Source organism: Emydura macquarii, unplaced genomic scaffold, assembly GCF_026122565.2.
Source record: "Emydura macquarii macquarii isolate MOO-44397 ecotype Brisbane River unplaced genomic scaffold, CSIRO-AGI_Emac_v2 contig_676, whole genome shotgun sequence".
Lineage (NCBI taxonomy): Eukaryota > Metazoa > Chordata > Testudines > Chelidae > Emydura > Emydura macquarii.
The window spans coordinates 85,545-154,054 of record NW_027130813.1 but is presented as its reverse complement, the minus strand read 5'-3'; the positions used below and the strand labels follow the sequence as shown (position 1 = coordinate 154,054).

The window sequence follows — 68,510 nt, the reverse complement described above, 5'->3', positions numbered from 1 at the left end:
TGTTATTCCATGGGCTGGCTGGGCAGGGGAAACAAAAATTCTTTCCATAATACTTGTTCCATCTGCCCACCAAGAGGCCTGCGGGGGGTCAGGAGGAGGAGGAGGGACTTGAGGAAGAGCTGGGGAGACAGAGCTACAAACCAGTAATGGAGGCTGTTTGGCAGCTCCTTCCCACGCAGCAGGCGACGTTTGTTCTCACAGATATCCCGTTCCCAAAGGTCATGAACACAGGACCGAGGTTGCAAATGCTGGAGGACAAGCAGGCCTTGATAAAGGAAGGACTCTTCAGCTCCCCTGGGTGGCAGGAAGAGGAGATGAGGTTTCATTTGCCCATGTCACTGTCTCCCCCTCTGCATCACAACTCTTCCATGGTCAAGATGGGCAAACTGAGGCATGTCCTATAGGGGCGGGGGAAATGACTCACCCCAGGTCAGCATAGAGCCAGGAACGCTGGTACCCATGACTGCTGCCACCACCCCCTCGACCTAGCCCTCTAGATCGCTGTCCATCCCAGAGCTGGGAATAGAACCCAGGAGTCTTGGCTCCCAGCCCCCCTGCTCCAGCCCACTGGACCCCACCCACCGCCTGACCCTGGGAAGAGAATGAAGGCGCTCTGACTCCTAATCAGACTGTCTTCTGTTCAATGGCCCATGCTGGTTCAAGGAAACCGGCACCTACCTACTACAGTTTCTGTTTTAATGATCCCACAGGAATTCTCTCCACTACTGCAGACACGTACACTTCCTGTACAGCTGTCATGTACGCCGACACAAACCTCACACGAAACACAGGTTCCTAGGGAAGGAAAGGCAACATGATTCGTCTGCATTCATCCCTCCCTCCAAGCTCACCCTTCACACAGGCGCCAGTCGAGCGACGGCCCATTGGCCCTGTGCCGCTGGCTGGAGTAGGGGGACCATTTGTGAGATTATTTAACATCAGTATTTCAAAATCACAAGGATTCCTATGAGATCGGGCACGGCAGGACCGTTGGGATGTTATAGTTTGCTAAGGATGATGATATTGTGTATGTGCACGTGTCATATGGTGCATTGGAAGTTATGGAGCTGTTTGATGTGTCTGTATTTCAGCTTGTGCTGTGTTTCAGGGCGACACCCCAGACAGGAGGGCGGCAGCACTAACCCTGCTGAATGGCTGTTAGGGTGCGCAAGACTTTCTGACGCGAGCTCAGTGCAGCTTGAGAAGAGCAAGGCCCTGAAAGCATTGCTACGCTTTTGCAGCAAGTCTAGCGAGAGTTAGGCCTCTCAGGAGCAGAACCCAGATGCTGCCCTCTGCCCGACCTCGGGCCGAAGGAGGAAGTGCCATGGGGTCTGGAAAATCCCGAGACGACAACATACATCTGTTGATGCTTGATAAGCTGAATGATTCCTGTTTTGGCAATAATAAAGTAGAAGTAATGCCATAATTAAGTTCTTTTTGAAGTAAACAACTAACGTCACTTTATCCCAAAAAGTCCCTAGCTAACTACTAATAGACTAATAGCAACTAAGTGTTGAGGCCCAATCCCTACTGGGGTTGAAATATACGTCATGTATTACTGGGTAAGGCTTACTGCAAGGTGAGGAGGAAAAAAGAGTATATCAGACCCCCGGGAGCCTCCCCTAACTGAGACTCTCCGTGAATCCGTGGAAGCGCTAGTGGATGCCTCGGTCAGGATGGTTCCCTGGACATCACCCGCTTATCAGAACAAAGTATGGGTCTCCTCGTTCTTGTATTGGTAAGCGCCCCTCCACCCGCTTAGATAAATCTCTCTCTACTAGATCGATGGGCCCCCAGGAGTATATTGCTGAAGGTATCCTCTTGGCGGGTCTCTTCCTTGCTGTAGGGTTCACTTCACTGTTTACGAATTGCTGCTGCTGCTGCCATTGCTCAGCCAATGATAACAATAACAATAACAATGAGCGTGGGCACTTCCCCTTAGTGTAATATGTCCATGCATACCTGCAAGTTGTTACTCTATATCCTTGTGATTGATTGTATCTTCATTATACTCTTTGCCTTAAGACTTGTGCTGGACCTTCTGTTCCATTACGGCAGAGGGCTCCCGCTCCTGTTTTTCTTACGTTATCTCATTTAATAAATAAGCACTTTCTGAAATCATTTTGTCCGTTCGCTCCATTCCCGCCACCGAGATAAAATACCGAGCATTACAATGGCCCATCAAGGGAACTCACAGGTACACTGAGCACAGAGCGAGAACCCAGAGGCTACATCTTACGAGTCACCAAGACTTACTCATGTGACCCTGGACTCCATCTTATGTCTGTAAATGTCCACAAGCAGCCTGGCAAAAGGACATAAAAGGCAGCTGCACCACAGCCATATTGTTTCTAGCCTTCACCCTTCACCTACCTCTGGATCAACTCACCAACAATTGAAGCTGTGAAACAAAGGACTGAGACCCATCCAGCTAGTGGGTGTACACCAGAGGGACTGTACCAGCCTGCAAATTCCACTGTTCTACTGGAAACCTGATATATATGGACTCTCAAATCATTTGTATGTATCTGATTGATCCTTTAACATTTCTCTTATAGTTTGTTTCTTTCTTTTTATAATAAACCTTTAGGTTTAGTTACTAAAGGACTGGCTGGCAGCGTGGGATTTTGGGTAAGATTCAAACTTATATTGCTCTGGTGCTATGGCTGACCCTTTGGGGTCAGGAGAACATTTTTGGTAGAGAGCAGAGAGTTTTAAATAACTTCTGTCTGTACTGGACCTAGTGGCTGATCGGGAGCCAGAGACTGAAATGCAGTAAAGGAGGCTGTGTAGATTTTGTTTTAGCTTCTTGATAACCAGGGTGGGGAATCAGAAGCTCTGTTTGGGGCTGATTGGGAAGCCTGACTTCAGTATCACCCACCAGTTTGGGAGAATCTGCTCTCCTTTTGCAGCCTGCCCTGACCTTGGCATATTCAAGTGCTTACCCTAGGCACGGACTGGTCACAGACCCCAGCTGGGATCTGACCCCGTTGACTCCAGTGGAGCTACGGCCCATGGACCCAGCAGGGATCTGCCTCTGAATTTCTTGTTTTTGTGCCAGTGTCATCCCTCCCTCTATTGCAAAACCGAGCGAGGCAGCTGGGAAAGGGGAGAATGTTTCCCTCTCCTCCCAGACCTCGGTGGGAGCTGTGGGGCCCCATCTCCCCAGAAAACATCCATGGGGAGGATGCTTCCCAAATGGCAGCAATGCCCCCGCCCAGGAGTGAGATCTCAGCACGGGGGCATATTTCACCCCGGGAGGGAGAGCTCGTCCCCTCCAGAGCAACTCTTCCAGAGTGGGTATTTTTCTGACAGCACCCCACCACTGGGCAGGGGTTCAAAGACCCCGAGTCCCCTGTTCTCACCTGTCTCTAGCAGGGCCGAGAGGACGCAGAGGAGGAGAGGTGTCTTCATGGTGCCAGGGACAGAGCGGGACTGGAGTGAGCCAAGGGCTCTGACGCAGCAAATGTTCTGGCCAGAGGCTGATAATTTTTGGGAGGGGCTGGGGCGATGTTGCAATGAAGTTCAGTCCGTCCAGAATTAGGAAGTTTTCAGCGAAAAGCCCTGGAACATCAGCGCAGCCAGAAGTGCCAGGGCCGGATGTTGTGTTCAGCTGCTCTGCGCACACGCACCTGCTCCCTGACCGCAGGGTTTGACTCGAACCTTGGGCGCCTTCGGGGTGGCACCGGCTCTGTGGGCCGGCGCTTGTCGCGGGCGGGGGGACGGGTGCTGGGTTGGCTTCCGTTGCTTTCTCGCCGGATCGGCTGGGCGAAGGACGGCCCTCCGCTGGGGGCAGCGATGGCGGAGCGGGACAACGGGGGACCCTGGCATCGGGGGGAGGTTGGGGGAACGCCGAGCCTAGGGGTGCCAGCTGGCCAGGTTTTCCCAGGCTGGCCCCTTCTCTGTAGGAGCGGTCCCGGAAATCTGCAAGGGTGCTCAGTGCGTGCGGCCAGCCAGTTTCACAGACTCGGGTCATTCCAGATGTCCTGGGTTTTTATACCTCAGAGGTGGCAACCCTAGGCCCCTGGCACGGCGGAGGAGGGAACAGGGGGGCACAGAGCCCCTGGCAAGGTGGGGGAGAGAACGGGGGGAGGTCATGGAGCCTGGCATGGGGAGGAGGGGAGTGAGGACCGCATAGCATCCGGCACAGGAGGAATGGGGGAACCTGTTGCAGTAATTTAGACAGACGAAATGCTCCTGTCACTGTCTGACATTAATGGGTGTTAACCAAGGTGAGGGTTTGGCGCACGGGACCTCAGCCCCCCAAGAAACCCTAAAAAAAACCTTTAATTATTGAGGGTGCAGACACAGGGCTTCCAGTCTGACAACCTCCCTTGCTCCCTATAGCGGGGGAGAGTTTTGAAAGGAAAAGCCCCCGCGTCCGCAGCCTCTGAGCTGGCATCACGGCAGAACCATGCCTGTGGGACCAGCGGAGACGTGAGAAGAGCTGGGCCGGCGCCAGTGTCATGGTTGCCGTTGTTAAAGCCCCATCCCATCTCCTGGGAGGCGAAGCGAGGCAAACGCGTGCCAGAGGGAAGAGGAAAAACCCAGCAAAGGCCAGCGTGACTTTCATTGTCGACCTCGCTGGTGGCACGACCCTGGGAGAAATAATGTGGGGAAGGAAAGACCGGGTTTGCAGAGGCAGAGGGTCCCAGTCCTGGGCAGGGGGTGGGATTCAGCCAGGGGTGGGGTTGCCAGTTTTGGTTGGACATATTCCAGGAGGTTTCATCACGGGAGGTGATCTTTAAAGATGAATCGGCAATTCCTGGAGACACCAGGATGATGCTGGGGGGTTGGCAGCCATAGCGGTAGAGGGGGCAATGCCATCCGGGCCCCACGGCTCCAGCCAGCTCTCAGGATTGGCAGGACGACGCTCCCAGCAGACGGGGGTGGGAAGTGAAGCTGGGTCCGGTGGCCAGTTTGTCTCCCCAAGGTCCCTTCGGTTCGGGACCCCCACGAGGCAGCAGTGGGCAGAACAACCCGGCCCCTCTCTGCGTCGCCCGCCAATTCACACTGGTTCCTGACACGCCGGTTGCGGGATGTGGCTGCGTGGGCAGGCGCCAGGCCTGGGCCCCAGCGCCATCGTCACGCTGCCCTAGCGGCTGTTTCCTTTGGGCTGACCCGCCTCCATTGGGCCCTTGGCCCTGCCACGTTGGCCACTCCAGAGGATCGGGACAGGCGCGAACCCGCGCTCGGTCTTTACGGCTCAGCTCATGCCGAGGGGCAGCGTGTAGGCCTGGTTATCAGCGCCACACACAGAGCCCTGGCATGGGGGGGGGTCCTGGGCATGGGGGCGGGGTAAATGGGGGTGCACAGACCCTGGCATGGGGGGCAGGGGCAGGTAACAGGGCATGAGGAGATGGGGGCACAGGATGGAGTTCCTGGGCACAGGGGGAGGATGGGGGAACCACAGGTATGGGGAACGGGAGTGGGGGTCACAGAGCCCCTGTCATGGGGGGAGGGGAATGGGGTTCCCTGGCGTGGGGGAGGTGCCAGGGAGTCGTTAAGGGAGGTGGCTGTTCTGTCACCTCTGTAAAGGGGCGGTTTGGATTTAAAGGGGCAGCTCCGGAGGTGGGGTTAAGGGGTCATCTCTGCTGGCCCCCCAGGGGCCGCTTGCTCTGCCCCCACCTCCCGTTGGCTGGTTTGCATGGCGCCCATGTACCCAGATGGATGCCAGTGGGGGGCGCTGGCCCAACTGAGGGGCTGGCTCCTGCAAAGAGGTTGGGAGGGGCATTCTCCACCGCTGTTCCCCCCCCATACCGCTGGGCCCTGCCTCTTCGGCTCCAGCCCTAGGCTCTCTGCCGCAGTCTCTGGAGAGTCCAGGGTTCAGTCCCAGCCTGGTGGGGTCATGCCCAGGGCTGCCCTCAGTCATCGACCTGCCGGGCAAACAGCCCACGGGGGAGCAGAGGCTGCATTAACCCTTCCGGGGCTCTCGCCGGGCTAGCTGCTGCACCGCACGAGACGATGGTGAGTCTGCCCCTGTCCGACAGCTGCAGCATCTGTCCCGTTGGCTTCACGGCAGGCCAGCTCCAACACCCACAGAAACCAAGGCCCACTTGCAACGGGCCTTGGAGCAGGCCCATAGGTCCAGTGGCTGCAGGTTCGCATCCCCAGGCGGAGCACGCAGCAGGAGTTATGACAGAGGCCTGGCAGAGTTGGAGTTTATTTTTTTTTATTGTTTAGACTGGTAATATCAATGTTTATTTCTGAACATTCCCTCCCCTCGCTCCCGCTTATAGAGATTTGAATTTCCGCAGCTGTGCCAAGTTATGAGTTTTAACGTTCCCCCTCCCCCAGTTTTTAGCCGTTTACATTTTCACACTTGTGCAAACATATTGGAGTTTTTAGGTATTTTTCTTCAATTTTTAATCCATTTAAATTTCCACAGTTGTGAAAATGTATGGGTTTTAAGCATATTTTTTCATTTAAATGTTCGCAGTTGTGTAAAAGTTGTGTGCTTTAAGCAATTCCTCCTCCCCCAATTTTTATCCGTTTAAATTTCCACAGTTGTGCAAATTGATGGGGCTGTTTTAGGCATTTTTTCCCATTTAAATTTTCACAGCTGTGTACAGTTATGGGTTTTAAGTATTTTTAAATGTTTTTTGTTTACTTAAATGTTCATGCGTGTGAGAAATGATAGGTTTTAAGCATTTTTCTTTTCAATTTTTAATCCATTGAAATTTCCACAGTTGTGGGAAAACCCTGGTGGGACGGGGGGGTGCCATACATTAATTATTTAATGACGGCAGATGTTTAGATTAAAAAAGTTAAAGCTTTATAATCTTTACTTGTCAACATCACATGTCAAAACGTACAAAGTAAATAGCCTTAATTCAAACTCTGACACCATCGCATGCAGCATTTTTCTGACTTTGGCCGATCTGCACATTTCGATTATTATTGATGGAAATATGTTTCCGTTGGGGTGGGTATGTGCCTGTGTGGTGAAGTCGACATTTACTGACATTTACCAATACGAATCGAATCCTTCAATCCCACACATATATGGAATGGGGGTGGTCTTTAGCCCTGTCCAGTGGCTGTATCGTATAAGAGTTCTACAAGTCTGGCGCTGAAGCATAGCTCTCAAAGCTGACATTTTAGCGTAATAGTTGCTGGCGTGTGATTATACACCCCGAAACCATAGGTTCAAGTGCCCCATACCGATGCACCAACTGCAGGAGGTCGTGCTATAGAAAAGATGCTGCAGTATTTTGATAAAACACCTACCACTCAATCTCTGCCCAAGGGAGCGTTAAAATTAAAGTGATAGCGAAATAATAAATAGCTGTAGTGTATTGTTTGAGCTAGTGAACTGAGCAACAGACTGCACTTCAGCACACCTCAGGTCTAGTCCTGCCTATGGCCTGGCAGCCAGCAGACCTTGTATGAGTCACATCACTGTTCTGTGCCTCAGTTTCCCCATCTATAAAACAGTGATAATGATACTTCTTCCCTTTCTCAAGTGCTTTGGGATCTACTGATGATCAGTGTGACATAAGAGCTTGGTATTATCACCATTTAGACCAGCAGACAAGGTTAAACGTTTGTAAATGTTTCTCATGAAATAGTTGTGCAAGTCTCGAGAAGGGACAACTTTTTTTTTTTTTTTTTAAATTTTTCATGAGCATTTTAATTGAAAATGTAGGGTTACAAAGGTGAACACAGGGACCCTTCCTTTGTTCTTATTTCCTGCTTTTTGTGGCTGAAAAGGATGTGTGTATATGAAAAAGGACAAGCGGGAGGTCATTTTTTCCTAAACAATTTTTATTACAAATACATTCCATTTAAAAAAATGTACTAAACCAGTTTTTTTCTTGCTACCCACAATTTTCAATGGACAATTTGTGGTGGGGAAGGTAAATATATAAGTTAAGTGTTTGGAAGCATGGTCTCTCAAACTGGCTGAAAATGAGTAAATATATTTTTGGTGAAAATTTTCAAAAGAATTTCATAAAGGGAGGGGTTTTGTTTTTTCTGTTTCTTCAGTTTTTTCGCCACAAGTTGGAAGCGAAGGTTTTCCCACTTTCGAAAATGCTGAAAACTGTCATTTTTCTGTGTCTCCCCTCGACCTCCACATTCTTCTTCTAAGATGAAGGGAGGGAAAAACAGAAGAGAAAAAGAAACATCCCTCCAAGAACTGAGATTTCATGTAAAAAAAAAAAAAGTTTACGGGGAAAAAAAGCACAATTTTTTTTCATGCAATTTTCAACTTCAAAAGTTTTTGATGGAAAAAATCCCAGCTAGTTCTAACTGTGGCTTCATTTCAACAACACCTGGTTACAGATGGCCTGAGATATTTCCAAGGGCAGGAATTCCCATGTGGACCCTTCCAGATTCACATACTTTATTTGCCTCCCTGCTTCTCTCCCTCTGGCTATGGGTACTTCCCTCCCCTCACATCTGTTCCAGTTGCTTAGAGGGACCGTGTGGGGATGAACAAGCCCTTCTCCTTATCCCTGAGAAATGCCCCAAGTTTGCAGTGAGGTGTGTGTTCACAGCTAACATGAGGGTCCTGCTGCCATAGGCCCCAGTTCTGCCAGGCACTTACGCATGATGCTTAACTTTAAGCACATAGCTTAGCCTGAAAGGGAAAGCTCGAATGCTTAAAAGTTAAGCATGTGCTGAAGTGCTGGGTCAGGCACTGGGATTGTCTTGAACCCTTTCCCTGTTTCCTTAATGGCGTAGGTCAATAAACCTAACCACCATTGGTTATTATATTTCCTAATGAACCAAAGTGTGGTCAAGCAGTTGACTACAGAATGTACCAGCATTGCTATTTATTTGGGTATAGGAAGCTTGCTGGTGATGTCACAACTCCAGTTTTCTCTTTCATTCCTCGTGTGTAACGTTGTGGGTCAAACGACACTAATGCCTCTTCCAGTTTAAGGAGTAATAGTTTTAACTGTATTAATTATGTATTGCCACTTACGTAGTTTGCTACCAGTATCCATTTCAATAAATGCTCTGCTCTGTGCGTCATAGATCCATTTGGCAAAATAATATTAAATTGAATATTTAATAATAATCAGCACCAAGCAGGGTATTGTTAGCTGATACATATATATTAGAGGTACGGCATGCCATATTATTACTGTATTATACCTCGCACGAGGGCAGTTATGTTAACTGACTTATATTATGTCTTTCCACAGTGCTGTTCAGACTTGTTCACTGGTATATCCCACAATATCTTGTAACAGGACAACTCATCAGTGGATGGGCAAAGTGTCACAGTCAGATACATTTGTTTTATGTCCTAGTGCAGGAACCTTTATGAGCAACTGGTTTAAAATGTAGTGTCCAAAACAGAGATAAGGAAAGGGTGTTAGGAGGCATACAAGTGCCTTCTTCCTTGTAAAGCGACCAGAGTACAAATAGAAGTGGTTTGAGGAGTGTATTTTTGAAGCATGCCTTCTGTGTATGGTGAATGGAAAACTCTGCGAGACACAAGCTACCCAGAAAGATTAATACGGGATAAACTCTTTCCTCTCTGTATTGTCCTATTTTGTCTTTGACAATAAAAGTGTCTGAGTTGGGTTATTTGGTCTCTCGAACACATTTCATAACAAACCAGACCTAGTCACCCAATTGAATTTTTCCTTTCAAAGGGGAGTTTCTTCGTCTCCAACCCTATCAAAGAAAAGAGGGTTGGAAAGTACATTTGGAGATGAACGTTGTCAGCATCTCGCCATGTTAGAGGAAGGGACCAAATTAGCTTCTCTTCATCATCTAGAGGGAGAGGTAAAGGATGTCTTCTTTCTGTACTCTTTGTAGTGCTGCAGTCATTTGATCGATAACCTTTGCTTTAAAAATTGCACTGAAGCCTGTTATGTGACTATCTCGAATCGTTATGAAATTCAAACATGCAACAAACTGAAGACCCCGACGTGGTTGTCAATAACAGGATCATTTGGGTCTGGATTACCTGGGCTAATGACGTGAGTTTTCCAATAGAGCCGAGGGACAGTACAAAATTGTTTTATTCTGCTGTTATAAAGCCTGAGTGAATAACTCACTGCAATATTTGGTGCATTGGGGCGGGGTGGGGAAGAATACATAAAACAATAAGCCTTGAAACAGTTTAAATAACATAAGAAAAAAAGGTTGGCTGGCAACAGGAAAACACCAAAGAATATAAACATTTTATTGAAGATAATGTTTAAAAAATGGTCAGGTACAGAGTTGAAATGGAAGAGTTTCTGGACATCCAGGCATAATGTACAGATCATCAGCGGGTACCGAGTTTGGATGGGAGTCAGGGAGTACAATGAAAGGATAATCTGTGGTATGCTGAATGGGGGGGTAATAGGTTTGACAGTTAACAGTACAAGCGATTGGTAATTTGAACATCACTTATTGCAGGGGTTACACAGGATGTGTTAATGGAGGTAGGCATGTCCATAATAGTGGATTGTCCCTCACTGAGTCAGTTCTGTGGTGTAGATAGTCCTTTAGTCAATAAGTTCCTCACGGTGAAGCTCCGGCTCACTCATCCCGGTACTGTCTGTGCCCGGGGATGTGCTCGATGTAAATGTCTCTCAACCGCCAGATGGCGTCAGAGACCACGAGGTGCCACATCAGCCGGGCGTAGCGCTGACCGACACCACAGGCCTGCAGCACACGCTCGTTGCGGGGATCCCAAGCGCCCAGGGCTCTGAAGATCAGGGAGTGGGTCTGAACCTCGTAGCCCTTTGGTCTCAGGATGTTGGCCAGGGGGGCGTACTTCTCCTCCTTACGGGCTCGGGCTGCGTGAAAGACCAGAGTCTTGTTTTTGAATGGGACTCTGACGTCCACCATAACAATCTTTGTTATTAAACTTTTGTTATTAAACTTTGTTATTAAAGAAGGATCTGCTCTGTCTGTATAGAAAGCGGTGAGTAAAAAGCAATCCTTGCAAATACGTTTGTAAATGGGTTAAAAAGGATACAGAAGAGAAAAGATGAAACGTACGGAATGAATCATGAGTCTATTTCATTTGCACAGGTGGCGAAGTGTAAAAGTAATTTTGTGCTTGCTCTCCATATTCGCCAGGGTGGGAGAACAAAGATTAAAAAGGCAAACTGCCAAACCCAGGCTATAGCTAGCAGGCAGGAAATCACAATAAATCATGCAAAAGACAGAGAGGGATTAAAAGAGCAAAATAAAGAATTAAAGCAACAAAGAGAGGGGGTGAGTAAATTAAATACCGCTGTGTCTTGTAATTTGCAGGCGTGGAAGAATTTCAGGCACAGAGCTGTTGGAAAGATAAAGAGAAGCAGGGATGGAGAAACAAGGGTAGGCATCAGGTACCTGTGGGTATGGGGAGGAAGAAGCCCAGGGACAGCCCTAAACGGAGGCTGAGTACGGGGCAACCCGGTTGGCGTGTTGTGTCCGGAGCCCCGCCAACGCAGTGACAGGTACCCCTGCCACAGCTAGGGCCCTGGGCTGGGACGCAGTGGAGACGGGTGGGCCTGCGTCCCCCTCCCCCGTTCCTGAGCCACCCTGGGAGAACCTTACCCTCCTGACCAGCCCTGCCTATGGGCCGGGCGCTAGACTGATTGGCTCGCCCGCCCTGCCTAGGGCTGGGGCAAAAGACCGTTGGCTCGCCCGCCCTGCCTAGGGCCGGGGCGAAGGACTGGGCAACCTCCCGGCAGGGGAGAGCCAGGAAGACCGGTCCCCCTCTAGGGAGGACTCAGAGGGGAACCCCCGACGCTGCCCCCAGAAGGGCATGTTTACAGTGCTACTGTAATACAGCTAATAAATAGCAATCATGATGTACAGCACCTAGAACTGGGGGTCCTAGGCCCAACAATAACAATAAGATATTTGCACTCTCGTCCCACTGGCAGAAGTTGAGTGGCAGGCACTTCCTGAGCGCATCGTTTCTGGGGGAAATTGAACCTGCAACCACTGGGTAAATGAGCCTGGACCTGAGCTAGAGGATCCAGTTCAAGACCAATAATGCAGAACCAGACTCATAAACCTCTGCCACGAGGTGACCACTAGAGGGGGCTGAAGACGCCCGCTGGCTCACACACATAAAAGGGTCTGTGCTAGGAGAATGCCCAGCAAACTGAAAGTAAAAACCAACAAGCCAGTAACAAGGCCTGCCTTTTTGTCTGGCTGCTGGTGCTAGGGACTGAGGCAGAGACAGGAGCAGACCGTGAATAGAGTGGAAATCAGAACGTCCTGGTGGACTCTTGGCGTGCCAAGCAAATACCGTGTCCGGAACAAACACAGGGTGTGGGAAGGGGGCACCAATTACAGAAAAGTTGAGGGAGTCCCGGCTTAGCTGGTTTGGTCAGGGGAAATCGGACGAATATCGAGGAAACAGGGTGTTAAACTTAGAAGGGGAGGGTAAGAGGCGGGTGGGAGGACCCAAATCGAGCTGGGTGGCTGGCACACTAAAGGATCTGATGAACGGCGGAGACGCTACAAACAGACTGCAATGGAGCAGGGGGACTCGGAGATCTGTGGCTCAGGCAAGAAGAAGACGGTGTCGCAGAGCCCAAGCGATTCCCATGTGTCTGACCGTGACGCAGGCTCTCTGGGAATGTCCCCTTCTTATTGCGAGGCCCCGTACTCCCGCAGGAGGGCCCCACAGCTCTGCTACGTCAAGACTAGCTCCCAGCCCAGCACGTCTGTTTCGTACCGTCGCGGAGTTTGCAGCCCCGTTGGAGGCTGAACTGATGTTCTCTGGGCCGTGTAGCTCCCGGCCTGTGTTGCCTGATTTCCCCACTGAGGTCTTTTTAAGCATCATCTTAGGGCATGGTCGGCTTCCATATGAGGAGAAACTAAAAAAGATTAGGGCCGTTCAGGTTGGCAAAGAGATGAGTAACGGGGGGATGTGACAGAGGGCTCCAAAATCATGCACCGGAGTGGACAAAGTGACTAGAGAATTGCTATTTCCCCTGTCCCACAGTACAAACACCAGGGGTCTCCCAATGAAAGGAACAGGCAGCAGGTTTAATACAAACAAGAGGCTGCACTTGTTCCTGCATTGCACAATTTACTTGTGGAACTCATTGCCAGGGGATGTGGTGATGGGCAAAAATATAAGGGGTGTTCAAAAAAGTACTAGATCAGTTCCTGGAGGGTAGGGAAATCAATGGCTATTAGCCAAGATGGTCAGAGAAACAACCCCATATTCTGGGATTCCCTAAGCCTCTGACTGCCAGAAGTTGGGAGGGGAAGTTAGGGGTGGGTCTGCCCTAAATTGCCGTGTTCTGTGCACTGCCTCTGAAGCTCTGGTACAGGCCACTGTTGGAGACAGGACACTGGGTTAGCTGCACCGTTCACCTGACCCGCTGCGGCTGCTCCTCCATTCTTATCTGGCTTCTTGACGGCACCACCCACTAGCATTAAAATTTTCCCCTTTGAAATAAATAAATAACAAACCAAGGGAATTTGGTTTCCAGTTTGATTATTCAGTGCAATGCAATAAAGGGGAGGTGAAGCCAGCTGGGAGCTGAGAACCCTCCCTGGGGGGAGTAGACAAGGCAGGCTGCAGGGGTGTATTTGAGGGCAATGTTGCCGTTGCATGAGATGGGGAATCAGGAGAGAAGTTTCAGTAGGAGGAGCCCAGCAAGGGCTGGGAGGAGGAGCCCAGCTGCTTCTGGATCCACGTCCCCTGCGCCGGAGGCCACTCTGCATTGGGTCCTGGTTAGATTTGCACTGGTCTTTCCGAAGAAACTGGAACCTTTTTTTAACAGTGCGCAGTTGAATTCGGAAGTGCAGCCCTTCATGACGACCCGCCCTGGATTTCCACCTGTGTGTTTGGGAGGGAAGCAGGTGATTGTCAGGGAGCAGCTCCGCTCCCCGAGCTGGAGTAGGACACAACAGCCGCCCCTTCTTCAGGGACCCGCCAAGATGACACCAGGGTTGGGTCAGGCTGGTATTAGCTCCGCCACTCATTTAGCAAAGGAGCAGCTCAGTGCTGGTGCCAGTAGTGGGATCTCTATGAAGGGTGGCTTGGTATGGAATTAAGGCACTATGATGGGACTTAGCAAAACTAGGTTCAATTCCCTGCTCTGCCCCAGCCTTCCTGTGTGACATTAGGCAAGTCATGGCATAACTCTGTGCCTCAGTTTCCCCATCTGGAAAATGGAGAGAACAATTCTTCTTTTGCCTGTTGAGGTTGCAGACTCTTGGGGGCAGGCATTATATCTCCTTTAGCATCTGGCAGAAGAGGGGAACCCAATATTGGTCAGGGGGTCTGTGAAACACCTGGCATGACAGGGGCTCTCAACACTAAGCCACGAAGAGCTCACAGACGAAACTACACACAGGCAATAGGTGGGAGGAGAACCAGATGCACAGTGAAGGGAAGACACTGGGTGAAGTTCACCCTGAGACTAGGACCCAGGTGTCCTGACTTGCAGCCCATACTTTTACCTAGCGTTCCCCACGCAGCGTCTCACTCCTATCCTATGGGAGGGGCGGGGGGACGACCAGACAAATAGCCCCAGAATACATGAAGGGAAGTTACCATCTTTCACGGTCTGGGTGATGTCGATACACTGGGTCTCGGCTCCAGTACAATATACAGTCTCCTCCAGACACTGCTCAGAGGGTGAAGTGTAGCAGCCAGGGCAGCGCCAGCCATTGGGTTTGGCGTCGGCCGGGGGCACTGGGAGGAAGCGGAGCAAACGCGGTCAGCTCGGAGGATGAGCCCCAGGAGGCGTTGGGGCTGGGAGAGCAGCTGGGGGTTGCCCGGCTCAGCCCTGGTGGGGGCAGCTGGGTTCACACCTGGAGAAAACCTAGACCCGCCCACTAAACTCCCCCCACCCAGGGGCTGAGTGTGGTTCCATGAGGCGCCCCCTGCAGGGCGGGAGGACCAGTCTCAGGACGTTAATGTGGGGAAGGTGCCAGGCAGCCGGAGGTGCGGGGGTGGGGGAGGAGAGGCGGAGATGGGGAGATGTACCTGTAACCGTGGTTGTATTGCAGGCCTCTCCCACGCAGCAGGCAGTGTTCATCCTTATTGTCATTCCCGTCCCAAAATTCAGGGAGTCAGGGCCGGTTTTACATTCGCTGGATTTCACACAGCCCTTGGAAATGGTCTGGATCTTTGTTCCCGCTGCACAGAAGGAGAAGACAGAGATTTGTTCCCCTTCCATGCCCACCCCCTTGGCACCATCTTCACAATGACGCCCTGTGCCATTATCCTTCCTCTACGCATGGGGAAACTGAGGCACGGAAAGGGTAAGTGACTCACCCGAGCTCCCAGAGGGCTAGACAAAGCGATTTTGTCACCTAAATCCAGCATCTATATCCTCCAGCTCCGCACTCAGCAGCCGCCTACCCCCGGAGGCCCTGAATCTCCCACCCATAAAGTCCTTTAGTTGTCGAAGTTTCCAGCAGTGGGTTCGCCACCAGTTCCAACGCCGTGCGTCCAATCCACCCCTTAGCCAGGTGGGAGTCACAAATTAGGTTTTCTCCTGCCAATTTCACCTGCAGGGCCTGATCCAGGAGAAGACATTGGAGCATGTCCAACGGATTGGGCCCTTCACGAAGCACAGCTGGGGGAGGATAGCAGGGTGGGGTTGCCCCCGTATACCCAAGAGCTCAGTGGCTCAGACACCCCCTGGACATTGGAGAAACAGAATGTTCACCTAGTTCAGACAACGTGTAGCAGCTTCAATAGGAGAGACTGAGACAGACCCACCCGGCAGCCGGGGGTCAGGCACGACCGTAGAAGGGGAGAAGTCTGAGCTGATGTCCCCACCCCAGAGCTGGGACTAGAACCCAGGAGTCCCAGCTCCCCATCCTGTTCGCTGACCCATATTGATTAGGGTCCCTCTTGCCTACCCACTGAAGCTACTTCCAGAGCAATGCGACAAGAGTCTTCCCCGGCGGCGCAGGTCTGCATAGAGCCCGTACAGCTGTTTCCTAGGCCTGAACAAACCTCACACTGCAGACAGGACCCTGGAGAAGGAGAGAGAACAGGATGTGTCTAGATTTGTCCTGCCCTTGCCCCCTCCCCTTCCCCTGAATTTAATTGACCCCACCTGGATCATGTAGCAATGCCTTTCACATTGTTACTGAAATTCAAATCTGGATCTTTTCAAACAAACTTGGGGGGAAACCCCCTCTCAGAAATGTCCTTGGCTTCTGACCAGCTCTGAAATACAGCCAGTCAGGGCACGTTTCTCGTGATTTAAGGTATGAACACGTTCTCCTGTTTTCAGAACTGTTTCAATTGCTGCCAAGGGAATCTTCTCACTGGTTGCTTTCACTCAGACACTCCCCGCTTCCTCCTGTTATTCTGTTGCTACTTTTTGGCTACTTTAAGAAAGAGTTTATGTGACAGGCTGCTCTGAGATTTTGGTACATTGGCAAAGTTAGGAAATCAGCCCCTGTAGGAACAGAGCCCGACTCACCCACTGCCAGGAGAGCTGGGAGGATGCAGACAGCAAGAGAAGCCTTCATGGTGATGTGGAAGCAGTAGATCGGCGCTGGGGGTCTCTGATGCAGCCAAATCTCCAGCCAGGGGATTTATCACAGACAGGCTGAAATGAGAGCAGAGGAGGGATTGCACACGCGTGATCTGGTCGACAGAGTGGGTGGAACCTCAGGGCCTGTTGCCAAAGTGCTGGAGTAGCCGCACCTCTGACGCCTTCGCAGCTGGGATGTTCGTGGCACTTCTCCCTCCCCCCCACACACACACACAGATCAGTTGGAGACAAACCTGACATTTGTAGCCTATCGGACTAGCCGGCTTGCTTGCATATATCTATCTATCTATAGATAGATAGATATCTTTCCTGCTGTGCATTTCACCGGGCTATATTGGTCCTCTTCCCTTGACGGCCTTTGAGCCCATTATCTTCAGGGTGCAGAAACCCTTGGTAGCACAGCCCTTCAGGATGCTCAGTGTGGCTTCTCCACCTGTGTGTCGGGGGCAAGTCAGGGGAGCCGCTTCACTGCACGAGCTGGTCTGGGACACAATGACCGCCCCCTCCTCTGCTCCTCAGAGCCCCATCTAGGGCCACCACAGCCTCCATCTCCCCATCTGCTCTGCTCCCCCAGGACATCTGACCCTGGATGGCCTCTTCTCTGACGCAGACTCACTGTGCGTCCTTGAACCAGTCACTTGCTGCCCTGATCCACAGCCCACCGATGACTCCTGGATCGGATCAGGCATCTATTACCCCCCCTGTTCATCTGGCAATGCAGCAGCGCAGTGCTGGTGGAAGCGGTGGGATCTCTAAGAGGTTTTGTGATGAACTAAGGCACCATGATGGGACTCAGGAAAACAGCTCTGCCCCCGTCTTCCCGTGTGACTTTGGGCAAGTCACCTCATAGCTCTTGGCCTCAGTTTCCCCCGCTGTAAAAGAGAGAAACTGCTCCTTCGTTTGTCTACTTAGCTCACAAGCTCTTTGGGTCAAGGACTGTCACTGTGAACTTGTTTGGTGCCTGGCACAACAAGGGTCTCTGATCTCGGTCAGGGTCTGTGCACACCAGGGGCTCCCAATACTCTCACAGCCCTACCCCAAAGAGCTTACAGATGAAACTATGTCTAGACAAAAGGTGGGAGGGGAAACGGAGGAGAAGCCACTGGCCCGAGGTCACACAGGAGCCAGGGCTGGGAATAGGACCCAGGTGTCCTGATGTCCAGCTGATACCTTTACATAATGGACCCCACAGCATCCTGTCTTAGAGTAGTAATTTGGGGCAGATGTTGGCTCTGGGGGTGCAAAGGCCTGTATTGCACAATGTGCCAGCCAGGAACGGACTCTTGGAACAAGAAGCGGTAAGTGGTTTTCCTGGGAATCTCTAGGGTGAGGTTAATGCACATTCCCCACGTCCAGGTATCCCAAAACCCAGCCTTGCAAAGCTAGGCCGGGAAGAGGGCACCTTTGTCTGCTGATCCCCTGGGACATGAGGCCAGGAACAAAGGTCCAAGCTGTAGGAAGGCATGGCGGAGCTATTCATCGGGGCTCTGGTGCAGACTCAGACTGAGTCGGTCACCAATGGACAACGCGGCAGGACTCCTGTGTCCTATTCCCGGCTCGCTCCAGGCATGCGGATCCAGGGCAGGACTAGAGGAGTGGGGGTGAGAGAAGTAGGCCCCCTGGGTTCTGCGGAGTGGGGAGTAAGGTGTAGTAGTTAGAGCAGGGTGGGGTTGGGACTGGAAGCCAGGAATCTTGGGTGCTGTCGAGAGGTGGGTGGGGTCTCGTACTGGAAATGGGTTGTCAGGACACCTGGGTTCTATTCCTGGCTCTGGGAGGAGAGTGGTGTCTCGTGCGTTAGATCAGGGAAGTGAACTGAGAGTCAGGATGCCTGGGTTCTATTTCTGCCCAGTGACGGGAAGTGATCTCTACTGCTTAGAAGAGCAGGTGGCTGGGAATCAGGGCACCTGGCTCCTTTAGAGAGGAAAGGAGAGTCTAGTGGTTAAAGTGGGGAGGGGACACAGACTTCCTCAGGTCTCTGCCACTGCTCAGTGCCCGTCTGTGGATAGGACACATGTGTGTGTTACCTTCTCCTTGCCGGCTGAGAGCACAAGCTACCATGGACGGGGTGATCTTTGGAAAGTTCTCTGACCATGTCAATTGCAAGGTAAGGAACTGTGCATCATAAGTGTTGCCGCTGGGTGTGTGTTTTCTGGATCCTTCCTTTCTTTCAAACTTCATGGCAGTAGTAGACTGTTAACATTTCCCCATTACAAAGAGATCTGCAAAATAACATTCTGACATTGTTAGGGGCCAGTGGCTGCCTTCAGGGGGCTCATGGAGACCCTGGCAACCATGGACACCGTTAAAGACTATGCCTGGCCCAGCCACACCCCATTATGCTCAATGGAAGGAGCAATGAAGCCCCCTGGGGAGCAGAGAGAGCTGCGGGCAATGAAGAGACTGCCCAAGGCAATGGCAACTCAGCGCTGAGCCATGTTTGCACACACAGGGGGAAAGAAGATGTCTGTAGCCCAAGTCCATGGGCGGCAGGAAGCAAGGAGCAGCAGCGGAGGGTTAGATGCTGGGGTGCGGGGGGGGGAACAGAGCTGTTTCTTCTTCAGAACAGAGCCTGCTGGAAGGGCAGGCACAGGGCTCTCTGGGCATGAAATGGGCCTGCTGCTCTTTGTTTCTGCAGCGTCCATGGGAACAGAGCTGGGTTTGTTTTTGGCAGATTCAGAAGTTTGCACCAAGACTGCATCCAAATGTCATCATCGATTTCCCAGCATCTTAATCACAACCCTGGAAATTGGCCAACTGCTCTGGCCACACAGGAGGCCAAGCAGGGTAGCGAAATCCTCCCCACGTGTCTCCTGGGTTTTTCTGCACACGCTTTTTTCTGGCTCAAGAACCGGTCTGAGCATGCCCCGGTTCTGTGTGTGAGGGCTCTAGCTGTGATTGCTGGGTGCTGGAAGGAAACATGTTTAGACTGGGAGTGGGGTCTAATGGGTTAGGGCAGAGGGGGTGGATTCAGGACCCTATCCCTGGCCCTGGAATTCTAGTGGGTTAAAGTGGGGGAGGGGCTGGGAGTCAGGACTCCTGGGTTCTATCCCCACCTCTGGGAGGAAAGTGGGGTGCATTGAGTTGGAGTTGGGGGGTGGTCTGGGAGTCAGGACTTGTGGGTGCCATACAGAAGGACTGGGGGCCTGGTGACTCTCACATCCTCCCCTTTCCCTGCAGCATGGTGCCCACTGCCCTGCTGCTACGTTTGATCAGAGAGGCCTAGTCCAGGGCATAAGCCGGCTCTCGCTTCCATTTCCTCAACGTCACCGCACACGACAGCAGTTTGACAGTGAAGTGACGCGGTGGGGGGAGGGGCTGCGTCTACTCTTCAAAAGGGGAATCGGGGGGGCTGGGTTCTCTTCTCTCCCTGGCTTGGGGAGGGCAATGAGGTCACGGCAGTGCCAGAAAACATCCGTGCCCACTGCCATGCTGCTGCCTTTGTTCTCCCCGGCGCAGCCCAAGAACAAGCACCGGCCTTTGCTGCCGTCTCTGCCAAGTAAGGGTGTCTGGGCACCTGCTAGAAACCGACCAAACAAGGCAGAGGGGAACGCCTTTTCCTGGAAACGGGGCTGGACAGACGCCAGCTGCTCCACAAAGGCCAACGCCGGCGTCTGCAATAAACCCACGTGCACGCCAGCCACTTTTATTGTCATAGAACATCTTCTCTGCTTCGTGTCCCAGCCTGTCTGCTGATGTCTCTGACAAAGCTGGCGCTCGTTCGACCTGTTCCTCATGTGCCTGCCAGCCTGACGGATGGGCTGAGTCCTGGGATCGAGTTTCTCTGCGAGCAGCGAGCTCTGTGTCCACACAAGGATGCTCTTCTCTCACCGCGGGTCTCTGCTAATGCTGCTTTTTTTAAAATTCATCCTTCTCGCCACCCTATCACTCATAGTTTTGGTTCTCCTAATCTAAGCCTAGCTAATGTTTTCCATTCTTCTGTAATGGCAAAACTCAAACGTTTGCAGTCATCTCTGTCCTTTCAGAAGGGCTGATCACACGTCCACGATATAGAGCAGAGGTGTTGTTTTAACTTTCAACTACACAGAAACTAATGCAACCTTAGGATGCATCGGGTGAGGCGTTTCCAGTAGAGACGGGGAGGTGTTAGCACCGTTACTCAAGGTGCTGGTCAGACCTCACCTGGAATGCTGTGTGCGGTTCTGGTCCACCATGTTTCAGAAAGATTCATTCAAACAGGAACAGGTGCAGAGAAGGGCGACTAGGATGATCTGCCGAGTGGAAAACCTGCCTTATGAGAGGCGACTCGAAGAGCTTGGCTTGTTTAGCCTGACCAAAAGAGGGCTGAGGGGCGATCTGACTGCTCTGTATAAGTACATCATGAAAGCCAGTGGTGCCCAAACCTGGGTGTCAGGTCAGGCACCTGAAGTGGCCATGAACCTAGCCCTCTGCCCGCATGTATTTTGTTGCAGGGCTGTTATTTCTCTCTCTGCCGCCCCATGCACTTTAGCCTCCAGCTGGGGACATGGCAAGGTTGTTTCCTTTAGGAGGAGAACTCGATGGTGCCAGGCAGGTCTCTGCGCGGTGCATTCTTGTTCTTCTGCAAAGAACACCTCCCCCCAGCATCCCCTTCCCTGGAGCACAGCAGAAACGAACAACAGCAGCCCATTCCCGTGCTCAGAAACTCCCACACCTGCTCCTCCGGCAGACCCTGTGCCCAAGAAGCTCTCTCTCCCTCTTTCCTCCCACAGTCCTACCCACCACTGCTGCTCCCACCTTCCCTCCTTGCAACCAGGGAATCCTGTCCACCCACGTGACTCAGCTCTGAGCTGCCATGGCTCCGCGACGGGCGCTGTCCTGGTGGAGCTCTGGCAAAGGGTAGATGAAGATTTCGGAGGGGGTGTGGGGAAGAGGCATCCCGTGGCTGTAGGACCTGAGCGATGGTAGCTAAGCATCCTAGCTGCCTCTCCTCAGGGGGTCAGGGTGGTATAGCTACAGCGCTCAGTCCCCAGCCACCCCCGCTCTAACTCACTACGCCCCACTCCCAGAACTGGGGAGAGAAGCCAGGAGTCGTGAACCCCTCCTCCCCACTCTAACCCACTAGACCCCGCTCCCCCATCCCCAAGCCAGGGATAGAACCCAGGAGTCCTGACGAACAGCTTTAACTACTGGACCCCACTCACCTCTCTATGGCACCCAGGATTCCTGACTTCCAGGCCCAACCCCACCCTGCTCTAACTCCTACCCCCTACTCCCCACTCTACAGAACCCAGTTGTCCTGCCACTCCCCCCGCCACACTCCTCTAACCACTGCATGCCACTTCTCCCGGGGATGGGACTGAGACCCAAGAGTCCAGCCTTTGATCCACATGCCCTTAGCAAGCCCGGAATAGGACCCAGGAGTCCTGCTGCCACGTCAATTGCATGACCCGCTTCCTCATGCCCCCTCCCCCCACCCCCAAAGTTTGAAGAGAGGCTGTTTCACTCAGCTCTGTGGTTTTTGTTTCTCAGCAGGAAGGGTGGAGAATTTGTCAGTATCCTCATGCATGCAAATTGTGTCACCGGCGGGTGAGAGGCCATGCTGGGGAGGAGGCTAGGAGTGTATGGTCAGAACCAAATGAAAAATGCAGAGATTTTCATGTCTGTATTATGTCTGTGCATATACCGGAGCCTGTCTATAAAAGGAGGAGAGAGACTGAGACGATGATACCTCTTTTCTGCTTCGCTGAAATACCCATCTGCTCCACCCCAGGCAAATGTTACTCCTCAGCCTGAAGCCCCTAAGAAGTTTTAGTAAGTGACATCCTTCTGGTCTGTTGGTGCTCTAACTGCTAGACACCACTTCCCTCGCAGAGCAGGAATAGAACCCAGGAGTCCTAGCCCCCAGCCCCTCTCTAACCAGTAGACCCCACTACCCTCCCAGAGCCAGGGAGACAACCCAGGAGTCCTGGGCCCACTGCTCTAACCACTAGGTACCACTCCCTTCCTGGAGCCAGGAGTAGAATCCAAGACTCCTGATTTTAATCCAACATGCCTATAGCAGGCCAGGAATACAAGCCAAGTTACTTGTGGAATATGGTTCATGGCAGGTCTCTCAGCCTTTTAAAAAATCTGTTTTTCAATTCAACCTCTTCTGGCAATGTCTGGGCAATGACTATAGCAGGGACCCAGTTAGCTCCAGAAGCAGAGTTTCGAGCTAGAACAGGCTGTCCAGGACTAAAGGGTCAGTCTTTTGCTCTGTGTGAACTTCTGATGACTTGGTTGTGCTGCTGACGTTGCACAACTTGTCGTGCTTTGGAAGATTTCTGCAGATCAAAGCAAGTGCGCAGCTGTCGTCCCATCCTTAGAAAGGCCGGGGACACTTTGGTCATAGCATGAGGTGTGTTTCTGTAGGATAGTAAGAAGGTGTCCAGACACTTTTGAATGGAGAAATGTCCCTGTGCAGATTTTAAAGCTTGTTTCATTGTCTGCACAAACCTTTCAGCGAATCCATTGGTGGGTGGATGATACGGTGCTGAAATGATGTGATGTAGCCCATTTGCTTTCAGAAAATTTTCAAACTCCTGAGAGACAAACTGCGGTCCATTGTTGTTCACAAGTTTTTCTGGCAGACCAAAGTGACTAAAGATTTCATGCCGTCTTTGGATAGTACTTCCAGCAATAGTGGAGAGATTTCTGGCCATTTCGAGTGGGCGTCGACAACAATCAGGAACATGCATCCTTCAAATGAGCGGGAAAAATCAACGTGAATACGCTGCCACGGATCTTCAGGCCAGTCCAATGGGTGTAGGGCACCAACTGAGGTGTGTTCCTCACACTCTGACATGAAGTACAAACTCTTGCCTTCTCTTCAATGGCGCTGTCCAGGCTAGGCCACCAAAAGTAGCCTGTGCAATTTCTTTCATGCGCCCTATTCCACAGTGACCAGAGTGTAGCTGTTCTAACATCTGCAGTCTCAGTAGTGATGGAATAATGAAGTACTTCCCTGTAGCCGGGAGGGGTGGTCCCCCTCTGAGGAGGACCCAGAGTGGGAGCCAGACCCACCCTGGCTGACAGAGGCCTGCCCCAGGGAAATCCTTGACCGGAAGCAAGGGGGCGGGTCTAGGCCTTTAAAGGCCCCAGCGGCCCCACCTGACCGGAAGCAGGGGGGCGGAGCTAGGCCTTTAAGAGCCAGGCCGGTGAGCTCAGTTGGGAGGAGACAGCTGAAGGGGAAGGACGCGTCTCCTCCGGAGCTCCTGGCTAAGGCCAGGCCGGAGAGCTGTACTGAGAGGGAGTGGCCGGCCTTAAACCCAGCCTGGGGATCGACCGAGGCCTCCCCCAGGTACCCTAGGGCCTGGGAGTTGGAGGGCCCACCAGAGACCCCCACAGCCTGGGAGCCGGAAGAAGGCCCGTCGGGGCTCCCCGCAGACTACGAGCCTGAGGAGAACCCCCGGAGACACCCGGGGCTTGGGAGCCGGAAGCGGACCTACCAGAGCAGTGCCGAGCCTGGGACCCCGAGGATCTACCGGCCCTGCCCGAGGCCTGGGGACCGCAGGACCTGGAAGAGCTGCCCTCCGAGGATGAGCCGATGGAGTTGCCTGAACTGCCGCCCGTGGACGAGGAGGGCCTAGCAGGCCTACCAAACCCCAGAGACCCAGAGGAGGAGGTACCAGGGGTTTCGGGGAGGAAGAAGCCCAGGGATAGCCGAACGTTGGTGGCTGAGTCAGGGGCAACCCGGGCGGCGTATTGCGGCCGGAGCCCTGCCGACCCCGTGGCAAACGCCGTTGCCACTGACAGGGCCCTGGGCTGGGACGCAGTGGAGACGAGCGGGCCTGCGTCCCCCTCCCCACTTCCCTATCCTCCATGAGGAAACCTGCCCCGCCGTGCCGTTCCAGAGAGCGGCTTGCTCACCTGCCAGCCCTGCCGGAGGGCCTGGCTTTAGACTATTTGCCCGGCCAGCCCTGCTGGAGGGCCTGGCCTTAGACTGTTTGCCTCGCCAGTCCTGCCTGAGGGCCCGGCGCTAGGCTGCTTGCCCTGAGAAGGGCACAAGACTGCTCCCGGTGGGAGGTAGCCGGGAGGGGTGGTCCCCCTCTGAGGAGGACCCAGAGAGGGAGCCAGACCCGGACGCTGCTCCCCGGTCCCAGGGATACGTCCACAATCCCCCACAACAAGCAACCAGAATGGAATGATAACTCCCTGCTCCTGGACATGGAGGGATAAAGGTCGGGTGAGAGTCCTGTAGAGATGTTCCAGGCATCACTAGGTCCATAACTTGGGACAGTACTAGGTCAACACAAGTTGGCCTCCTTACTTAAGTAGCAGGGATGGGTATGTTCTCTACCTGTTTAAAGTAGAAGATTTCTTTCTAGCTAATATCTTGATGTTTAACTGGTAAAGGCAGTCTTGAGAGACCATCTGTGTTGCAGTGCAGAGTGGATCTCCGATATTTGATCTCATATGTGTGTGCGGAAAGCAACAATGTCCATTGTTTCATATGACTAGCAGCCAATGCTGGAATGCCTGTGCATGGTCCAAACATTGATATTAGAGGTCGATGGTTGGTGAGAAGTATGAACTTCCGTCCAAACAGGTACTGGTGAAATTTCTGAATTCCAAAAACGATTCCCAATGCTTCACATTTTATTTCGGCATAGTTAGTTTCTGCCTTGCTTAAGGTGTGTGATGCAAAAGCAATGGTCTCTCCTCTCTGGAAGGCATAATGTGTGACACAACTGCTCCTGCGCTGTAAGAAGGGGCATCACAGGCCAACTCTAGAGGTAAGGATGGGTCAAAATATCTGACTTTAGGAGTGTGCATTTAGCATTGTTAAATGCAACATCACAGGCTTCAGTCCACTTCCAGACCTTGTTCTGGCCAAGGAGTTCATGTAGTGATTTTAGTAGGGTTGCTAACTGTGGACTAAACTTTCCAGAATAGTTCAATAGCCCTAAAAAAGAGCGAAGTTGGATGACGTTTTGAGCAGTTGGAGCTTCCACAGTAGCCTTGACTTTTGCAGGAGCCTTACGAAGGCCAGTAGCATCAATGATATGTCCCAAATATTCAACAGAGGGCTGAAAAAATTCACATTTCTCTTTGCAGACTCATAGGCCATACTCTTCCAGTCTTTGCCGGGCAGCATCCATGTTCTTAAGTTGATCCTCCTCATTCTTGCCAGTGACCAGGATGTCCTCAAGTTAGCATTGGACTCCTGGGAAGCCACTCAAGATCTGGTCCATAGCCCTCTGGAACAAAGCTGAAGCAGATGTTATTCCAAAGGACAAGTGACACTGTCGGTACAGCCTTTTATGTGTCACGGTAGTCAGCAGCTCTTGGGACTTCTCATTGACATGTATCTTTAATATGCCTGACACAGATCAGTTTTACTGAACTTTTGTTAACCAGCCAAGCCAGTGAAGAATGAGGAAGTCAACGTGAGGAAGAGGGCATTGCTCTTCACATAACACTGGGTTAACCGTGACCTTCAAATCCTCACAAATCTGAATGGAGCCATCTTTATTCAATACTGGAACGATTGGGGTTGCCCATTGACTGTGGGTAGCTGGTACTAAGGCTCCATTCTTGACCAGGTGCTCCAGGTCTGCTTCAACTTTTGGCCTGATGGCATATGACTCAGTTCTGACTTTCAGACATTTTGGTTTTCTCTCAGGCTTAATGTTCAATTTCACAGTGATTCCTTTCATACTTCCCAGGTCTTCTCCAAAAATAGCAGCATGGTTCTTTAATACAGCTATCAGCCCTGTTTCTCCTTTAGCTATCATGTGGACTTCTGCCCAATTCAGCTGGATCTTCCTAAGCCATGACCTTCCAGTGAAGGCTGGGTAATTGCCTTCCACCACAAACAGTGGCAATTGAGCAGTCTGTCCATTGAGCTCCATTTTAACATCAGTAGTGCCCAGCATGGGTACAACTTATCCGGTGTATGTCTTGAGAATAATTTTTGTCAGCTTAAGTGGAAGATGATTTAGCTTCTCCTTTTACACAATCTCTGAGACCAGCAAAACTGCTGCTCCTGTGTCCCGTTCCATGTGTACAGGTTTACCTTCCAACAGCGGGTTACTCAGTATTTGTGCGAGCCTAGTGCCATGGGCAAGATGTGAAGTGGCACTTCTTCTTCTGTCTGGGTGTCACTTTGATCATCCTGAGCCTGTTCTACCACGTGCAGATTTTTCTTTTTGCTCTGCCAGACAGCAGGCTTCTTTTTCTCCGGTTTGCCTGTTCTGTTTGACTCCTTCTTTCCTTTGTTTGCAGGCACGCTCAATGTGTCCCTTTTTGCCACATTGTCGACACACTAGGTGTTTACACCAGCATTCCGGTGCATGGAGACTGGGCTTTCCACAGCGGTAACATTCCCGGCTCCCCACTGTCTTGTGGCTAGGTTCTTGTGACACCTTATGCACTCTGGTGGCTGCACTGAGCTGCTGTTCTTCCAGGATTTTCACAATGTCATGGTAAGATTTTGTCTCTGGCTTATCTGGGTGCACTAAGCTGCGCAGTAAACTATTGGTTTTAGCTTCCACAACACTTAAGAAAATTGGCACTTTCTTTGCATCTGTAATTTCATTTGCAATAACAAAAAAGTGGAAAACGCTCAGTGTATGAGTCCCATTGCTCCAGAGTCTCAACAAAAGGTCCCTGGGGCCCCGTAAGTGTAGCCATGGCTTGTCTTTTAGTGTCTTTATTCGTGTGTGTTGGGGTCATTCACACACAATTGCTGGTGATTTCCATTCACTAGAACTGCTTCTGCTTCCTCCCCCTTTCCAGTCTCTCTGCTTCACGTTCAGTCAGCAAAAAGCGGAGCCTCTTTTCCTGTCAGTTTCAGCTGTCAGCGCAAACAGCCCAGCCCCCAGAACAGCAAAAGGTTTTTCTTCCATTTACTTTTGCTCCTTGCTGGTGCAGCACAAGTCATCCAACTTCCCTTTTTGTTATGTTTAAATCTGTGGAAATGACTTGTGTTCAGAGAGAAAGCAGCACAGGGACACAGAGAGATGTAAACTCACAACGAGCCTTTACTGAACAACAACTAAACCCACTGAGCTATCCCCTAATAGTCTAACTCTGTTGCTATGGCAAGCGAGGCAACTAGGCAAGACAAAAAAACCACAACAGGGGCCAGGTCCCCAGCAGCGGCCATGGGGCGTAGAGCTGCTCTGCAACTGCTGGCAGGTGTCCATCGGTCCTTGGTGCCCCATGCGAGAGAGAACGATACCAGCTCAGAGCCGTGGGGATCTCCACACAGCTGGTCCGTGGGGAAGCCAAGTTCAAATCCCCACTCAGCCCGAATCGGGATGGGGACTTCGGCCCCGATCTCTCCGCTCTTATGGTCGTGCCTGACCCCTGGCCACCCTGTGGGTCTCTCTCAATCTCTGCTGTTGAAGGCACTCCGCGTTGTGTGAAACAATTCAATGTTCCCCGAAACTGATTCTTCCACTTTACGGGGAGCATCCGACCCACTAGGATATTGGAAATATGGGAGACAACTCCCTGCCACCTCCTGCTTTGTTCAGGGCCTGATCTGCTGGGTACTTTATGTGTTTGTCTCCTGTCTCAGGCCTCACAGGTGCTATTGGCAGGGGAAGAGCTAGCTTGTGAATCCTGCTGCAGCTAAGGGGTGGCTGGGCGCATGGTGTGGGGATTTCAGTGGCCCTGCCTGTATTCACTGGTAGAAACTTTGGAAACTATAGGCTTTTATGGGCAGGAGATTCAGGGCCTCCAGGGGTAAGTGGCAGCTGAGTGGGGAGCTGGGAGATGAAAATGCTGGATTTAGGTGCTGAAAGTGGTTTGTCTAGCCCTGTGAGACCTCAGGTGAGTCACTTTCCCCTCTCTGTGCCTCAGTTTCCCCATGGGTGGGGAAAGGATAATGGCACAGGGCATCAATGTGAAGAGGGTGTCAACGGGATGGGTGTGGAAGGGGAATAAATCTCTGTCTTTTCCTCTTCTGCAGAGGGTGTGAAGACTCAGAACATTAGAAGGGGCTGTGCGACATCCAGCGACTGTAAAACCGGCCCCTTCTCTTTGAATTTTGGGAAGGGACTGACAACACGGATGAGTGCCACCTGCTGCAAGGGGGGCTTCTGCACACTGGATCCTATTAAAGGTGCATCTCTGCCTCTCTTCTCCCACCACCGCACCTCCGGCGGCCTGGCACCTCCCCCACATTAACGTCCTGGGATTGGTCCTCCCGCCCTGCAGGGGGCGCATCATGGAACCACACTCAGCCCCTGGGTGTGAACCCAGCTGCCCCCACTCAGGGCGGGATCCAGGCTCCCTGCTGCAAACCTCCCCGCTGCCCCTGGAGCTACAGCTCCCCCTGCAGGGGGCAACAGGACTGAGCTGGGCACCCCATCATTTTATGTGTATAGCTGGGATTATGTTTTCCAATGGGCATTACTTTGCATTTATCAACACTGAATTTCATCTGCCATTTTGTTGCCCAGTCATCCAGCTTTGTGAGATTCCTTTGTAACTCTTCCCGGTCTGCATTTGATTTTTTTCCCTTCCTAAGTGTGATACTTTGCACTTGTCTCGCTTGAATTTCATCTTCTTCTTTCTGACATTCTCCAATTTGTTAACGTCATTTTGAATGCTGATCCGGTGATCTGCAAAGTGCTTAGACCTCGCCCAGCTGGTGTCATCTGCAAAGCAGACGCTCCACTCCTTTCTACACATCATTAATGAAAACATTGAATAGTACCTTATCCAGGGCTGATTCCATGACCCCACTAGACACATGCTGTAAGTTTGACAGTGAACCATTGATAATTACTCTTTGAGAACAGTCTTTCAACCAGTTCTGTGCCCACCTGCTAGCCATTTCATCCAGCCCACCTTGCCCTGTTTGCTTGTGAGGATGTCATGTGAGACTGTGTCAAAAGTCTTGCTAAAATCAAGACTTGCTCATGTCGACTGTTTCTCCCTGTCCACTGGGCCAGTTACCCTGTCAAAGAAGGAAATCAGGTCAGTCTGGCATGATTTGTTCTTGATAAATCCACGCTGGCTATTCCTTATAAACTTCACCTCGGACTGAAAAATGGAAAAAGAGGGGGCCAGGGGAACGTAAATTTTCAGTTTTCCTTCTTGCTGAAATAGAAAATATTCTCCAAACTCAACTAAGATATTGACTCCATCCGCTTCCAACTCCTGCCCCATCCCCATCTCCGCCTCCCTTCAGCAGTGACATGGAAAACAAGTCGGGTGGGATCAAACATGTCCAGCTTCCAAAACTGTAGATAAAAAAATATCCATTAAAAAAACCCTTTCCTCGAAACAGAAATTGTTTACTAAGTATAACCAGTTACCTGTTGTGATGCTGTGTATAAGAAATACCATTAGTGCTACCACGGTTATACAGTTGCAACGAATATTGTACAAAGTCGGTCATATAAGGTGTCACTGGAAAAGTTACAATCTGTCAAGTATGATTATCTGGGTTAAATCCTTGTATCATCACTGCACCTGAAGTTATGAATATCGGCTATGTACTTGTATCTCAGACATGTGTTTTCTTCCTGGGTGACACCCATCGGAGAGATTTACATCAGGGCTAGACAGCGGTGTGTTGATGGCCCGGTAAGGACTCCCCAATCTCACAGTGGGCCATAGAAGAAACTCATCCACCCACATAGCTCTTCCGGAGGGTGTCTCAGACAGCGAGGGATCAGGGGCCGCCCCTGTGATTCAGCAAACCAGACAAAGGCAGGTGGTGTCAAAGAGAGGGCTTTGGATTCTTCGATCATGGAATGTTGTTCCAGGAAGAAGGATTACTAGGAAGAGACGGGATTCATCTAACGAAGACAGGGAAGACAGGCTGGCTAACCTAGTGAGGAGGGCTTTAAACCAGTTTCGACGGGGGACGGGGACCTAAGCCCAAAGGTAAGTGGGGAAGAGGGACACCACAAGGAAGCAGAAGGAGGAGGGTGCAGCAGGGGAGGCCTCCTGATTCATACTGTGAAAGTAGGCCAATCGGCTACTTATCTCAAATGCCTGTACACAAATGCAAGAAACCTGGGAAACAAGCAGGAGGAACTGGAAGTCCTGGCACAGTCAAGAAACTACAACATGATTGGAATAACTGAGACTTGGTGGAATAACTCTCATGATTGGAGCACTGTCATGGATGGGCTCAACGAGTAGTGATCAATGGCTTCATGTCTAGCTGGCAACAGGTCACAAGCGGAGTTCCCCAGGGGTCGGCCCTGGGGCTGATTTTGTTCAACATCTTTATTAATGATCTGGAGGATGGGGTAGATTGCACCCTCAGCACATTTGCGGATGACACTAAGCTGGGGGCAGTGGTAGATACCCTGGAAGGTAGGAATAGGATACAGAGTGACCTAAACAAACTGGAGGATTGGGCCAAAAGAAATCTAATGAGGTTCAACAAAGAAAAGTGCAGAGTCCTCCACTTAGGAAGGAAGAATCCCATGCACAGCTATAGACTGGGGACCAATGAGCTAGGCAGCAGCTCTGCAGAAAAGGACCTGGGGGTAACAGTGGATAAAAAGCTGGATATGAGTCAGCAGTGTGCCCTGGTTGTCAAGAAGGCTAATAGCATATTGGGCTGCATTAGGAGGGGCATTGCCAGCAGGTCACGGGAAGTGATTATTCCCCTCTATTCGGCATTGGTGAGGCCGCATTTAGAATACTGTGTCCAGTTTTGGGCCCCTCACTACAAAAAGGATGTAGACAAGTTGGAGAGAGTCCAGCGGAGGGCAACAAAAATGATTAGGGGGCTGGAGCACAGGACTTATGAGGAGAGGCTGAGGGAACTCGGCTTGTTTAGTCTGCAAAAGAGAAGAGTGAGGAGGGATTTGATAGCGGCCTTTAACTACCCGAAAGGGGGTTCCAGGGAGGATGGGGCTAGGCTGTTCTCGGTGGTGGCAGATGACAGAACATAAAAGGGTCTGTGCTAGGAGAACGCCCAGCAAACTGAAAGTAAAAACCAACAAGCCAGTAACAAGGCCTGCCTTTTTCTCTGGCTGCTGGTGCTAGGAACTGAGGCAGAGGCTGGAGCAGACCGTGAATAGAGTGGAAATCAGAACGTCCTGGTGGATGCTTGGCGTGCCAAGCAAAGACCGTGTCCGGAACAAACACAGGGTGTGGGAAGGGGGCACGAATTATAGAAAAGTTGAGGGAGTCCCGGCTTAGCCGGTTTGGTCAGGGGAAATCAGACGGATATCGAGGAAACAGGGTGTTAAACTTAGAAGGGGAGGGTAAGAGGCGGGTGGGAGGACCCAAATCGAGCTGGGTGGCTGGCACACTAAAGGATCTGATGAACGGCGGAGACGCTACAAACAGACTGCAATGGAGCAGGGGGACTCGGAGATCTGCGGCTCAGGCAAGAAGACGGTGTCGCAGCGCCCCAGGGCTTCCCATGTGTCTGACCGTGACGCAGGCTCTCTGGGAATGTCCCCTTCTTATTGCGAGGCCAAGACTCTCACAGGAGGGCCCCACAGCTCTGCTACTTCAAGACTAGCTCCCAGCCCAGCACGTCTGTTTTGTACCGTCGCAAAGAGTTTGCAGCCCCGTTGGAGGCTGAACTGATGTTCTCCTGGGCCGTGTAGCTCCCGGCCTGTGTTGCCTGATTTCCCCACTGAGGTCTTTCTAAGCATAATCTTAGGGCATGGTCAGCTTCCATATAAGGAGAAACTAAAAAAGATTAGGGCCGTTCAGGTTGGCAAAGAGAGGAGTAAGGGGGGGATGTGACAGAAAGCTCCAAAATCATGCACCGGAGTGGACAAAGTGACTAGAGAATTGCTATTTCCCCTGTCCCACAGTACAAACACCAGGGGTCTCCCAATGAAATTAACAGACAGCAGGTTTAATACAAACAAGAGGCTGTACTTGTTCCTGCATTGCACAATTTACTTGTGGAACTCATTGCCAGGGGATGTGGTGATAGGCAAAAATATAAGGGGTGTTCAAAAAAAGTACTAGATCAGTTCCTGGAGGGTAGGGAAATCAATGGCTATTAGCCAAGATGGTCAGAGAAACAACCCCATATTCTGGGTTTCCCTAAGCCTCTGACTGCCAGAAGTTGGGAGGGGAAGTTAGGGGTGGATCTGCCCTAAATTGCCGTGTTCTGTGTACTGCCTTTGAAGCTCTGGTACAGGTCACTGTTGGAGACAGGACACTGGGCTAGCTGCACTGTTCACCTGACCCGCTGCGGCTGCTCCTCTGTTCACCACCCACTAGAATAAACATGTTCCCCTTTGAAATAAATAAACAAATCCAGGGAATTTGGTCTCCAGTTTGATTTATTCAGTGCCGTGCTATAAAGGGGAGGTGAATCCATCCAGGAGCTGAGAATCCTCCCTGGGGGGAGCAGATGAGGCGGGCTGCAGTGGTGTATTTGAGGGCGATGTCACCCTGGGGGGTGGGGAATCAGGAGAGAAGCTTCAGTAGGAGGAGCCCAGCGAGGGCTGGGAGGAGGAGCCCAGCTGCTCCTGGAGCCAAGCCCCCTGCGCCAGAGGCCGCTCTGCATTCAGCCTTGGTTATCTCTCCAGTGATCCCTGCGATGGTACTAGAACCTGCTTTTATTTGGGTGCAGATGGACTCGGATGCGCAGCCCTTCATGACGGACTGCACTGAATTTCCACCTGTGTGTTTGGGGGGGAAGCAAGTGATTGTCAGGGAGAAGCTGCGCTTCTCGAGCTGGAGTAGGACACAACAGCCACCCCTTCTTCAGGGACCCGCCAAGGTGCCCCACAGCCTCCATCTCCCCATCTGCTCTGCTCCCCACAGCCTGTCTGGGCCTGGATGGTCTCCAGCTTCTAGTTTGCTCTGATGCAGACTCACTTGCAGCCCCAGTCTAGAGGCCACCAATGACACCAGGGTTGGGTCAGGCTGGTATTAGCTCCGCCACTCATTTAGCAAAGGAGCAACTCAGTGCTGGTGCCAGCAGTGGGATCTCTATGAAGGGTAACTTCATAGGGACTTAAAGTACCATGATGGGACTCAACAAAACTAGGTTCAATTCCCTGCTCTGCCCCAGCCTTCCTGTGTGAACTTAGGCAAGTCATGGCATAACCCGGTGCCACAGTTTCCCCATCTGGAAAATGGAGAGAACAATTCTTCTTTTGCCTGTTGGGGTTGCAGACTCTTTGGGGGCAGGCACTATATCTCCTTTAGCATCTGGCAGAAGAGGGGACCCCAATTTTGGTCAGAGGGTCTGTGAAGCACCTGGCATGACAGGGGCTCTCAACACTAAGCCACGAAGAGCTCACAGACTAACCTACACACAGGCAATAGGTGGAAGGAGAACCAGATGCACAGTGAAGGGAAGACACTGGGTGAAGTTCACCCTGAGACTAGGACCCAGGTGTCCTGACTTGCATCCCATACGTTTACCTAGCGTACCCCACGCAGCGTCTCACTCCTGTCCTATGGGAGGGGCGGGGGGACGACCAGACAAATAGCCCCAGAATACATGAAGGGAAGTTACCATCTTTCACGGTCTGGGTGATGTCGATACACTGGGTCTCGGCTCCAGTACAATATACAGTCTCCTCCCGACACTGCTGAGAGAACGCAGCGAAGCAGCCAGGGCAGCGCCAGCCATTGGGTTTGGTGTTGGCCGGGGGCACTGGGAGGAAGCGGAGCAAACTCAGTCAGCTCAGGAGATGAGCCCCGGGAGGTGTCAGGGCTGGGAGAGCACCAGGGGTTTGCCCAGCTCAGCCCTGGTGGGGACAGCTGGATTCACACGTGGGGGAAGCCTAGACCCCGCCCACTAAACTCCCCCCACCCAGGGGCTGAGTGTGGTTCCATGAGGTGCCCCCTGCAGAGCAGGAGGACCAGTCTCAGGACGTTAACATGGGGAAGGTGCCAGGCAGCCGGAGGTGCGGGGGTGGGGGAGGAGAGGCGGAGATGGGGAGACGTACCTGTGACCGTGGTTGTTCTGCAGGCCTCTCCCACGCAGCAGGCAGTGTTCATCCTTACTGTTATTCCGTTCCCAAAATTTATAGAGACGGGGCCGGTTTTACATTCGCTGGATGTTGCACAGGACTTGACACTGGTCTGGGTCATCACTCCCACTGTATAGGAGGAGACAGATTTGTTCCAATTCCACTCCCACCCCCTTGGCACCATGTTCACAATGATGCCCTGTGCCATTATCCTTCCTCTACGCATAGGGAAACTGAGGCACGGAAATGGGAAGTGACTGACCCGAGCTCCTAGATGGCTAGACAAAGCGATTTCATCACCTAAATCCAGCATTTATATCCTCCAGCTCCCCACTCAGCAGCCGCCTACCCCTGGAGGCCCTGAATCTCCCACCCATAAAGTCCTTTAGTTGTCGAAGTTTCCAGCAGTGGGTTCGCCTCCAGTTCCAACGCCGTGCGTCCAATCCACCCCTTAGCCAGGTGGGAGTCACAAATTAGGTTTTCTCCTGCCAATATCACCTGCAGGGCCTGATCCAGGAGAAGACCTTGGAGCATGTCCAACGGATTGGGCCCTTCACGAAGCACAGCTGGGGGAGGATAGGAGGATGGGGTTGTCCCCGTATACCCAAGAGCTCAGTGGCTCAGACACCCCCTGGACATTGGAGAAGCAGAATGTTCACCTAGTTCAGACAACGTGTAGCAGCTTCAATAGGAGAGACTGAGACAGACCGACCCGGCAGCCAGAGGTCAGGCACGACCATAGAAGGGGAGAAGTCTGAGCTGACGTCCCCACCCCAGAGCTGGGACTAGAACCCAGGAGTCCCAGCTCCCCATCCTGTTCGCTGACACATATTGGTTAGGGTCCCTCTCACCTACCCGCTGTGGATTCTGTCAGAGCAATGCCACAAGAGTCTCTCCCGGCGGCGCAGGTCTGCATGGGGCCCGTACAGCTGGTTCCTAGGCCTGAACAAACCTCACACTGCAGACAGGACCCTGGAGAAGGAGAGAGAACAGGATGTGTCTAGATTTGTCCTGCCCTTGCCGCCTCCCCTTCCCTCCCCCCACCTGGATCATGTAGCAATGCCTTTCACATTGTCCTGAGCTCTTGTTACTGAAATTCAAATCTGGATCTTTTCAGGCAAATTTGTGGGGAAACCCCCTCTCAGAAATGTCCTTGGCTTCTGACCAGCTCTGAAATGCACCCAGTCAGGTCACGTTTCTCGTGATTTAAGGTATGAACACGTTCTCCTGTTTTCAGAACTGTTTCGCTGCCAAGGGAACTTTTTACTCCTAATCTTCTCACTGGTTGCTTTCACTCAGACACTCCCCGCTTCCTCCTGTTATTCTGTTGCTGCACCAGGCTGCTCTGAGATTTTGTTACATTGGCAAAGTTAGGAAATCAGTCCCTGTAGGAACAGAGTCCAACTCACCCACTGCCAGGAGAGCAGCGAGGATGCAGACGGCAAGAGAAGCCTTCATGGTGATGGGGAAGCAGCAGATCGGCGCTGGGGGTCTCTGATGCAGCCAATTCTCCAGCCAGGGTATTTATCACAGACAGGCTGAAATGAGAGCAGAGGAGGGATTGCACACGCATGATCTGGTCGACAGAGTGGGTGAAACCTCAGGGCCATTTTCCAAAGTGCTGGAGTAGCCGCACCTCTGACACCTTCGCGGCTGGGATGTTCGTGGCACTCCCCCCTCCCCCCCCACAGAGCAGTTAGAAACAAACCTGAAATTTGTAGCCTATAGGACTAGCCTGCTTGCTTGCATATATATATATATCTTTGCTTATAGAGTCACCTATTGTCGTTTTATTATAATAGAGTCATAGATTCATATTGAAGTATTATAGCTGTAATGTAAGGTACCTACAGGTCACATCCGGTATGAGAGCTGAGGCCGTTAGCACACATCTGTTCGGGACCTTTGGCCCAGATAAGTAATGATGTGTTAAAGGATAAGACATATTTGGTTATAACCTTTACCCTAGATAAGTCAGGAGGCATCAAGACAGGAGACGCTGTCTCAGATTATGCCCCGAGTAAACGTCACAGATCCACTACAAAACCCACACAAGGGCCAGAAATAACAAAGGTGCGATAAATGAACCGTCTGGAAAGGATGTGGATATGTCATTAATACGCATGGACCTGCCAGCCTATAGAATACGTGTACCCCAATAATTTGGTGGTGAAGAATCCAAGTTTGGACTTAGAAGGAGGACCCCCTATTGGTCAGGGTATACGAAGGGGAAAATCGTGTTACTTGGGGCGATCGTCAGCTACTCCTTCTTGAAACTTCTTTCAGTGAGTGTGTTAAGATCTTTTGTTCTTCATTTATACATAGTATTGTTTGTAGTGTTAGTCGTAGCCTTACAGCTCTTAGCCCTCGAGCAGTGCCCAGCTCGCCATCCTCCACTCAAGAGCTGAGGAACCGGACATCTCTCTCAGCCAGGTCAGCAGGCAAGGGTGAGAGTGTACTAATCCAAAGCACACCGTAGATATATATATATATCACATGAGTCTCTAGAATAAGACTGTATTATCCATTATCCATTCGATTATTCATTTCCTTTGAATCAGTCATTTGTCCATCATTTCATGTTATCGTAATAAAAGCTTATAAAATTTATACACATTTGGCTATCACTGTGAACCTTCCTGTCGTGCACCCTGGGGTCTCTATAAAACTCTTCTGGAGCCTGATTCCGGGACAAGAACCTCATTATCTTCTGATCAGATCCATTGGTGAGCCTATAGCCCCATTCGAATCACTAAACACCCAAAATCAGGCTACAGACTGGCGAGCCAGCAGGAGACTCGAGGAGAGAGCGACAGGAATTCTAGGTGTTACCAGGTATTTGGAGACTCACATGAGGTAAATTGAGCTAGGGAGCAGAAAGAGCTGTCTGTGTAAAATCTGGCAGGCTGCTTTGAAACCCCGGAAACTTAATTTCCTTTGACTGTTTCTTGGCAGTGGTCCCAGGAGTATTTCTCTGTTCCACTGTAGCATCTGTTTATGAGTAGCAATTAATCTTGCAAGAAAAGTTGCACTGTTTAAAGTGCTACATATGCTCAAGGGGCTGTGGAGTGTAGGAAGAGTATTGATATTAAGGTACCAGAAATGGAAGTAATTGCAGTAGCACTGAGGCCTGGTGACCCGCACTTTGGGGTGGCGGAGGAGTTAATTTTTTGTCTTGTTTAAGCCGCCAGAAAGGCCGCAGTATTTTCAGTGCCTACAACTCTCCCGGGCTGTGCCCAGATCCATCTATCACCAGCTTACCCCGGCTGTTTGGTAGGTCCTGACTGGGTAAAAACCTCTCGATCAGCTAAGAGCACATTAGCCATCGAGGGAAGAGAAGGGAACTCGCCCCCACCCTTCTGTTGTTTTTTGGACTTGTCTGAAGTAACTGAAATAAACTGTTGAGACCGATCAGGGGTGTTACTTTCTCCTTTTATTATCTCTTCTTTTGTTATCGAAGGGATACATTCAGACTGAGAGTTAGAGATTTTAAAGTTTAGAATATAGGGGTTAGTATGATAGTGTTGGATATTAGGCTAGCCAATAGAGTTTCATTGAGTTTAAGTCCTTCATTTTGGATTTTGAGTAAGCTCAGTTTGTGTTAAGATGTGTGAAGCGAGAGCCATAAAGTTTGTGGGCAACACCCGCAGTACGGCTTCAGAGAATTTTGCCAGGAAATACATCAAGGAACACAGAGGAGGCTTCAGACAATTAAGAGACAGTGAAATTATCTCTGAACATAGTAATCCATGAGTCAGGTTTTTGATCAGGAGGTAGAACAAAAGAAAAGAAAGGCTCAAGAGGTGAAAGGAATTGCTGTAGAGTGTTTGCTGATGGCTTGCAGGACCAATTACTAGAAGCAGAGTTGGAGGTTACGACTCAGGAGTCGCGAGAAGAGCCAGAAGAGGAAGTCAGAGGCAAAGCAGTTGCGAGCAGTCTGTCAGCAAAAAAGAGTTAGAGGACGACGGAACATCGGCTCCTATCCCCATTGGTATGGTAGAACCAATGGAGGTAAATCAACTTGCAGGACCAATGACTAGAAGTAGGGCAAGAGAGTTCGTTCAGTCTGACACGGTACCTTTAGAAGTGGAGTCGGAGGTTACGTCTCAGGAGAAGAGCCAGAAGAGGAGGTCAATGGTAAAGCAGTTGCGAGCGGTCTGTCAGCACAAAAGGGAAGTCCTAGAGCGACACAGCAGGAGTTGGAGTCAGACGTCATCTCAGAGGAGGTGACTGGTGATGTACAGGATGAGACGAGCGGAGCAAAAGGGGAGGAGACATCTTCTCTTCCATTACCATTTGCCCTCATTAGAGAAGAGGATGTGCCTTTCGAGTCTGTGATTGTGCAGGGATTGGAAGATGCAGTTTCACAAGTGACACAAGCAGCTAGTGCCTGTGATATAGTAATCTCTAGATTACAACAGAGAGTAATGTAACAGCAGAGGGATGCTATCCCTGCACCACTACCTAATGTTACATTGGCACCATAGAGCTCAAGAGTTCTAGCCCCTTCGGGTGGTCACTTGGTGTCATTTGAACAATCATCATGAGCACTACCTAGATCCCTTGAATTTCATGGACTGAGATCACCCCCTTGGTATATGCTGGTATCTCCCGGTGTACCTGTAGAGCACCCAGCTACACCTCTTCAGGAACCAGGGAATGTCCTGTGCCAGTGTGGGGAAGCCTTAAGCAGGGAATGTAGAAATTTAATGGAAAGCGTAGAATTGTGTTCAGAGGAAAATTCTGATAGTTCTGATGACAGACTTACTAATCACTATAGGAGAAGAACCCCATCTCCTGATCTGGGGAGTCAAACCCCGGAAATCATAAATTCTGATTCAGATTGTCCTGTGGCAGAAGTTACAGATATTAAGACCCTTGATTGGGTGGCTAAGCAAGTAGGAATGATGCAGGATACTTCTGTTGCAGTACGTGCACAATATGTACAGAAAATGGCAAATGTGTTTGGCTTACCAAGGGAAGACTGGGTTAAAATCCTACAGCTCACGGTAAATCGAGCGTTATGGAGCACCTTACCCCCTGAATATAGAGTGGGCGAGAAATCGTTAAGAAAAACAGTAGCCCTATTGGAACATAATCAGCATGCAGGGCAAATTGGAGTGGCCATCCTGTCGAATTTAAAGCAAAGATTTAATGAGTCTCCACATCAATTTCATCTTCGGTTAAGAGCAACTTGGCACAGTCACATGAGAGAGGACATAGACAAGCCACAGTATGTTAGCTTGTTGATCAATAATTCTCTTCCACATTTGCAGGAAAAGGTTAATATGCATGTCAATGATAACACTTCCTTGAAGGGTGCATTAGCCTTATTGGCTAAGGCACATTCCCAGGGAGGCTTTAAATTAGGTCAGCGTGGGCCTCCTGTTGCAACACTTCAGGTGCCACATATTAACCCCACCGTGAGGATTGAGGGACCTTTGAAGACATCTCCTCAAGGATTACACTGAGGCGTTTCTAAATTTCCTGGAAACCAACGTTGGCAAAATAAATCTAACACACGTAACAATCCTGGAATTTCGAGTGGGCGTGCCCCTCGACAGGGTTATACTTTCAGATCCCATGCGGGGCCCTGAGAACGTATTCCTTTCTTTTCAAATATGGCCCAGAACCAATCATGCCCACAGGGATCCAGATCGCCACCGCCCTGCCGAAATGAGGACTTGGTTATGCTGATGCTTAAAGTAATGCAGCAGACCCGGGAAGCTCAATGCCAGGATATCCAGGAACTTCGGACATGCCTAACTGAGCTGATGTTGGAAGACCAAGGCCCAGTACCCTCGGACTGTCCCATGGCCTCCATTGACTCATTTTATTCTCTCCCATGGACAGTTTCCCTTCCTACAGAGTTGGCTGCCTCCAAGGAGATGGTCAAAGAGCCCATAAACTACTTGTCTGCAGAATACTCAGCTTGATGCCATCAGGCCCCAAGTGAAGTCATAGCCCCTTTAGGCAGGAATGCAAATGGGAGACCCACAGTATATGTGGTGGTAGAGGGTCACATTAATTTTATTATAGATACTGGGACCTTAGATCTTCTCCTGTGTCTTCAAGGCATACAAAAATGTTATCAACTTTTGCAAATAACCAGGTCATAACCACACTGTCTAAACCCATCGAAGTAAAAATAGGTCACCTACAAAAACCTCATACCTTTGCTCTAATGAGACTGGCAAACCCAAGAAACAGCTCACTAGGATCTGATTTCCTATACAAATAGGTATGTGTCATTGACTTCATTAATCAGTTGCTGTATTTTACAGAGCAGGCAACTGACTACCCACTATGATCATGCCTGAATGTGGCATGGTGTCTCCAGTGGAGGAATCAGAACCAGAAGGCTATAACCTGGACAAAACAGTGGCTAAACACGGAGACCAACCTGAGTTACAAGCTTTGCTCCACAAGCATGCAGACACATTTGCTACACACAAACATGATTGTGGATGTATGGCAGTCGCTATTGTCGTAGAAGGAGGAGATGTACCAGCACAGAAACAATATCCTTACTCAGACCACGCCAAACCCTATATCGACAAGACTGTTAAGGTTTTACTAACACAGGGAGTACTACGTAGGTGTACTTCCACTGCCAATTCCCCTATTTGGCCTGTTAGGAAACCGGATGGTTCCTGGCATCTCACAGTTGATTACAGACGTCTTATTCAAGTAACACCTACTTGTGCCCCTACAGTGGCCAAGATGCCAGACCTTCTCCAGTCCTTTGATCCAGAAGCAGCATGGTTTACTGTTCTCGATATCAGTAACAACTTTTGTACGTTATCATTAGCCCGCAGTTCCCAGTACCGATTTGCGTTTAGTTTCCAGGGGGTCCAATGTATCTGGAATCGTTTACCCCAGGGATTTCCCGGCATTGTTTCATGCGCAAATGAGGCGCGTACTGTCACGATTCTCTAAACCAACTGCTTTGTTCCAGTATGTAGATGACCTTTGTTTAGCAATTCGTACCAAGAAGGAGCACCTGGAAAGACTTGATGAGCTCCTTCAGATTCGAAAGGAAGCAAGGTTGAAGTGTAATCCTGCCAAGGCACAGTTAATGAGTACTCGTGTCTCTTAGGTCTCAGTTTGACAAAATGAACCTCAGTACTACAGAAAGTGGACACAATACAAAATTGCCCCTACCACAGGACGCAACAGCTTTAAGATCCTTTTTGGGTTTAATTGGGTACCACAGAGACTTCATTCCCAATTTTGTTTCCATTGCAGGTCCTTTGTACCAATTGTTAAAGAAGAATGTTCAATGGGAATGGACTGAGCAACACATGGAATCAGGATCTCAGTTGAAACAGTCCATTGTCAAGGCTCCTGTCTTGATCATTCCAAATACAGAGATACCCTATCATCTGGAGGTGATAGTGAGTGTTAATGCATTAGTGGCTGTGGCTTCACAAGAGAGGCATGGGAGAATCCGACCTGTGGCTTATGCCTCATGTTTAATGTCATCAATTGAGCTTACATATGACAATTGTAAGAAGTACTTGGTGGCCACTAGTTGGGCCATTCAGCATTTTTCTTTTCTAATTGGCCTCAGCCTCATCATATTACAGTCATCGCACACACCCCTTCAGTTTGTGTTGTCTGATGGGGAAGGATGGGCAAGTCTCAAATGCTCGCTTAGCCCACTGGGCATTGCTGTTACAAGGGAAAGATATTGCAGTGAAACCTCTTAGGGCACCATCTCTGTTACCAACTGCCCTGCTGTATGAAGGGGAACCACATATATGTCATAGAACATATTGCAGTGATATCCAGATATAGCTAAACCCCATCAAAGGGAGGAGGCGAGAAAGCTTTTCCTACCCTTCAAGGGGTACCACTTCTTTGTAGACGGCTCTAGTTACTATCATGAAGGGAAACCTTATACTGGGTTCAGAATCTATGCGGTTCCACTGGAAGAAGAAGGAGAACCTCGGGAGAAAACATATTCATGCCCCTCACATTTGGCCCAATACGCTGAATTAGCAGCAGTAGCTTGTGTATTGGAGTACTGCGTGCAGTTCTCCATCACCACTACAAATCAAAACATCTGTCTGTTTTCAGATTCAGCATGGGTGTGCAATTCTCTTACAGAGTTTCTACCATGTTGGGAAACTAATGGGTTCAAATCTTCAGATGGGTCCCCTATTAAGTATGCTTTGCTGTTAAAATACATCCAATGGTTAGCAGCAAAACTCACTACTCCGGAAAAGCCAGTTAGAGTGAAAAAGATAAGGGCCCACTGTAAATTAGAGCCCTATACAATGGAAAATGGGAAGGCCGACAAATTGGCCAGAGAAGGAGCCTGATCAGGGAAATCCTGGAGTAAGAAAGACCAAGAGTGTCCCAGTACTATCTCTGGTCCAGTGTGCCCAATTGCCACAACTAAGGTTGTAAAGACTAACATACCTGACTTAAGAGAGATGCCGAAATCAGATAAGGACATAGTGAGAGTAACCCAAGAGCTTTCCAAAACAGAGGGAGAGTGGTCACTCACAGATCCCTTATACAGAAGATACGGACAGCATTTGCAGATAGTGGATGGAGTTCTGATGTATACAGCAGGTCCTTTCCCTGTGTGGGTAGTTCCAACGCACCTACGGAGGGAAATGTATATGGTTCATGACACTCCAACAGGAGGGCATCAGGGAGTGGACAAAACTGTTCAATATCTTACATCTGTGGAATGGTGGTCGCTTCTGAGGATGGATGTACAACAATATTGTAACAACTGTTCGGCCTGTGCTCAAGCCAATCCTACTCCATCCAAAAGAAATGCGTCATTAAAATCTCAGGTATATGAAGGACCATGGATGGCTCTGCAGATTGACTTCATAGGTCCTCTGCCAAAGACCCAGAGAGGCAACCAATATCTGTTAGTGGTTGTCAATCCTTTTTCAGTAGAGTAGAGTAGGGTATGGTAGAGACATTTCCTTTAAAAACCAATACTGCAAAAGCCACAGACAAGGTACTAGTAGAACAAGTCATCTCTTGATGGGGGATCCCTGCGAAGGTGGAATCAGATCAGGGATCACAGTTTACCGGACAGCTCTTTAAGAACTGCCTTAAATTGATGGGAGTCCCGCAGAGACTCAACATCCCACATAGACCCCAGTCATCTGGGATGGTGGAACAAACCAATCAGACTATAAAGACAGTGTTGAGGAAACTAGATGATGCCAATGGGTGTAACTGGGACACCCTCATGCCTTTAATTCTAATGGCATTGAGGGCAACACCTGTTGCATCCACTGATAAAACACCCTTTGAGGTGATGACAGGCCAAAATATGCGATTACCAGAACATTTGATCTGGCACACCAGTGGCACTCAGCTGGAGGGAATAAAAATGAATACATACCTGCAAAATCTGCAACACCATTTAAATTAGGTCCCCATGCAGGTAGCTGTTAAATTGGGGAAATTCAGATGAAAGGCAAAGGCCTACTTCGACAAAACCCAGAGAGAGAATACTTGGGAGGTTGCAATCAAGTAATGCTGTTAACTTACAAGGCACCAGAGCATGGACGGTGTAACCGATGGATCGCACCATTCCGAGTCATTGATAAACTCAGTTCGGCGGTGTATAAAATTAGGATAACAGGAGGCAAGCGTAATACAGACAAAATTCACCATATTGATCAGTTAAAGTTATATCGATCGTCCAGGTCTCAGGAGCAGCTTCCTCCTCAGGAGCTAGGTGAGCAACAGTTGAAATCATTGCCACTGAAGCCCAGCAGTCAACCACCATGACATGGACACTGGTATTCCTGATTTACTGCACCCTTATCGTCGCTTTAAGGGTAAGACTGAGCCGAAATCAAGAATTTGGGACTAAACTGTTGCAAAAGATACAACAAATCACCCAAGACCAGGAAACACGGCGACATGTACATGCTCAATTAATTGAACATTTGAAGCAAAATGCATCTAAGAAAGGAGTGGAAGAGACTCTTACAATCAATCCAGGCTGTATGGTTACCTTAGAAATGCATACCAAACCAGTGGAAAATGCTTCTATGGACTCATTCCTTTACCTTATATGAATGCACCTTGTACCTTGTACCTTTAATGAAATCCAACTTAAAATTAACCAACTGGTCACTATGAACAATGATCAGCAAAAGGACCAATATCTAGGAAAGGAAATTATCTGCTCTGCATATGGAGAATATGTTATAAATACTATCACAGATATATTGCAAGCTCTAAAACTGGGGAAAGCTCCAGACCGAATCAAAGATGAACAATTACTGCTAACTTTTGGGCTACCAACTAGACAATTATTGGCCAAAAAGTGAATAATTTTCTACCAAAATCCAAAAATGGTTTGAGTCCAAACTACCAAAATGCAAACAATTGTCAAGCAAAAAACAGCTGAAACATGCGATGTTTTTGGCTAAAATCTGCACACTTTTTGGGCAGAAACCATCAAAACCAAAACAAATTCTTTAAGCCAAAAAAATTCAAAAACTGAAAAACATTTGAGTTCACAAGTGAATGATTTTCAACCAAAATGTTCTGGAAACTGAACAACTGTCAGCTGAAAACCAAACTAGTTTGGCCAAAAATCAACCAAAACTGCCAAAAACTTTGGACTGAAACCTGGATGATTTTTAGTCTTAAACTTCAGAAAACATGACGATTTTGCGCCAAGAAATGAAAATAATGTGGCCCAAGACTGCTGAAAACTGAGAAAAAATAGTATGGGGGTGCTTTTTATTTATTTGTTTGGGTTCTTTTTACAAAAAATGGAAAACTTTAGAGGAAAGCAGGCCCTTGCTGTGAAAATGTTTGAGTCAAAAACCTGATTTGCCGTTAAATAAAGAATGGTGATGGGAAATCTGCTCACAAGTCCTCATGCAAGTGTCAGGGGGTTGGTGGCTCCTCACTGAAACATGTGTTTGTGGCGGGGGCGAGGTTTGGTCGGCCCTCTCTCAATACCAAAAAACGGGGAAGGGCCGAAGAGGAGACAGGATCTTGAGACTGACAGTCCCCAGGGCCAATGGGGAGAGTCCAGCGCACTATGTGAGCCGAGTTGCCAGACCTGCCTTGTGTAATACAAACACAGAACTACAGGTATATTTATATATATGCAAAAAAATTACCACATCAAGAAATTCTGCTGCACATACTTTTCCCCATGGGCAGAGGATGAGAGAAAAAACAACGTCACAGATGAGTGATCATGTTACACTGCAGGAAGACACTCACTACAGTGATAGATGTGATATAAAAACCTATGTAGACTGGAATAACCAGCCTTTTACACAAACTGAAAAATAAAAAACCCACACCCACAAAGTTTGCTAAATGCAGTTTAACCCTGTTGTTGGCTCAGTATTTGTAAATTGTGAAGAAAGATTTAGATTATAGATTTTTTTTTACTATTAAAATGAATTAATTTTGAAAAGACCAGTTCTAGCTTTCTAAGTGTTTGAAGGACAAAGATCACAGCAGCATCTGACACTTCCACCAACACCTGTCTGTTTTCTTGACTTTTTAGCTGCTATCTTCCAAAAACATGTCTCTTAAGCCTGTTCTCTTTTCCTGACTTCTTTAGATGGTTCCTAAAACTGCCGTCACTTTCTCCTAAACTCACTGTTTCTCATCCAAGGTCTAATGCAATAAAAATGACAAGAAAAGAACTTTTAAACCATTAATTATCCTAAACTTTTCAGTAATAAATGCAAGAACAGAATGCAAAGATCGGAGGAGTGAGGAATATCGAAAGATGCACAAACACATCCAAAAAAGCATGTGAAGAGGCAAATGAAAAATGGCTAGAACAAAGGAGCATTGAAATTGAAGACGATGACGTGAGACACACGCACAGAGAGATCCATGGCCCCTTTGAAAGAACCACGTGGCAAATAAAGAAGTCAAGAAAAAGAATAAACTGTATCAAGACTACGGATGGAGAGGTTTGGCAACAAAGCCAACAGCATCCTGGAAGGATGGAGGGAGTACGTGAAGGAATGTTTGATGATCCTGAAAAATTGGAAGATTCAGACATTGAAATAGAGAAGAAAAAGCACTGCCTATTACAATGTGGGAACAAGAAAGAGTGCTAACAATTATAAAGGGAGGTAAAGCACCTGGGGAGGAATGTATAGTGCTTGAAACGCTGCAATCCATGAAGCCCAATTCAAAAACCTACCTGCTAAAACTTTTGGAACTTCTGGAGGATTTCTGAACTCCTTTACCGAAGGTTGCTGCGAAGAACATCGAAGTATAAGCCCAATAAGCTCCGTGCAAAGCTGTTGGCACATGTATCATCAACATCTTGAGACATGAATTGGCAGAAGCCAGTTGGGTTTCACCCAGGAGTGGGTATGAAGGAGGCAATTTTTTGGCCCTGAGGGTCTTAGGTTAGCGTGAGAACAAAGTACTCTGTAGAGTATGGGAAGGGATTTGTTAAGATCCAACACAAGATAATACACGTTCTTGCAGAAGGTAGTGCTGACTTCCGAGATCTGTGATTAATAAAAAGCCTGTTCTGAGGACAGAAACTAGCAGTCTGAACTAAGTGAGCTGCATCAAGAGAGGGGAAGGCCATGCTTGCATTGTATCTTGGCAACTTTTAACCTATACATATAATGAGGGAAAATTTAGAAGACACCAACCAGCAGGTCAATGGCGCAGACATCAGCAACGTAAGATTCACTGAGGAACCAGTTTGTATCACTTTGAAGAACTTATTTTTGGGAGCAATGGCAGTATGAAACATGGAATGACGATTAACTCTTGGAAGACAAAAAGCACGGTATTAGTAAATGCCGTAATGCACAAGATAGGCAACACCCGTACGTTGACAGGTAAGGGATGAAACAAAGGAATAATTCCTCCTATTTAGAGAGTCTTATAACATCAGAGCAAAGATCTGAAGGATGGGTCGATGCACCCTCAGCAAGTTTGCAGATGACACTAAGCTGGGGAGAGTGATAGACACGCTGGGGGGCAGGGATAGGACACAGAGTGACCTAGACAAATTGGAGGATTGGGCCAAAAGAAATCTGATGAGGTTCAACAAGGACAAGTGCAGAGTCCTTCACTTAGGAAGGAAGAATCCCATGCACTGCTACAGACTGGGGACTGACGAGCTAGGCAGCAGTTCTGCAGAAAAGGACTTGGGGGTTACAGTGGACAAAAAGCTGGATATGAGTCAGCAGTGTGCCCTGGTTGCCAAGAAGGCTAATGGCATATTGGGCTGCATTAGGAGGAGCATTGACAGCAGATGGATGGAAGTGATTATTTCCCTCTATCTGGCGCTTTGTGAGGCCGCATCTGGAGTATTGCGTCCAGTTTTGGGCCCCCCGTTTCAGGAAGGATGTGGACAAATTGGAGAGAGTCCAGCGGAGGGCAACGAAAATGATTAGCTGGAGCACAAGACTTATGAGGAGAGGCTGAGGGAACTGAGCTTGTTTAGTCTGCAGAAGAGAAGAGTGAGGGGGGATTTATAGTAGCCTTTAACTACCTGAAAAGGGGGTTCCAGGGAGGATGGAGCTAGGCTGTTCTCAGTGGTAGTAGATGACAGAACAAGTAGCAATGGTCTCAAGTTGCAGTGGGGGAGGTCTAGGTTGGATATTAGGAAAACGTTTTTCCCTAGGCGGGTGGTGAAACACTGGAATGGGTTACTAGGGAGCTCCTGGAATCTCCATCCTTAGAGGTTTTTAAGACCCGGCTCAACAAAGCCCTGCCTGGGATGATTTAGTTGGGATTTGTCCTGCTCTGAGCAGGGGGTTGGACTAGATATCTCCTGAGGTCCCTTCCAACCCTAATCTTCTAGGATTCTAGGATTCTATGAAGACATGAGGAAGAAATCAGAAGGACACGGCTCACACACAATACATTCAGCAACTTCCCACATTTCTGTGTGGTGGACAATGAAAAGGACACATCTGCACTAGACGGCCGAAGCGCTACACGTGGTCAGCCCTGCTGGTAGAAAGGATGCTGGCAGCTGACTCTGAACCTTTGAGTTTTGGCTTTACAGAAGAATAATAGAACTTCGCTGCATCACCAAAGCTACGAACGATGGGTGGGCGAGAGGGCTGAATTTTCAAAGAGCACTGTTGGCGGAGACCCTCGGGCAGAGAATAGCATCTTTCTGCAGCGCCGTAGCTCACTGATCGCAGGGTAACCTGACTCAAGGACTCATACGATCCGGCAGGACTGCCGGTAAACTAGGCAGAGTTCCTAGGAGAGCCGGTGATGTGGGAAACGCCACCAGATGGGCTGAGATCCAGAGCAGAGTGGGAGTTTTTCACTTCTGGTGCATTGGTTTGAGCCCTGCCTCCGAGGGCTCTGTGTGATCTGACCCCACCACAAACCGCTTCCTCGGACACCACTCAACAACCTCCCTCTCCTCCCCCCCCCCTCCCCGCCATGGTCCAAACACTCCGGGTGGGAGGGAAGGCACGGCCCATTCGGCTCAGACGGGAGCCTTGTGAGTCGCATCCGGACAGCGGAGTGAATTGAGGGACGTGTTCAAGGCACGGTGTTGTAGGCGCTGCAGAACGGCGTCCCCCACTGGCCTGGCCCTGCACGCCCATGTACACGGTGCCAGCGGGTGGGGGTGGGGCACTCTGCAAAACGGCTCCCGGCACAAATCAAATCAAAAGCCAGAGAAAAGCGGGAACCCCGCGGGCTGCCGGTGGGTGTCAGGAGCCGCCAGGCTGCCTCAAGGCGAGCCCAGAACGGCTTGTCTGAAGCGACATTGGCTCCATTCACCTGCACACGTGTCCCCCCACCCCCAACAGAGCTCAGTGAAACCTCAACCCAAAAATCCCAGGGCAGGCTCACACCCCTTTGGTCTCAGCGATTCACTCCCCTCCAGCCAAGAGCTCAGCCCCCGCTGTGCCACACTCTGCCCCCGGCCCCGCTCAGGGGGGGCGGAGAGTGGAGCTGCTGGGTCATGGCCCAAGGGGTCCGAGAGCGTCCTGTGGAGCCAGGGAGACCCCGACTCTGGCACGGGTGCAGTGGGCTTTGCGGTTCCAGCCAGGCCGGAATGGTCTGTGACCGGCTGCTGGGACGGGAAAGGGGGAACCGCACCCAGCAAAGCCCCATAGCTCCCAAACACCCCGCGCCAGCGGCCGGGAACCTGGCTCACGTGCAGAGCTGGGGTTGGCGATCTTAGAGCAGCTGGGTCTGTCCAGGCCCTGTCCCCCCTCAACCTCTCCCCGGCCCCACCTTGGTTCATCAGTTTATAACCGATGCCCAAACACCCGGATGCGGCAGGGACGGCAGCAAAGGTCGGTGCCTGTTCTTGGTCTGCACCGGGGTGAGAGCAAAGGCAGTGGCGGGGCAGCAGGAACCGGCCTGCTACCCAGGCATCCTCCGGCAGCTCCATAGACTGCACCCCCCTGCCCAGCCAGCTTGAACCCAGCCCCCCTGATTCTCCCTTTGAAGAGTAGACACAGCCCCCTTCGCCCTGCTTCACTTCACTTTCAAATCCTGTCATCTGCAGTGACGTTGGGGAAATTGAAGCGAGAGCCGGCTTATACCCTGGGCTAGGCCTCATGGTGGTCAGATGTAACAGCAGGGCAGTGGGCACCATGCTGCAGGGTATGATGGCTACCAGAGCTCCAGTCCTTTTTGTAGGGAACCCAGGAGTCCCCATCCCGCTCCAACCCAATACACCCACTTTCCTCCCAAAGCGGGGGACAGAACCCAGGAGTCCGGCTCCCAGACCCCATTAGAGACTGAACTGTTCTCAGCCATGTAGCTCCTGGCCTGTGTTGCCTGATTTCCCCTGTAGGGTCTTTCTAAGCCTGATTGTTGGGCATGGAACAGCTTCCATATGAGGAAAGACAAAAAGATTAGGGCCGTTCAGTTTGGCAAAGAGACAGCTAAGAGGGGTTGTGACAGAGGACTAGAAAATCATGCAGTGGTGTGCAGAAAGTGACTAGAAAATTGTTATTTTCCTGTCCCACAGTACCACAACTAAGGTCACTAAATGGAAGTAATAGGCAGCAGGTTTAATAGGAACAAGAGGCCGTGCTTCTTCCCACAATGAATAATTAACCAGTGGAACTCATAGCCAGGGGACATGGTGACGGGCAAAAGTATTGAAGGGCTCCAAAAAGATCTAGATCAGCCCATGGAGGATGCGGCCATCACTGGCAATTAGCAAAGCGGGTCAGCAACGCAATCCCTTCTCTACCTGTCCCTCAGAGTCCACCTGCCAGAAGCCGGGGGGCAGTTATGGGTGGGTCTGCCCTAAATTGCCATGTTCTGTGCACTGCACCTGAAGCTCTGGTACTGGTCACTGTTGGAGACAGGACACTGGGCTAGCTGCACCGTTCACCTGACCCGCTGCAGCTGCTCCTCTGTGCTTATCTGGCTTCTTGGCGGCATCACCCACAAAATTTATTTTTTCCCCACTGAAATAAATAAATAACAAATCCAGGGAATTTGGTCTCCAGTTTGTTTTATTCAGTTCAACACCATAAAGGGGAGGTGAATCCGTCCGGGAGCCGAGAACCCCTGACGGGGGAGGGCGGCTAACACGGGCTGCAGGGGGCATATTTGATGGCCATGCTGCCGTTGCATGCGGTGGGGAATCAGGAGAGAAGCTTCAGTAGGAGGAGCCCAGCGAGGGGTGGAAGGAGGAGACCGGCTGATCCTGGAGAAACACCCCCTGCGCCGGAGGTGCATTTGACCAGGGTTAGATTTGCGCTGTGTCCTCCGAAGGTCGCCTGACCCACTTTTGTCTGAGCGCAGAAAGACTCGGATGCGCAGCCCTTCATGACCATCTGCTCTCGATTTCCACCTGTGTGTTTGGGGGGGAAGCAGGCGATTGTCAGGGAGCAGCTCCGCTCCTCGAGCTAGACGAGGACATAACAGCCACCCCCTCTTCAAGGTCCTTTCAAGGTGCCCACAGCCTCCATCTCCCCATCTGCTCTGCTCCCCACAGCCTGTCTGGGCCTGGATGGTCTCCACCTTTATCCTCCGCTCTGAGACAGATGCACTGTGTGTCCTGAACAAGTCACTTGCAGCCCCATCTAGAGCCCACTGATATTTGGATGAATCAGGCCAGTGTTAGCTGCCTGCTCATGTAGCAAAGCAGCAGCTCAGTGCTGGTGGCAGAGGTGGGATCCCGAAGAAAGGTGGCTTCATAGTGAATTAAGGCACCATGATGGGACTCTGCAAAACTAGATTCCTTTCCAGCCCTGCCCCAGCCTTTCTATGTGACCTTGGGCAAGCCACAGCACCGCTCTGCGCTTCATTTTCCCCATCTTGACAATGGGGAGAACGGTCTATTTTTCTGCCTGTTCTGATTGCAGGCTGTTTGGGGCAGGGACCGTATCTCTCTAAGAGTCCTGTAGCATCTGGTAGAAGAGGGAACGTGATCTGAGGTGGGATGGTGAAGCACCTGGCACAAAAGGGGCTCTCGGTACTAAGCCAGTCCCTACTATGAATAGCTACAGACAAAATTACACACAGGCAATAGATGGGAGAAGAACCAGACCCAAGGGGAGGGAAAGACATTGGCCCAAGGTTGCTCCTGAGACCAGCGCTCAGAAAAGGGCTCAGGTGTCCTGATCTGCAGCCGATACATGTACAGAGCAGATCCCACACAGCGTAATGGGGGGAAACAAGAAAGAAAAAATAACCCCAGAATAAAGGAAGTGAAGGTACCATAACTGATGCTCTCAGCCATCTCGATACATTGGGTCTCGTCTCCAGTACACTCTGTGATCTCTCCACTGCACTGACTGAATAAAGCGTAGCAGCCAAGGCAGTGACGGCCATTGGGTTTGGTGTCAGCCGGGGGCACTGGGAGGAAGCAGAGCAAACACGGTCAGCTCCGGGGAACGAGCCCGGGCAGGCGTCGGGGCTGGGAGAGCAGCTGGGGGCTGCCCGGCTCAGCCCTGGTGCCCCCTGCAGGGGGAGCTGTACCTCCAGGGACAATGAACAGGGGAGCAGAGCAGTTTGCAGCAGGGAGTTAACCTGGGATGGATCCAGGCAGCCGGAGGTGCAGGGGTGGGGCAGCAGAGGCGGAGATGGGGAGACGTACCTGTAACATTGACTGTTCTGCAGGCCTCTCCCACGCAGCAGGCGAAGATTGTCCGTGTTGTCATTCCCGTCCCAAAACTCACTGAGATGGGACCGTCTTTACAGAGGCTGGATGTCAGACAGTGCTTGATAACGGTCTGGATCTTTTCTCCTCCTGCAGAGGAGGAGAAGACAGAGATTTATTCCCCTTCCATGCCCAGCCCTTTGGTGCCGTGTGCCGTTATCCTTCCTCTACCACTGGGGAAACTGAGGCACAGAGCGAGGAAAGTGACTCGCCCGAGGTCCCACGGGTGTAAACAAAGCGATTTTGTCACCTAAATCCAGCATTTATATCCTGCAACTCCCCACTCAGCTGCCGCCTACCCCCGGAGTCCCCGAATCTCCTGCCCATAAAGGCCTTTCATTGCCAACATTTCCAGCAGTGGGTATGGGCAGGGCCACCGAAATCACACGCCGTGCATCCAGGTCACCTCTTAGCCGCAGCGGAATTCACAGACTAGCAGTTCCCCTGCTGCTGTCAGCCATGGGGCCTGATCCAGGAGACACGCTCTGAGCCTGCCCACCGGATCGGGCCCTGCACACAGCACAGCTGGTGAGGAGGTGACCAGGAGGAGGGGTTGCCCCCAGTGTAGCAATGATCCCGGTGGGCCGGACACTCCCCGTGAAGTGGGAGAATCAGAGACTGAGAGAGACTCACCCGGTGGCCAGGGACGACCGGAGAAGGGGAGAGATCGGGGCCGAAGCCCCCACCCTGATTCGGGATGAGTGGGGATTTGAACTTGGCTCCCCCACGAAACAGCTGAGCGCCCCAGCCGCTGGTCTCAGGGCAGCCCCTCCTCCACCACCACCTTTTCCGAGGACGGACGCCTGGCGAGGGGTTCCCGGCTGTGAATCCCAAGCAGAACTGGGACTTAGGGCCAAATATTGAGTGAGGGGTGGACCTTATGCCACACCCCTCTCCTCCGGGTTTCCCATTGGCTGGCTTGGGAGGCTGCCTGCTCGGTAGGCTGCCTGTTGTGGATCCATCCTCAGTGGGCCCCTGGTGCCCTGGCTGGCTCTTCCCTGGGGAGGTCGGGATAGCAGGGCTGAGCCGCAGGCCCTGTGGGGGAGCTAGCCACAGGGTCTGGCATGGAACCCAGGCGTCCTGGCCCCTTTCCTTTCCTGCTCAGACCACGCACAAAACTCTGTTCCCAGAGCCAGGACTAGGAGAGGACCCAGGCATCCTAGCTCCCCAGCCTGTTGGCTGTGCCATGTTGGTTATGGTCCATCTCACCTACCAAATGTGCTTTCTGTCAGAGCGACACCACAAGTGTCTTCTCCAAGGGTGCAGGTCTGTAGGGAGCCCGTGCAGTTGTTTCCTGGTCCACTGCAAACCTCACACTGCAGACAGGCCCCTTGAGAGGGAGAGAGAACACGAGTCACCTGGATTTGTCCCTCCCTCGCCTTCCCCTGAGCTCTGCGAGGCACCCCGGGTACAGCGCCCCGGTGTCCCTCATCCACCGCGCTGCCCCAGGTTTGGCCCTGCTCCCAGCTGGCTCCAGACATTTCATGCTGCTCCGTGGCTGCATCTCCCCGGCTGTGCTGCAGTGTTTAGTTCCCAGTGTTTTTTCCCACCTCACAGATAAGAGAGGAGATTCCCCAGGGCTGTGAGCTGGTATCGCTCTCTCCAGCACGGGGCACCAATGGCTGGTGAACACCTGCTAGTGGTTGCAGAGCAGCTCTACGCCCCACGGCCACTGCTGGGGACCTGGCCCCATTGACTCCAGTGGGGCTACAGCTAATTGACACCCAGTGGGGAGCAGAGAGAAACGCCCTTCGTATTGCCGGGAGCTCCTGTTACTGAAATTCACTCCACTGCCTTTCAGAAACCAGACAATCCCTTTTCAGAAATATCCTTGGCTTCTGGCCAGCCCTGAATCATGCCAAGTCAGGACACGGTTCTAGTGATTTAAAGTATAAATATTTCCTCCCATTTCCACAATTGTTTTACTCGTCACAGGGACTGTGTGACTTCCAGCCCTCTCCTCCTCTGCTGTTGTCACTCAGACGCTCCCAGCCGGCCCCCGTTGTGTTAATGGACGGTTTTATCTGCCAGGCTGCTCTGAGCTTTTGTACATTGGAGAAGTCAGGAAATCAGCCCCTGTAAGAGCAGAGCCCGACTCACCCAGCGCCAGGAGAGCAGCGAGGATGCAGACGGCAAGAGAAGCCTGCATGGTGATGGGGAAGCAGTAGATCGGCGCTGGGGGTCTGCAGCCAAAACTCTGGCCGGGGGATTTATCACAGCCGGGCTGCAATGAGAGCAGAAGAGGGATTGCACATGCAAGATCCGGACTGCAGGGTGGGTGGAACCTCAGCCATTTGCACAGCTCTGGAGTAGCCACACCTCCGACCCCTTTGTGGCTGATATGTTCACGGCACCCACCTGGAGAACCCAGGGACTAAACTCAAACAGTCTCGCCGGACGGCTGCAGCGTAAAATGAGTTTGTTTCCAGGAACCAAGAGCGATCACGCACAAGCCCCAAAGAGAAGAGAGAGACAAAGCAGGCTGCTCCCGATGGCAGCAGGAGACAACTCAGCCCACCTGGGTCTAAGCTGGTTCTTTCCTGGCTGCCTCTAGTCGCACGCTCGGGTTGCCAACCCTCCAGCATTGTCCTGGAGTCTCCATTAATTAAAAATCCATCGTTAATGAAAGTTTATGTCATGTGAGGAAAGCCGGCCGCTCTGTCACACGCTTCCCTGCATACTCCCCCTGAAGACTACCAGCGAGTGCAGGAGACCCCACTGCCTCGATCCACCCACTCTTAAAGTGACAGTTTGCCACTCACAACTACAGCGCAGCAGTGGGTGGCTCCCTCCCCCCCCCCCCGACCTCCCCTCAGTCTCAGGCAGCTGTTTGCAGAGGCTGGGAAGAGACCTGGAGCCCACGGGTGTTTTCTCTTGGATAGGACCCGTCAGCTGCCCTCTTTGCATGCTGGCTCTCACCTTCTTCAACGCTCCTGTGGTGCAGGAGTGGGGCTGGCAGCCAGGACTCCTGGGTTCTGTGCCTGGCTCTGGGAGAGGAGTGAGGTCTAGTGGGTTAGAGCAGAGGGGGCTGGGAACCAGGACTCCTGGGATCCAACCCAGGTTCCAGAAGGGGAGTGGGGGCTAGTGGTTAGAGCACTAGCAGACCAGAGGGTATCACTTACCAAACACTCCCTAGCGAAAGGTTTGCCCGGAGTGAAGTACGTGAATGATGCAGCGAAGCAGAAAAGCTGTACCAGGCGCTCGCTCTTTCCAGTCACATTCGGGGCTGCCTCTGTCTCTCTCCCTTTTTATAGCAGGGCTCAGGTCCCTGCTGTGACGCAGTGCAGGACATCAGACGTATTCGCATGCTGCCTCGGGTCGAGTCTATACGTTTTTATTCCCCTCGCCGGCCCTGCCCCCTTTGAACGCCTATGAACACTGACACGTTCTCCTCCCCTCCTGCCACGAAGTGGAACTAGAGGAATGAGGGACACCAGCTCCCGTGGAAGGCTGGGGGTGGCAGCGTGGGGCAGCGGGTCACACAAGGGACAGGGCAGCAGGACTCCTGGGTTCTGTTCCTGGTGCCATGTAGATTAAGGGCAGGACACTTGGATCCAGTTTCTGTCCTTGGGAGAAGAAGAATCCAGGGGTAGAGAAGCGAGGGTGGGAGCCCGGCCGCTTGGGTTCTATGGAGTGGAAAGTGGGACACAGTAGAGCAGGGTTGGATGGGTCTTGGAAATCTGGGCTCCGTGTGGTCTAGTGGGTTAACACAGGTCAGGACTTCTGGGTCCCGGAGAGAAGTGAGCGGGGGCTAGTAGTTAATACTGGTTGTCAGGACTCCGTTTCATTCCCCAGCTCTGGGAGTAGATGGGATGGGAGTAGAGTCTATTGGGTTAGCGCGTGGGGGCTGAGATCCAGGACTCCTGGACTCTATCCCTGGCTCCAGAAGGGTAGTGTGGGCTAGTGGAAGGAGCAGGAAGGGCTGGGAGGTAGGACTTCTGGATTCTCTTCCCAGCTCCACCAATCGCTCTGTGACCTTGGGAAAGTCACAGGATCTTTCTTTCCTTTCCATTGTATATGTTACAACAACATTGGGCGTACCTCCACAGGACTGCCTAATACCCTGTGAACGTTATCAAATCATCAGGTAGGTAAATTTGCCAATGCCTTTGTTATTGATTTACCGTTCTCATGACTTTGTGAAAAGCCTGATTGGAAAGCCTGTGAAGGGAGGAATATTAGCTCCTGGAGTTGGGAGGTCGCTTGTCTAAGAGAAGCACTTGCGAACATGAAAGCATGACAACTATTAAAGAATGGACACACGTCGTTTCACTAAAAAAAACAAAGCAAAACAAATCAACCCCAAAGCAGACCAGACCGTTGTCAGAGATTGCCCTGAAATCCAGGCTCCTGCTTTTATAACCTGACTTGTTTTTTTCATGTTACAGGTTTACCAACGTAAGGCTGGTTAAGACCTTGTGGGACGGGAAAAGGGGAACCGCATCCAGCAAAGGTCTTGTGATGCCAGCCATGCCGCGCTGGAGGGTGGGCGGGCGCCTGGCTCACGTGCAGAGCTGGGGTTGGCGTTCTTGGAGCAGCTGGGTCCGTCCAGGCCATGAGCCCTCCACCCCTCGACATCTTGGCTCATCAGTTTATAACCGATGCCCAAACACCAGGATGTGGCCGAGACGGCAGCAAAGGTCGGTGCCTGTTCTTGGGCTGCGCTGGGGTGAGAGCAAAGGCTGAAGATGCTGTGCCTAGGGGCACGTGAGCTGTGAGTTCTCCAGCAGAGCCATCAGACTGCACGGCCCTCCCTGGGCCAGGGAGAGAACCCAGCAGCCCTGATTCCCCCTTTGAAGAACAGATGCAGCCCCACGCCCCACTTCACTTCACTTTCAAACCGCCTTCATCCTCGGTGACGTAGGGGAAATGGAAACGAGAGCCGGCTTACACCCTGGGCTGGGCCTCACCATGCTCAAACGTAGCAGCAGGGCAGTGGGCACCGCGCTGCGGGGTATGACGGCTACCAGAGCTCCCGTCCTTTTTGTATGGAACCCAGGAGCCCTGATTCCAGGTCCCGCTCCCGTTCCAACCCAATACACCCCACTTTCCTCCCAGGACTGCGGAGAGAACCCAGGAGTCCTGGCTCCCAGCCCCCATTAGAAGCTGAACTGATGTTCTTCTCTGCTGTGTAACTCCAGCCCGCGTTCCCTGATTTCCACACTGGGGTCTTTCTAAGCCTGATCGTAGCGTATGGATCGGCTTCCGTATGACGTGAGACTAAAAGGTAAGTTCAGCTTGGCAAAGAGATGACGAAGGGGCAGTGTGACAGAGGGCTGCAAAATCATGCTATGGTGTGCAGAAAGTGACTAGAGAATTGCTATTTCCCCTGTCCCGCAGTACCACAACTAGGGGTCACCCAAAAAAATTAACAGGCAGCAGCTTTAGTACAAACAAGAGGCCATACCTTTTTTCCTGTATTGTACAATTAACGTGGGGAACTCATTGCCAGATGATGTGGTGACAGGCAAAAGTACAACGGGGTTCTAAAAAGAGCTAGATCAGTTCATGAAGAATGGGGCCATCAATGGCTATTAGCCAGGATGATCAGGGATGCAACCCCCTACTCCGGGTGTCCCTAAACCTCTCACTGCCAGAAGCCGGTAGGGGAAGCCCAGGGTGGGTCTCTCCAAACGTGTTGTGTTCTGTGCACCACGCCTGAAGTTCTGGTTGTGCCACTGTTGGAGACAGGACACTGGGCTAGCTGCACCATTCACGTGACCCGGTGCGGCCGTGCTTCTGTCCTTAACTGGCTTCTTGACGGCACCACCCACGGGAATTCATTTTTTCCCTGTTGTTATAACTAAATAAATAAGATTCCAAAGAATTTGGTCTCCAGTTTGATTTATTCAGTGCAACACCATAACGGGGAGGTGAATCCGTCCGGGAGCTGGGAACCCCTGGTGGGGGGAGCAGCTGACACAGGCTGTGGGGTGCACTTGAGGGCAATGTCACCGTTGCGTGTGGTGGGGAAATCAGAAGAGAAGCTTCAGTAGGAGGAGCTCAGCGAGGGCTGGGAGGAGGAGCCCGGCTGCTCCTGGAGCCACGCCCCCTGCGCCGGAGGCCGCTCTGCATTGGCCCGTGATTACATTTGCACTAATCTCTGCGAAGGCACTAGAACCCGCTTTTAACTCAGCACAGACGGACTCAGAAGTGCAGCCCTTCATGACGAACTGCGCTGGATTTCCACCTGTGTGTTTGGGGGGAAGCAGGCGATTGTCAGGGAGCAGCTCCTCTCCTCGAGCTAGACGAGGACATAATGGTCACCCCCACTTCAGGGCCCCTCCAAGGTGCCCTACATCTCCCCATCTGCTCTGCTCCCCCCAGCCTGTCTGGGCCTGGATGCCCCCCCCCTTCTCCTCCGCTGACACATATGCACAAGTCATTGCAGCCCCGATCTGGAGCCCACCAGTGACACCCGGACTGGATCAGGCCGTGTTATCCACACCATTCAGCTAGCAAAGCAGCAGCTCAGTGCTGGTGGGAGCGGTGGGATCGCTAAGAAGGGTGGCTTCCTAGTGAGTTAAGGCACCATGATGGGACTCCATCAATTTAATGTCAATTCCCAACCCCACCACAGCCTTGCTGTGTGACTTTAGGCAAGTCACAGCACAGCTCTGTGCCTCAGTTACCCCATCTTTCAAATGCAGAGAAAAATCCTTTTTGCCTGTTCAGATTGCCGGCTCTGTGGTGGCAGGGACTGTATCTCTCTAGGAGTCTTTTAGCTGCTGGCAGATGAGGGGACCCCGATCGCACCCAAGGTCTGTCCAGCACCCAGCACAAGAGGAGACCCCCGTCTCGGGCAGGTGTCTGTCCAGTGCCTGGCACAACAGAGGGATCCAGGCAGGGGGAATGGGAAGAGCCATGGCCCACGGGCACTGGCCTCGGGGGGCGCCAGACAGGCCCTTCACATGAGCCACCCCGGAGGGAGCGCGGCTGCCGGGCTGCCTGGGAGCGGCGGAGCAAAGCAGCAGGCTCTGCAAAGCACACGCCTCCCTTCCCACCCACACCAGAGTGCCAGCCCCGGGCGAGAGGCGCGCACTCCTGTGCTGGTCTCCCACTGGTGGTGCAGGCAGAGTGGGTCGGGCTCTGGCAGGGCAGAGACCTGGAGGCGAGGCCGAGTCTTGCTGCTGCTGCTGCTGAGAGCAGGCTTCGTGCGGGCGGTCGATGGGGGTGCAAATGCAAGCACTGGGCGCCAGAGCGCCATGGTATGCCACCGGATCCAGGACTCAGCCAGTCCCTACCACACAGGTACCCAAACTGTGGGGTGCACCCTTGGGGGGCATGGCGGAATGTTTGGGGGTGGGGAGGGAGTGTCCCTCTGCCCCACTCGGCTCCAGCTCCAGCCCTGCCCTCAGCCTCAGCTCCTGTTCTGCTTCCGGCTCTGGCCGCTCCTGGCCCCAGACATGCCCCCGGCCTCAGCTCCTGGCTCCTGACCCTCAGGCAACAGCATCGGCCCCAGACCCCCACTGCTGCCTTACTCCCAGCTGCAGCCCCAGCCACAGCTCCAGTCCTGGCCCCGACCTCGGCCCTGGTCCTGACCAAGGGGGGCATGGACAGAGGTAAGGGGGGGCCAAGTAAAAAGAGTTACAGACTGAACCACACACAGGCAGCGGATGGCAGCAGGTCTAGAGGCCCAGGGAGAGGAAGACACTGGCCCAGGGTGACCCAGGAGGCCAGCGCTGGGAACAGAACCCAGGTGTCCTGATCTGCAGCCGATGCCTTTACCAAACAGACCCCACCCAGAGTCTCGCTTCTGCTCTATGGGGGGGAACATCAAAGGAAAAATAACCCCAGAAGAAATAAAGAGAAGTTACTGAGATTTATGGTCATGGTGGCGTCGACACAGTGGGTCTCGGCTCCCGTACAATCTACGATCTCGTCCCAGCACTGCTCAGAGGATGAAGTGAAGCAGCCAGGGCAGGTTCGTCCATTGGGTTTGGTGTCGGCCAGGAGCGCTGGAAGGAAGCAGAGCAAATGTGGTCTGTTCCGGGGGATGAGACCAGGCAGGCGTCGGTGCCGGGAGAGCAGCTGGGGGCTGCCCGGCTCTGCCCTGGTACACCCTGCAGGGGAAGCTGTAGCTCCGGGGGCAGCAGGGAGGCTTGCAGCAGGGAGCCTGGATCCCGCCCCCGGTGGAGGCAGCTGAGTTCACACCTGGTGGCTCCTAGAGCCCCACCCCCTAGACTCCTCCCTCCCAGGGGCTGAGTGTGGTTCCATGGGGCTCCCCCTGCAGGGCGGGAGGACCAGTCTCAGGACGCTAACGTGGGGCAGGTGCCAGGCGCCGGAGGTGTGGGGGTGGGGGAGGAGAGGCAGAGATGGGGAGATGTACCTGTAACCGTGATTGTATTGCAGGCCTCTGCCATGCAGCAGGCAGAGCTCGTCCTTATTTTCATTCCCATCCCAAAATTCACAGAGTCGGAGCCGGTTTTACATTCGCTGGAAGTCGCACAGGCCTTGGCAATGGTCTGGTTCTTCACTCCCACTGCACAGAAGGAGACGGAGAAGACAGAGAAGTTCACAACGACGCGCTGTGACATTATCCTTCCTCTACCCAAGGGGAGAATGAGGCACGGAGGGGGGGGAAGTGACTCGCCCGAGGTCCCACAGGCATAAACACAGTGATTTTGTCACCTAAATCCAGCATTTATATCCTCCAGTTCCCTGCTCAGCTGCTGCCTACCCCTGGAGGCCCCGAATCCCCTGCCCATAAAGACCTTTAGTTGCCCAAATTTTCACCAGTGGGTACAGGCAGGGCCATCAAAATCCCCACGCCGTGTGTCCAGCCACCCCTTAGCCACAGCAGGATTCATAAGCCTGGTGTCCCTTGCCGATATCACCTGCCTGGCTAGATCCCGGACAATCACTGGATCCATCTCACCTACCCAGCATGAATTCCATAAGAAGGATGACACAAGTGTCTTGCCCGGAGGCACAGGTCTGCATGGGGCCCGTACAGCTGTTTCCTTGTGCAGTGCAAACCTCACACTGCAGACAGGACCCTTGAGGAGGAGAGAGAACATGATGTGTTTAGATTTGTCCCTTCCTTGCCCCCTTCCATTCCCCTGAATTTAACTGACTCCAGCTGGGAATCAGCTAGAAATGTCTTTTATATTGTCTTGAGGTCATGCTACTGAAATCAGATCTGTTTCCTTTCAGACAAACATGTCCTTGGTTTCTGGCCAGCTCTGAAATGCTCCCAGTCAGGACACATTTCTCCTGATTTAAAGAATAAATATTTCCTCCTATTTCCCGAACAGTTTCACTCATTGTCACAGGGACTTTGTGACTTCCAGCGCTTTCCTCCTCTGATGTTGCCATTTAGATGCTCCCAACTGGCCTCCATTATTCTGTTGCTGATGATCAGTTACATTAACCATGTTGGAGAAGTCAGGAAATCAGCCCCTGTAGGAACAGAGCCCGACTCACCCACTGCCAGGAGAGCAGCGAGGATGCAGACGGCAAGAGAAGCCTTCATGGTGATGGGGAAGCAGTAAATCGGTGCTGGGGGTCTCTGATGCAGCCAAATCTCCAGCCAGGGTATTTATCACAGACAGGCTGAAATGAGATCAGAAGAGGCATTGCACACGCATGATCCAGTCGACAGGGATGGGTGGAACCTCGGAGCCATTTGCCAGAGTGCTGGAGTAGCAGCTCTTTTGCTCAGAGTGCTCTGACGCCTTCACGGCTGGGATGTTCCTGGCACCCCCTAGAGAAGTTGGAGACAAACCTGAAATGCTCCTGCTGGAAGGCTGCAGCGTAAGGTGACTTTGTTTCTGGGGATCCAGAACGATCACCCACGAGAACCAAAACAAGAGGGAGACAAAGGAGACTGTTCTCTACGGCAGCTAGAGACAGCGCAGCCCACCTTGTTCTGGGCTGGTTCTTTGCAGACTGCCCCTGGTCCCACACTTCCCTGCAGATCCCCAAAGACTGACAGCAGCACCAGGACACCCCAAGCCCCTGACCCACCCACTCTTAAAGTGATAGCTTGCCATTGCAAACAGTCCTCAACACACAACGTCCATGAACATCCAGATGGTGGATTTGTGGGGCTGGGAGCCAGAAGTCCTGCGATTTCTCCCCAGCTGTAAGAGGGGTTGGAGTCTAGTGGTTAGAGCAGGGGGTGCTGGGAGCCAGGACACCCAGGTTGTATCCCTGGCTTCAGAAGAAGAGTGGGGTCTAGTGGTTAGAGTGGGGGAGGGATGGCACCCTTGACTCCCAGGTTCTGTCTCCGGCTCCAGAAGGGGGGTGATATCTATTGCTTAGAGCACAAAACGGTCAGAGGGGTCTCACTTACCAAATGCTCCTTAGAGTAAAAATTGCCCAGAGAGAAGCGCGTAGCTAAAGCTGTACCTGTCTCTTGCTCTTTCCTGTCACATCCAGGGCTGCCTTTGTCTCTCCTTCTCTTTTTATAGATGGGGCTCAGGTTCCTGCTGTGATGCAATGTAGAAACTTAAACAGATTTTCACACTTCACTAACTAGAGTCCATAAGTTTGTATTCTCCTCGCCGGCCCTGCCCCCCCCTTTGAACACCTGTACACACTGTCTCGTTCTCCTCCCTGCCTGCCAGGAAGTGAAATTAGAGTAATGAGTGACACCAGATCCCCGTGGAAGGCTGGGGGTGGCAGGGTGGGGCAGCGGGTCACAGACGGGACAGGGCAGCAGGACTCCTGGGTTCTGTTCCTGTCCTTGGGAGAAGCAGGATCTACTGGTTAGAGAAGGGGGGGTCGGAGCCCGGGAGCCTGGGTTCTATAGAGTGGAAAGTGGGGCACAGTAGAGCAGGGTTGGGTGAGCCTTGGAAATCTGGGTTCCATAAGGACATGGGGTCTAGTGGGTTAATGCAGGAGGAAGAGGCCCTGCAGGTCAGGACTCCTGAGTTACATAGAGAAGTGGTGGGGGAGGGTTGAGTAGTTAAAACTGGTTTTCAGGATTCCTGGGTTCCCTTTCTAGCTCCACCAATTCCTCTGTGCCCTTGGGAAAGTCACAGGAACTCTCTCTCCTTTCCGTGGCATACATTATAACAATATTGCCCATCTCCACCAGATCTCTTATGAAGCTTTGCAAACCTCTGGGTACATTGAAGTGCTGGGCATGAGGGATAAAGCTCGGAGGGTGTTTTTGGTCCTTTCCCTACTTCGATCCATTGACATGCACGTTCAGTCCCATTTAAGCCCAGAGCAGAACAGAGGGAAAGGAAGATGTACCTTAGTATATCTCTGGCCTGGAGGTGTGCATCCAGTTTCTTTACATTAGGTTGTGTATAATCACCGACCAAAAAGAAGTTTTAGGCCCACCCTGGATGCTCACCATTATAACCCATTAACTGAAGACTCTTCAGCATTTTGGAGAGGATGGAGAATGTTTTTGCCCTGGCAAGGAGTGGGTGATTTGGAGTATGCACTGAGAAATTTTTCAGCAGAATTTGAGATATTTGCCAATGTGACTGGAGATGCTATTTTAAAATTACAGGCTGAAATTGAATCATTGGCACAAATGAGTATTCAAAATAGATTAGCCCTAGACCAATTGTTAGCTCAACAAGGAGGAGTTTGTGTAATGTTGAATCAAACCTGTTGTTTTTATAAAAAATGAATCAGGTCAAATCGAGATGGATGTACACAAAATTTGGAATGTTAGTAGATTTTTCATGAATTCGCTAACCCTCCAATGCCACCGTCTGGCATTGATATTTCATGGTCATCCATCCGGAATGCTCTGACTTCTTGGTTACGAGACTTATTGTGGCTTAAAAAATTGTTTGTAACTATAATAATGTTTATGATAATATTAATGTTAATGTTTTGTTGTAAGCAATGTTATTGTTCATTTTTCCAGCAAAAAAGGTTTAAGCTCCCTAAGAAACAGGTGGTGCAAAGGTCAATACGGTATTGGTATATTGGCAAGGAAAATGAATGAATATATCATGATTGTGATTCTAGTAGTAGATCTATTAGAATCAAAGGGGGGAACTGTGAAGGGAAAACAAGATGCGGTCTCTGTTTTTGCTGAGAACTGATTTTAGAATTCACTGTAAAAAGCCTGAGATAGAAAATGTTCTGTCAGCAGTTATTTAATCTTAGAATGTTTTGTAATAATGAAATAGTTAAGAGGTCTAGACGCTAGTACAGGTGGAATGCAGAGAAAGACCTTGTAACTTAGATAAGGAAAGTTGCAAGTATTCAGTTAGAAAATTCCTAGATAATACTTTTTAGTATGTATGACCATGGAAACTGTGACGTGTAGAAACTTGTTTATACCACCCTGTAGGAAGCCTCTGTGGCCTCCCATGGAGACAGCGCCTGAAGAAGGACGCCCACGCGCTGATTGGCTCAACTCACACCCTGCCCCGGAGCCTGCCCGGCAACAAGAGACCCGGGCCGTGATAGGACGACCCAGCCAGGCCAATTGGCTGCCGCAGGGCGGGGCCCCAACAGGAAGGGGAAGTATAAAAACCTGGCCCCTGAGCTCAGTAGGGCCCAGACTGCCGGCAGAGGCAGACGTGCTGCCCCGACAGCAGAGGCCGAGGCCGAGGCCGAGGCTGGAGCCTAGCCGCCGCCGCCGCTGCCGCCGACAAACCCCGGCCCCACCTGGGCCCGGGGACTGGATAGGGCCCTCGAGGAGCTGGACAAGGCAACCCGGCCAGGACGACTGGGCCGAGTTACCCCGAGCCCGGGGCCGTGCTCTGGGACCACCAGACTGGGCTGAGACCCCAGAGCAGCCCGAGTGGCGGGCACCCCCGGAGGCCGGGCCGGATTTAGAGGAACTGCTGGCCGCCGAGCCCCTCCCTGCAGCGGGACAGGACTTGGAGGAGCTGCCCGAGGCCGACCCGCTCCCCACCTACAACGACCTGGAGGAGCTGCCCCCCGAAGAGGAGTTTCCTGCCTTACCCCTGGTCGATGAGGAAGGACTAATGACGCTACCCCAGGTGGACTATCCTTGGGACACGGAGGAGACAGGTACTAGGGTCAGTGGGGAGGAAGTAGCCCAGGGACAGCCACGGCCTGTGGCTGAAGCCGCCTCATAGCCGGTGTGTTGCGGAGGGAGCCCCGCCGGCACAGTGGCAGCCGCTTCTGCCACTGCTAGGGCCCTGGGCTGGGACGCAGTGGAGACGGGTGGGCCTGCGTCCCCCTCCCCTTCCCCTTTGCCCTAGCCACCCCAGGAGGAATTGCTCTCCTGACCCCGCCTGAAGCCGTTGCCTCCTTTGCTGACCCTGCCTAAAGGTTAGAGCATAGACTCCTTGCTCGCTCGCCCGGACTGAGGGCCTGCAAGCTCTGCTCACCCTGCCTAGGGGTTGGAGCGCTAGACTGCTTGTTCGCTCGCCCTGCCTGAGGGCCTGAGCGATCTGCCTCTGCTCACCCTGCCTAGGGGTTGGAGCGCTAGACTGCTTGTTCGCTCGCCCTGCCTGAAGGCCTGAGCGATCTGCCTCTGCTCACCCTGCCTAGGGGTTGGAGCCATTGACTCTGTGCTCGCTCGCCCTGACTGAGGGCCTGAGCGAGTGACTGCTGCACCCCGGCCTAAGGGCGGACTATTCGGACTGCACTCACCAAGCGCGAGCTATTCCTTGTTTGTAGGAAGCCTCTGTGGCCTCCCACGGAGGCAACTCGCCTACACACCCTATAAATACGGTCTGTTTTTTGGAAGCAGGTGTCGTTCCTTATATTTGAAGGGATCACCTTCTTTACGTAAAGAATAAACTTTGACTTTGCTAAATCTGTTGTTTGGCTATTTCAGGACGATCCGCTGAGCAAGAGAACTTGTAAGTAAGGACCCCTGAGTTTGGGTTCTTCCACAAGCTTATGCTGGTGGAGGATTTATCAGTTGGACCAGAGGAAATTCTGGATTCAACTGAGACCTAGGAAGGAAGTGTTCCTAAACCTGTGTCTGTTGGGGGTAATGACTTGCCCATGGAGGGAGCCACCCCAGTCTCCAAAAGTTTGGAGGGTTGGTCAGTTGTTGTTCCGAAAGTGGTTCTGGACTTAACTGAAACCCAGAAAAAGTCTGATAGGGCTCAGAAAAAGGTTCTTTAGAGCAGCCTCTAGCTGAAGAGGGAAGGGACATTTCTGTGGGAAATGGATTGTTGCCGAAATCTGATCCTGAAGAAATAAAACCTCTTAGTAGCTTTTGCAAGCAGTTTTCTGCAACTGAAGGGCGTGAAAGTGAATTGACTAAGTTAGCTCAGGATGAATCACTGTCTGTAGCAAGCAACTGTTTAGATGTTGGGAAAAGTGGTTCAGTTTTTAACAGCCAAAGTTTTCCAAATGTGGATGGATTCGCTGACTTTGTTTTGGAAAGGTCCAGTTTGGATACCTTGGAGAAGGCTCCAGATGGAGTGGAAATCATTGGGAAGATTAAACAGCCTTGAAGCCAAATAGCTGTGCTTGATCGTTATGTGGGGAGACAATGATGTTGGAACCTGAATGTCTCCAGGCTGTTAGCTCTGTCAGTGAACGAGAGTTCTGTAGCACTTTAAAGACTAACACATTTAATTTCAGCAGGCATAAGCTTTCATTTCGTCTAATGAGAGAGCCATTCCAAATCCCTGTTTAAACCCAGTTTGATTGTGTCAAGTTTTCAGTCCATTTGGTATGATGTCCATTTGTTTGCACTTGGTAGGAAGATGATGTCTGTCTGTATCTGTGCAAGTTTTTTCATGAAGTTGGTAGATTTCCATTTCAAATGGCTAAATTCAGTGCCTTCCATGTTGAAGAGTTCCAGAGGGGTAGCTGTGTGCCTCTGAAATTAAATGTGTTAGTCTTTAAAGTGCTACAGAACTCTCGTTGTTTTTGCTGTATACAGACTAACACAGCTACCCCTCTGAACTCATTAATATGTCAAAATCATAACGAGTCATGTAAGATATGCCATGTCCGGTACTGTTAGAAAGGATGTAATGCGCTGAGTAAGATGACTATGCTCATGTCCATGTGTTATGTCTGTAATGGACGTTATGGACATATTTGATGTACCTGTGTTTCAAACCATGCTGTATAAGACACACCCCAGACAGAGGCGGCAGGACAATAGCCCACTTAATAGCCCATCAAAACCTTTACAGAAGCACAGGGCCCAGGAAGAAATTAAAGGCATACCTGAAGAGTTACCAGGATTGGCCCATGTGACTCTGGACTCCATTTTAGCTCCTGTAAGTTTCCACAGGCCGCATGACCAGGCACAGAAGATATATAAGATCAAACCACAGAAACCATTTTGTCTTCTATCCTGAGCTTCAGCCACCTACCTACCTCTGGATCAAGTCATCTGCAACTGAAGCTGTGTAACAAAGGACTGAGACCCATCCAAGTACTGGCTGTGTACCAGAGGAGACTATACAAGCCTGCAACTCCACATTTCTTCTAGAAACCTGATGTATATGGGCTTTCAATCATTTGTATGTATCTGATTTGTTTTGACCCTTTAACATTTCTCTTATGGTTTATTTCTTTTGGTTTACAATAAACCTTTAGTTTTAGTTACTAAAGGATTGGCTAGCAGCGGGATATTTTGGGTAAGATCCAAACTTATATTGATCAGGTGCTGTGGCTGACCCTTTGGGGTCAGAGGGAATCTTTTTAGTAAAGAGTGTAGAGTTTAAAGAACTGATCTCTTTTCTGGACCTAGTGCTGATTTGGGAGCCAGGAGCTGAAATGCAGTAAAAGGGGGCTGTGTGTATTTGTGGACTGGCTTCTTGATAGCCATTGTGGGGAAATCAGAAGCAGTTTGTGGCTGTTTGGGAAGCCTGACTTCGGTGTCACCCATCAGCGCTGGGAGAATCTGCTCTCCATTTACAGCCTGCCCTGATCTTGGTATTTTCAGGTGGCTACCCTGGGCACGGGACGCATCACACTGGTGTCTTAACAAAACTAAGAACCTGAAAAAATATTGAGTAGCTTGATAAATGGGTGTGAATCAATAAAAACGGACCTCCTTTAATGAAAATCCTGGTAATTTATCAGTGAAAATTGGTGAAAACTGAAAATGCAGAACATTAGGCATAGCCAAAGGCTAAACAACACCACATGGCCTGCAAGAAATTCTCAGCGTGAGAGGTTTAACTGGACAGTGCACGGCATGCTAAGGACACTCTCACCAGTAAAGAAGCGAGGTTGGCAGGA

The 68,510-nt window shown here is 51.2% G+C and overlaps 5 protein-coding genes across 6 annotated transcripts in view; all 5 read right to left on the bottom strand.

Annotated features, from left to right (window-relative positions):
- The window catches only part of LOC137148654 (phospholipase A2 inhibitor gamma subunit B-like), a 5,856-nt gene extending 2,383 nt beyond the window's left edge, over window positions 1–3,473 (bottom strand). Inside the window, exons 1-3 of the mRNA XM_067541575.1 lie at window positions 3,366–3,473; window positions 679–795; window positions 142–294 (exon numbers count right to left, since the gene is read on the bottom strand). Coding sequence (XP_067397676.1) covers window positions 142–294; window positions 679–795; window positions 3,366–3,414 — 319 coding nt within the window. The 5' untranslated portion in view covers window positions 3,415–3,473. The remainder of the gene's footprint in view (window positions 1–141; window positions 295–678; window positions 796–3,365) is intronic.
- A 9,938-nt stretch (window positions 3,474–13,411) lies between these two features.
- On the bottom strand, window positions 13,412–16,470 carry LOC137148655 (phospholipase A2 inhibitor and Ly6/PLAUR domain-containing protein-like). The gene is made up of 5 exons (XM_067541576.1): window positions 16,362–16,470; window positions 15,790–15,906; window positions 14,906–15,058; window positions 14,471–14,611; window positions 13,412–13,750 (listed from the first exon to the last, which is right to left on the bottom strand). The coding sequence occupies exons 1-5, from the start codon at window positions 16,408–16,410 to the stop codon at window positions 13,536–13,538; spliced, it is 675 nt and encodes a 224-aa protein (XP_067397677.1). The 5' UTR covers window positions 16,411–16,470; the 3' UTR covers window positions 13,412–13,535.
- A 16,165-nt stretch (window positions 16,471–32,635) lies between these two features.
- Window positions 32,636–38,457, bottom strand: LOC137148650 (phospholipase A2 inhibitor NAI-like). 2 transcript variants are annotated; one of them, XM_067541571.1, is made up of 6 exons: window positions 38,373–38,457; window positions 35,704–35,832; window positions 35,150–35,266; window positions 34,271–34,423; window positions 33,835–33,975; window positions 32,636–32,989 (listed from the first exon to the last, which is right to left on the bottom strand). In XM_067541571.1, the coding sequence occupies exons 2-6, from the start codon at window positions 35,750–35,752 to the stop codon at window positions 32,775–32,777; spliced, it is 675 nt and encodes a 224-aa protein (XP_067397672.1). In that variant the 5' UTR covers window positions 35,753–35,832; window positions 38,373–38,457; the 3' UTR covers window positions 32,636–32,774. The 2 variants fall into 2 exon arrangements, with proteins under 2 accessions (XP_067397672.1, XP_067397673.1); XM_067541572.1 differs by lacking the exon at window positions 35,704–35,832 and having other exon boundaries at window positions 38,373–38,425.
- Window positions 38,458–50,741: 12,284 nt separating this feature from the next.
- On the bottom strand, window positions 50,742–54,546 carry LOC137148649 (phospholipase A2 inhibitor and Ly6/PLAUR domain-containing protein-like). Its single transcript, XM_067541569.1, has 5 exons — window positions 54,498–54,546; window positions 53,611–53,727; window positions 52,335–52,487; window positions 51,956–52,093; window positions 50,742–51,086 (listed from the first exon to the last, which is right to left on the bottom strand). The coding sequence occupies exons 1-5, from the start codon at window positions 54,544–54,546 to the stop codon at window positions 50,878–50,880; spliced, it is 666 nt and encodes a 221-aa protein (XP_067397670.1). The 3' UTR covers window positions 50,742–50,877.
- Window positions 54,547–58,236: 3,690 nt separating this feature from the next.
- LOC137148647 (phospholipase A2 inhibitor and Ly6/PLAUR domain-containing protein-like) lies at window positions 58,237–62,767 on the bottom strand. The gene is made up of 6 exons (XM_067541567.1): window positions 62,695–62,767; window positions 61,824–61,952; window positions 61,280–61,396; window positions 60,727–60,879; window positions 60,215–60,355; window positions 58,237–58,587 (listed from the first exon to the last, which is right to left on the bottom strand). The coding sequence occupies exons 2-6, from the start codon at window positions 61,870–61,872 to the stop codon at window positions 58,373–58,375; spliced, it is 675 nt and encodes a 224-aa protein (XP_067397668.1). The 5' UTR covers window positions 61,873–61,952; window positions 62,695–62,767; the 3' UTR covers window positions 58,237–58,372.
- Between the last annotated feature and the right edge of the window lie 5,743 nt (window positions 62,768–68,510).

Coding starts and splice junctions, on each gene's coding strand:
- LOC137148647 (XM_067541567.1), bottom strand. CDS start 61,872: ATGAAGGCTTCTCTTGCCGTCTGCATCCTCGCTGCTCTCCTGGCAGTG. Junction 60,356..60,726: donor CAATACAATCACGGTTACAG/GTACATCTCCCC, acceptor GCTTCCTTCCAG/CGCTCCTGGCCGACACCAAA. Junction 58,588..60,214: donor CACCATGACCATAAATCTCA/GTAACTTCTCTT, acceptor CCAAACACACAG/GTGGAAATCCAGCGCAGTTC.
- LOC137148655 (XM_067541576.1), bottom strand. CDS start 16,410: ATGAAGGCTTCTCTTGCTGTCTGCATCCTCCCAGCTCTCCTGGCAGTG. Junction 15,059..15,789: donor TCTGGAAGTAGCTTCAGTGG/GTAGGCAAGAGG, acceptor CCTTCTGTGCAG/CGGGAACAAAGATCCAGACC. Junction 13,751..14,470: donor CACCCAGACCGTGAAAGATG/GTAACTTCCCTT, acceptor CCAAACACACAG/GTGGAAATCCAGGGCGGGTC.
- LOC137148650 (XM_067541571.1), bottom strand. CDS start 35,752: ATGAAGGCTTCTCTTGCCGTCTGCATCCTCGCTGCTCTCCTGGCAGTG. Junction 35,267..35,703: donor CGCTGCTCTCCTGGCAGTGG/GTGAGTTGGACT, acceptor CTCCTTCTCCAG/GGTCCTGTCTGCAGTGTGAG. Junction 32,990..33,834: donor CACCCAGACCGTGAAAGATG/GTAACTTCCCTT, acceptor CCAAACACACAG/GTGGAAATTCAGTGCAGTCC.
- LOC137148649 (XM_067541569.1), bottom strand. CDS start 54,546: ATGCAGGCTTCTCTTGCCGTCTGCATCCTCGCTGCTCTCCTGGCGCTG. Junction 53,728..54,497: donor CGCTGCTCTCCTGGCGCTGG/GTGAGTCGGGCT, acceptor CTCCCTCTCAAG/GGGCCTGTCTGCAGTGTGAG. Junction 51,087..51,955: donor GGCTGAGAGCATCAGTTATG/GTACCTTCACTT, acceptor CCAAACACACAG/GTGGAAATCGAGAGCAGATG.